We start from the raw sequence: 71,518 nt of genomic DNA, 5'->3' as shown, positions 1-71,518 counted from the left end.
ATAACGGAACCCATCACCTTGCCTTCCACCAAGAAACTTCTTGGGATAGGTTTTCAACCCACTACAAAAGATGAAGAGTGGGCAAAGAAGAGGAAAAATGAGGGTTGGAAACTGCCTCGGCCATTGTCAGATTTGTACGAGACTTTCGTCGGACCGAAATACATCGAAGAAGAAGACGATGAGGTTTTCACGACCGAAGAAATCGAGGAGATATGTGGGGCAATGAGAGGAATGCTCTACGAAGCTCACATGGTTTAACCAGGAGAAGGCACAAGCACCGCTGATATGTTATATGTGGGGCCAAATGCCAAGCTTCAAAACTGGGAGGCCACGCCATTCCCAACTAGACAGGAGTCCGGGTAGACCTGTCCTACCACCTTTCCTGCATCACGAGTTATCCCCAGGATGTAACTCGGATGTTTTTCCTTCAGTTTCTTGTTTTGAATTCTTGAAATATAAACCTTGTTATCTTCCAAATTCCAAGGAATAAAAATCAGTATTTTCTCATTTTTTTCCTTTATTCTGATTTCTGTTATTTTTCCTTTATCTTTTCTTTCAGTTATAATAATGCGGCTTTAAATAATATGACATGCTTGTGGACTTCACGCCCAGATCACAACAAGCTATTTAATTGTAAAATAATGAACCAAGAATCGGAATATGACGAAGAAGAGGCTTTTAGGGAAATAAATCGAGAATTGGAACACTTTGAGAATAAACCTAAGCGAATCTGAATGACACTGAACCGGTTAATTTGGGAACTCCTAAAGAAATTCGAGAGACCAAGATAAGCATTCACATGGAATAGAAAATAAGAGACGAGATAATTCATCTCCTTTTTGAATTTAAAGATGTGTTTGCTTGGTCATACGATGTCATGCCATGATTAGGTGTTGATCTAGTGGTGCATAAATTGTCAATTCACCCTGATTGTCCTCCAGTTCAACAAAAGCAGAGAAAGTTCAAAACTGATGTCAGTGACAAGATTAAAGAAGAAATCACCAAGCAGTTGAAAAAGGGAGTAATTTGGGTAGTCCAGTACACCACGTGGTTGGTGAATGTAGTTCCAGTGCCGAAAAAAGATGGGAAGACTCGGGTATGTGTGGATTATCGAGATTTGAACAGGGCGAGCCCCAAAGACAATTTCTCATTGCTCAACATCCACATTTTTGTTGATAATTGCGCCAAACATGAGATCGAGTCTTTCGTAGATTGTTACGCTGGGTATCATCAGGTGTTGATGGATGAAGAAGACGCCGAGAAGACTGCCTTCACTACACCTTGGGGCACTTACTGCTATCGAGTTATGCCATTCGGTCTGAAGAATGCTGGGGCAACTTACATGAGGGCCATGACTGCCATTTTTCATGACATGATGCATCAAGAGATAGAGGTGTATGTGGACGACGTGATAGTCAAGTCTAGGACTCGGGACAATCATATCCAAGACTTGAGGAAATTCTTCGAGAGACTAAGGAAATACGACTTGAAGCTGAACCCGGCCAAATGCGCTTTCGGAGTCCCATCAGGTAAGCTTTTGGGTTTCATAGTAAGCAGGAGAGGTATCGAATTAGATCCAACAAAGATAAAATCTATCAGAGATCTATCTCCCCCAAGAACGAAGAAAGACGTGATGAGTCTATTGGGCAGATTAAACTATATCAGCCGATTCATTTCCCATCTGACTAGCACATGTGAGCCCATATTCAAGCTATTGAGGAAGGATGCGGCGATCAAATGGACGGCTGAATGTCAAGAAGCTTTTGACAAGATCAAAGAATACCTTTCAAATCCCCCAGTTTTGGTCTCGCCAGAGCCAAAGAGACCCCTGTTCTTGTATCTGATAGTCTTGGAAAAAATTTTCGGTTGCGTCCTCGGGCAACACGACATAACCGGAAAGAAGGAGCAGGCAATCTACTACTTGAGCAAGAAATTCACCGGCTACGAGGCCAAGTATACTTTGTTGGAAAGAACGTGTTGTGCTTTGACATGGGTTGCTCAAAAATTGAGACATTATCTCCAAGCTCACACTACTTACCTCATAAGCAGGTTGGATCCTTTGAAATACATATTTCAGAAACCAATGCCTACTGGAAGACTGGACAAGTGGCAAATCTTGCTTACTGAATTTGACATAGTCTATGTCACCCGCACGGCAATGAAAGCCCAGGCATTAGCGTATCATTTGGCCGAAAACCTGGTTGATGAGGAGTACCAACCATTAAGTACTTATTTTCCGGATGAAGAAATAAACACCATAGAAGTAGTCTCGGAAAACGCTCATGTTTGGAAAATGTTCTTTGATGGGGCCGTAAACGCCAAAGGTGTAGGAATTGGGGCAATTTTGATCTCCCCCTCTGGTTAGCACTATCCTGCTACAGCTAGACTGCATTTCTTTTGCACAAACAATACAGCTGAATATGAAGCCTGCATCATGGGCATGCATATGGCGATCGATAAGGATGTTGAAGATTTATTGATTATGGGGGATTCTGACCTAATTATCCGGCAAGCCCAAGGTGAATGGGAAACTCGGGATGTCAAGCTTATTCCTTACCGACAACACGTGGAGGACCTCGGCAAGCGTTTCAAATCAATAGAGTTCAGGTATATCCCGCGGTGTCACAATGAACTAGCGGATGCACTTGCTACCTTAGCTTCGATGTTACCCTACCCAGGAAACGCCCACGTCGATCCCTTGGAAATCCAAATCAAGGAAAGACACGGTTACTGTAATGTAATCGAGGCAGGATCACGTACACAACCATGGTATCATGATATCAAGAGGTTCTTGAAGACACAAGAATACCCCGAACATGCTACTGGAGATCAAAAAAGAACTATCAGGCGGCATGCATGAGGTTTCTTTTTGAGCGGTGAGGTATTGTATAAAAGGACCCCGGACCTCAATTTGTTAAGATGTGTTGATGCCGAGGATGCGGGAAGAATCATGCATGAAGTACACGCAGGAGTGTGCGGGCCCCACATGAACGGGTATGTTTTGTCAAAGAAAATCCTTCGAGCAGGTTATTACTGGATGGCCATGGAAAAGGACTGTTTTAGCTTCGTTCGAAAGTGCCATCAGTGCCAGGTGCATGGTGATTTGATTCATGCACCTCCCACAGAATTGCATCCCATGTCTACACCGTGGCCATTTATTGCCTAGGGCATGGACGTCATTGGTCCGATCGAGCCGAAGGCCTCAAATGGACACAGATTCATATTAGTTGCTATCGACTACTTCACGAAATGGGTAGAAGCTGTCACTCTCAAATCAGTCACTAAGAAGGCTGTGGTGGATTTTGTACATTCGAATCTTATATGTCGTTTCGGTATTCCTGCAACTATCATCACAAATAACGCAGCAAACCTAAATAGTCACTTGATGGGAGATGTATGTGAACAGTTCAAAATAACGCATAGGAACTCCACTCCTTATCGGCCCAAGGCCAATGGCACTGTTGAAGCAACAAACAAGAACATCAAGAAGATTTTGAGGAAGACGATCCAGAGTTCCCGACAATGGCATGAACAGTTACCCTTTGCATTGTTGGAATATCGCACTACAATACGCACATCAATAGGGGCAACCCCTTACTTGTTGGTTTATCGGACCGAGGCTGTGATACCAGCAGAGGTGGAAATTCCTTCGCTCCGAACCATTGTCGAAGCAGAAATTGAATATAGCGAGTGGGTTAAGACTCAATTAGAACAGTTGACTTTGATTGACGAGAAACGAATGGCTGCAGTTTGTCACGGGCAGTTGTACCAACGAAGAATGGCTCGTGCTTACAACAAGAAAGTCCGACCCAGGAATTTTGAAGTGGGTCAACTGGTATTGAGGCGCATTCTGCCACATCACCAGAAAGCGAAAGGAAAATTTGCTCCTAATTGGAAAGGCCCGTACATCATCAGGAAGATATTGCCGAGAGGAGCATTGTATCTGGGCGATATTGAAGGAAATGATCCTGAAACAGCAGTGAATGCGGATGCATTCAAAAGGTACTATGTTTGAGTTTACTTCGGTGATATTTTGACACATTTGAGATGATGAAGGATTTATCCCCACTGCCTAAACACTATCAACTCTCTCCACAAGCCCTTTGAGCCGACTACATTTCTTTGGCTACTTTACAAAAAAAAAAATTATTGTCCTGAACTACGTCTGACTTGATTCCGAAAGGATACGTAGGCAGCCTCTCTCTGAGGTTCAGTCACGCCAAAAATAAAATCCAATTTACCCTGAAATTGAAACCGCGGCACACCAAACAGCTTAGAAGTTGTAGTTTCATCTACCATTCTTTTACCAAGCACAAGCCCTTCGGATCAATTGCCAAAGGCAGGGGAAGCCAAGAGATATCATGATTGGAGGCCGGTACATTCAGAATTGAGAGAAATAAAATGAGAGAGTCTTGTCGGTGAAAACCTTCGGGTACCGTGAGGCGACGGGAGTAGAGAAATCAAAAATGAGAGAGCTTGTTTAGTAAAAACTCGCAAAGAGTGCTATAAAGCGACAACCAGAAGAGAAACGAGAGAGGTCGACTAGCGAAAACCCGCAAAGGGCACTGTCGGCCGAAAGGATGATTCCACCTCAGGAAGTCTTGGCAAAGTTCCACCGGTTTGGAAACATAGATCCATTTTGGTTCATGAGGAAATGCAAGTTCGTTGAAGATCGAGCGTCCAGTCCAAAAAGCATGTCATGTCAATTTAAAGTCAGCATGTTTTCCTCAGATAAGTCTTTCTTGTCCCGAAAGAGACACTTCTCTTCTAAAATTTGCTTTCTCCGTTCTTTGTTTTACTTTTTTTTTCTCTCCCTTTCATTTTTAACCCCAAGTTCCAAATATACTGGAAAGAATAGGTGGAAGGACCGGTTTCATGGAGCTCCGTTTCGTAAGAAGTAAATACCCCGCTTCAGTGGTACGTTTGTCCAATCCCGATTGATCATGATGTTGGTTGCATTTGAAGTAAAGCCACACACACCCACACAATCAAAAAAAAATCCCTTGGTAAAAATCCCCACGAAGTCTCCCTTTGTAAAAATCCCCCAAAGAGTCTGCCCCAGCGAATCCCCACAGGGTCTCCCTTGTACAAATTCCCACAGAGTCTCCCCAATAAAAATCCCCACTGAGTCTACCTCGGTAAAAATCCCCAAGCAGAATGGGATGGAAGAACCAAAGCCTTACACGGGCAAATCATCACAAATCCGAGAATGCGAGTCTGAGCAGTTTAAAAGGGTGTCGCCTGTGAATCCAATCAATGGCAAAGTTTCTCAACAGGAATAAGGACGAGACAAAGCAATTGGAACAATCAAGGTCACCGAACCAACCACCATTTTTTCAAACTGACAATTGTTTCTTTGTTTGGAAAATTGGAATAGGTGCGATCCAAAGCAACCGTGCAAGAAGCAGGTGTCGCCCAAAAGAGAAGAAATACGTGAATGCAAGAAACAACTTTGCAATAAGGAATCTATCCAAATGGGAAGTTTCCCCTAAATTCTCCCTTACATTTTACTAAACAAAAATAATAAAAAAGAAGTAAGAAGAAAACCCAAAAAAGGGGGGGTTAGTTAGAATCCCCAATTTTCTGTTAGCCAACATTAGGGCTCCAATCCCTGAACTGAGCACTTTTCCATTTAGCCAACATTAGGGCTCCAATCCCTGAACTGAGCGTTTTCCTGTTAGCCGACATTAGGGCTCCAATCCTTGAGTTGAGCATTTTGTTTTAGCCAGCATTAGGGCTCCAATCCCTGAACTGAGCACTTTTCCATTTAGCCAGCATAGGGCTCCAATCCCTGAACTGAGCATTTTGTTTTAGCCAGCATTAGGGCTCCAATCCCTGAACTGAGCACTTTTTTTGTTTTAGCCAGCATTAGGGCTCCAATCCCTGAACTGAGCACTTTTCCATTTAGCCAGCATTTGGGCTCCAATCCCTGAACTGAGCGTTTTGTTTTAGCCAGCATTAGGGCTCCAATCCCTGAACTGAGCACTTTTTTGTTTTAGCCAGCATTAGGGCTCCAATCCCTGAACTGAGCGTTTTCCTGTTAGCCGATATTAGGGCTCCAATCCCTGAGTTGAGCATTTTGTTTTAGCCAGCATTAGGGCTCCAATCCCTGAACTGAGCACTTTTCCATTTAGCCAGCATTAGGGCTCTAATCCCTGAACTGAGCGTTTTCCTGTTAGCCGACATTAGGGCTCCAATCCCTGAGTTGAGCATTTTGTTTTAGCCAGCATTAGGGCTCTAATCCCTGAACTGAGCACTTTTCCATTTAGCCAGCATTAGGGCTCCAATCCCTGGACTGAACGTTTTGTTTTAGCCAGCATTAGGGCTCCAATCCCTGAATTGAGCACTTTTTTTGTTTTAGCCAGCATTAGGGCTCCAATCCCTGAACTGAGCACTTTTCCATTTAGCCAGCATTAGGGCTCCAATCCCTGAGTTGAGCATTTTGTTTTAGCCAGCATTAGGGCTTCAATCGCTGAACTGAGCACTTTTCCATTTAGCCAGCATTAGGGCTCCAATCCCTGAACTGAGCGTTTTCCTGTTAGACGACATTGGGGCTCCAATCCCTGAGTTGAGCATTTTGTTTTAGCCAGCATTAGGGCTTCAATCCCTGAACTGAGCACTTTTCCATTTAGCCAGCATTAGGGCTCCAATCCCTGAACTGAGCGTTTTCCTGTTAGACGACATTGGGGCTCCAATCCCTGAGTTGAGCATTTTGTTTTAGCCAGCATTAGGGCTCCAATCCCTAAGTTGAGCATTTTTTCTGTTTAGCCAGCATTAGGGCTCCAATCCCTGAACTGAGCGTTTTTTTGTCAAGCCGACATTAGGGCTCCAATCCCTGAGTTGTGCATTTTTACCTTTGGCGACATTAGGGCTCCAATCCCTGAGTTGCGCTTTGTAGACTAGAGTTTTTTCCAATCCCCACATCAGCGCTGTAAATTTTCATGACAATTAACTCACGAAATTTGCCTAGTTGAAACTGGGGCAGAAAATTTCGTTCGTTTGTTTTGTTGTCTCAGCAGGTCTGACCTCGAGCCGCATGGATCGAGATGACCTACGGGATGAGTCTCAATCCAGAATAAAGAAAGGAAAAAAAAAAGAGAACAAAAAAGAAGATGTTCCCAAATATCGGAACAGACAAAGGGCAGGTCGCTTGAAATTTGATCAAATCCCCGAGCTCCGCCAAACTCGTCTCACTCAATACCGCAGAAATAAACAGGCGCCTACGACTTGCAAGCATCAAGATTCGGATCGAAGTCTACAAGCAGAATCAGCTAAGACCCAAGATCAAGTTGCAAAATAATTATAGATAGGAATCTTGTAACTAGCGTTTGACAGGCATAAGTAGTTAGTTCAGTTTCAATTTCCCTTTGGTTGTAATAAGGCGGTCACTAAAGCAGCAGTGGTAACAGCAACAGCAGTAACAGCGAGCATTGCAATCCCAAAGTTTCCCGAACTACATTGACCTGATTCCTGTTTAGCCCAGGATATGTAGGAAATCTTTGAAGCAAAGATTCGGTCAAAACTTTCAAAAAATGTGCTTCACACGGAGTATTCCAATGGGCAAAATCGCTCATATCCGCTCAGTTTATCTTTGCACGAAAACTCTTCGTGTTTTCGGACAAAGAGGGGCAGCTGTGAGCACGCGATTTTTGTTTACACGACAATTACTCCAAAAAAAAATCAAAATAATGACAAATGGTCTTGCTGTATAATTTTTGGAATTTACGTGGCATTTTTGGTAGTTATTTGTGGTTTTGTCTGTGATTATTTAGTCTTATCAAACAAAAATACAAAAAATATATGTCGTGTGTAAGTTTAGGATATCGTTCTACTATTAGGAATTAATCAAACCATAATTCGGTTATTAAAAGGAAAATCACAAAATATGCATATTTTATTCTATTTGTTGTCATTGAGTGATTTTATTTTAATTAAATGTTAATGTGTGTGATAATTGTTGTTTAATATTTGTATAGTTTTTATTTTTAGTGGGGATTTTTAGAAATTAAAAAGAAGGAAAAGAAAGGGGTTTAAATTAGAGAAATTCGGACTTGGGCTTAAAATTGAGACCAAGAAATCAGGCCCAATGCATTTTCATAACCCAGTCCAGTTGACCTCACCAAACGACGTCGTTCAAGGCCTATCAGATCTGGACCGTTGATCAAATGTATCTAACGGTCCAATTCAACTCCCGTTTCAAACTAAACGACGTCGTATAAAGATGTTTCATCGGAGCCATCCGTTTTGTTCAATCCTACGGTCTCCAACGCACCTCATAGCCCAACCTATTCCCATTTTAGACCGACCCAGTCCCACATTTTAAGCCAAACGACACCGTTTCCCATCAACGAAAGGATCCTGGCCATTTATCCCACTTGATTCAATGGCCAGGATCAAACAACCCACCCCGTATATAATCCCTCATCCCTCACCCTCACCCCCCAAGCCAGACCCCTCCCTCATCTTCGTCTCTCTCACTAAACCAAACACCCCACAAAACCCTAGCGCCGCCCCCCTTTCCCCTCACCGTAAACCCGGCGGCAACGCCGGTGACCCCCAGACTAACACTCCTAGGGCACCTCGACCCCCTGAACACAGATCCACCAGCCGTGGGTCTCGAATCTTCCCCCACCGTCTCGAATCTTCATTTGAAGATTCGAGCCGGACCCCAACCTATGCCAAACCCCCCCAAATACCCCAGGTTCATACCAGACACTCCCCTGACCTCCCTCGTGACCAAACCAGGCTTAGTTTGGTCCGAATCTAACCAGAAAACCTGAATCCCAAATCTGCCCTAAGACCCATAGAAATCCAAAATCCGAGTTTTTTGTCCGTTTAAACAAGAAAGTTGAGGTCTAATAGACTTTAATCAAAGTATTCTCAGTTGAGAACACTTCGGTTAAAGTCCGATCACCCCCAAAAGAGGTTCGATTCTAAATCCGGGACATGGCAGTCTGATTTTTAACCCTTTAAGGTATCTCTCCTTCTTTTCTTTGTTGTTTCCATGTTTGTTTGGTTTTGTTATTTGTTCGTATGTTGAGTGTAAGTTTGATCTGTTATTGTGTCAACTAGTCCGTCCATCTCACCCAGATCTTTATTTGGTCGAATTGGTTTCTGTGTTTATTATGCATAATTACAGTTTGTGTAATCGAGTCGAATAAGTTCCGTCAATCAGTTATGTTTTCCATAAATCCCTGTGCCTGTCAACATGAAATCATAATCTGTGTTTGTTCAAGTTTGTTTAGCTGCTATTGATTTGTGCGTATTGTAATTCACACAGTCGATTCGATATGTGCCGTCAATCAGTTTCAGTTTGGAATGGTATTTATCTGACTCATATGTTTGATTTGCTTACTGAGGCTTTTGAGAATTGATTGCACTATGTTTAGCATGTGTATTTGAATCAGAAATCGTTTAAGGATTGTTTATAGCTGCAGTTTAACATAGATTTCAAAGTTCAAATTGACATAGAATTTTGTCCCTGCGTGGACAGCATGTGCATTGTCAGTTGTTAATAAGTTAGGGTTAATTGGACAGCATATGCTGTCAGGGCATATTCATGCTGCCCATGCTTTGCTAATTGAATAAAAGATAGGCCACTTTAACAACAAAAAGGAGGCTGTCAGGGGAATCTCATGGGAAGGGCCTTTTATTTTAATCTGTTGAGTGGAAAAAACAGGAGGAGAACATGGGAGGGGTTCAGTTATTTAACAGGCTGTTGAATGGGCTGATGCTAGGATATAAAAACAGAAGGTTTCCCTTAGTTTCGGGGGAACAGGAGGAGTTCAGAAAAAAAGGAGAGAGCAAGGATAGTTCTGAAATCAGAAAGGTGGAAGTGAAAAAAAAAACTGGAAAGGAAAAGGGGTTTGGGACCAAAAGAGATTTGAGAATTCTACTTTTATTCATTTTTTTATGTTTGAAATCAACATCAACTGCTTTGTTCTATTCAAAACTTGGGTTTCTTTCCTTTGAGTGTCTGAAAATCAGAAACTATGTTCCATTATTGTGTCGGATTCACCTATTACCTGTTGATTAACATTGGAGTTTCCTGGGTCTCAACTGAGCCTTCTTGAGTCTTTTACTTGGACATTGGGTACTGTTTCATTGAGTTACTGCTGGTTTATTCTGCCTGGGGGTGCTACTGCTACTGTATTTGTTGTTGTTGCTGCTATTCTCTGTTACTGTTGCTGACTTCTCTACCTTCTTCTTCTTCTTTGCATTTCAACATCCAGGTACACACTAGAATTTCACATTGTTGTAACAGTGAAAGCATGAAATGAAAGATGTGAAGAAGTTTAATCATTTGCTGCAGTAATTACAGCTTTTGTAGATGTTGTTAGATTTGTGTAACTTGCTAGGTTGTAACTCAATAGCATAATACAATAGGTAGTTTTGTACTTAACTGAAGCTTAGCCTGTTTAAGTATTGTGATTTACAGTTGTTTGGTTGTACGAATGATATAATCATGCAATTTGTGGAATGCACGAGTAGTTGGCATAGTGATAACTAGATTTCCTTTCAGCTATATGTTGTATGTATAGGGTAGAATGCTTTAACCTTGCTAAATACAATGTAGTTTTAATCTTTTGAGTTTTAACTTTATCGGATCCCGTTAGGCAGTTTATAGGACCACGTTCGAATCTCATTAGTAGCAGCTTCTAGTAGTTTAATTCTATTAATCTAGTTAAATAAGTTAGCTTAAATTCAAACTCGAAGGATGTTTAGCGTGAGCTTAGCATGTTATTTACCTTGCATGCAATTTCTTTCATCAAATTAAAAGCATGTTCAATAACGTACAAAAATTCCCCACCTCGCAGATAATTAATCCGATAATTAATAAGAACCCGGAGTTGGCCAAACATGTAATTTAATTAGCATGTATTTTCTTTCTTCTATTTTTAGAGACAAACATAATAGAAAAATGTAGTCGCTGTAGTATTATCCTTTTAAAATAATGAGACGAGCCTCGCCAAATAAAATGTACAAACTGCGGGGCCCTCATAAAATGTATATATGGAAAATATTTAGAATTTGGGATGGACTGTTTAGTGAATTTCACTGCCTTCCCCAAAGATAAAAACGCGTTAGACTCTTTAGGCGCGACTTAATTAAATTACATTCTTAAATTCGGGTGTGCATTTATGTGACCCAAATTCAAATCTCAACGGAGTCGAAATGTGTTAACAACTACGGGTGCATTGATTGTGACGTGGTTCAAGATGCATTTTCACGACGTTGCAATTCTATAAAAATAAATGATAATAATAAAAGCGGTTTAAACTTAATAAAAGCACATAAGTCACGACATGTATTTAAATCAGATATTTAGCCATTATAATAATTTAAGTGACCGTGCTAGAACCACGGGATTCGAGGGTGCCTAACACCTTCCCTCGGGTCAACATAATTCCTTACTTAGAATTTCTGGTTCGCAGACTTCATTTGGAAAGTCGAAAATTTCCTCGATTTGGGATTCAAGATAAACCGGTGACTTGGGACACCAAAAGTCAAACCTTTCCCAAGTGGCGACTCTGAATTAAATAAATAATCCCATTTCGAATATTGTCACCTAAATTGGAAAAACTCCCTCGCATCTTACCCTTCGGGGCGGGGCGCGCAAAAGGAGGTGTGACAACGAGTATGTATAACTTCAAAAAATAGGAGAGACAAAAAATGATGTAAGGAGTTGTTTGGTTGGAAACAAGTTATCTCATGATTAATTGTTTTGGGATTAGTTATTCTAGGATTGGTTATCTCACCCTCCCATAGGGATACAAAAACACTACAATCCCGAAATAACTAATCACGAGATTAGTTATACCACGATTTTATCTCAACCAAACATAGGATAAACTCATCTAAAATTTAATCCCAGGATCAATTATCTCTTGTCCCTCATACCAAACGATCCCTAATAGGTCAAATTATTCCAAATGTATATCATTTTTTAACCATGATAGTGACTATAATTAAATTCACAACTAATAGCCTGTTTGGCTTCTTTAAGGTCAAAAGCACTTTTTTCAGAAAAAAATTTCTTCAAAATTGAAGTGTTTGGCAAGCTTTTAGAAGAAAAAAGTGCTTTTGAGTAGAAATAAAAATAATTTTAAAGAAGCAGAAAAAGTAACTTCTCTACAGAATAAGGGTGGAGATCGGTCGGTTCGGTTCGATTCGGTTATGAATATTATCGGTTTAGCATCTCGGTTATCGGCTTACAAATTTGATAAAGCGATAACCGAACCAATAAAATATCGGTTATCGGGTATCGATCATTATCGGTTCGGTTATCGGTTTACCCGATAAGACAACTCAATCTAGAGTTAAGCCAAAAAGAGAAGATAATTCACTAGAGTTAAGCAAGAAAGAGAAGAATTCACATACACTATACTACCCATTTCTGCGTTCCATCAAGTGGCCACAACTGGAATAGTACTAATTCTTCAATAACAGTTGTCCAAATACATTAATAATAATACAACGTAGTAGCAATTTTACCTTAAAATTAACAAGTCCAACATATAATACTAACAGTTCAAATTCAAGTTAACAAGACAACAACTACTCATTCCTTATAGGCTTCACCAAAAAATCAGTAGATATATACTTATTAAACTGCATCAATTCCCACAAAATGTTCCCAGACATTAGTTGCCTCCTCGAATATGATAACTTGATTTAGAATTTTTATTTCACAGAATACCTGCACTTCTGCAAGCGTTGAAGCCCTCAAATAGTCCAATATAATATGGATATTGTTTGTCAAATGCCTAACCTGAGAAAAGAAACCATAGAACAATCCTTATATGAAGATGAATTTTGTTATAGAAATTAAAAACCTAATGTATAAGACTAAAGACTTATGCTAGGAGTAACTTGTAAGGTTTATGAAGAATGAAGATGAAGCAACTGAAGAGTACGACTGAGAAAGAATAGGAGAGAATGAAATGAAGCCCTATCATATGTATATACTTAAGGGTAAAGTCATAATTTTATTAATTCTTATTGGGTTATCGGTTAACCCATTAACAAATTGGCAAACCGAAGCCCGAACCGATAACCCAATAGTGAAAAAATTCTAAACCGTTACCGAACCATTAACCCAATAAACAATTAACGGCTCGGGTTATCGATTTTACCCGATATATGTCCAGCCCTACTACAGAAGCACTTTTCTGCAAAAATCAGCTTATTTTGAGAAGTACTTTTTCTAAAGTGGTTTTCTCAAAAGTACTTTTGGTGAGAATCAGTTTGTGTTTGGCTTATTAATTTGAAAAGTACTTTTGAATTGCAATTAGTGTTTGGCCAAACTTTTAAAAACTGCTTTTAAGTGTATGTTTTTTCAAAAAAGTGTTTTTGAAGAGAAGTTTGGCAAACAGGCTATAGAAGCAACATTAAATAGCTTGGTCAAATATTAATTGTTGCTTAGAAGTATTTTTTAAATTAATTAGCCAAACATAAACTATTTCTCATCATACTTTTAAGAAAAACATTTCTCAAAATAAGCGGATTTTACAAGCTTAATCAAATATGCTACTCCCTCTGTTTCAATTTATGTGAACCTATTTCTTTTTTGGTCCGTGCCAAAAAGAATGACCTCTTTCCTTATTTGGAAACAATATACCTTTATGCAATGATTTATAGCCTTACAAAATATATGTGTCTCATTTTACACCACAAATTCAAAAGTCTTTTTTTTTTTTAAACTCCGTGCCTAGTCAAATGGATTCATATAAATTGAAACGGAGGGAGTATATAAACTAGATTAGAATTGGTCTCCAAGAGCCCTACTATACTGAACCTTCGACCAAGCATTCTACCTTTGTCAAATCGGAACCAACACCACTGCATTGCGCTCGAACAGTTGAGCGGCCGCCCGCCAGCAACTCCCGTACGCATATATAAATTCATTCTTCTTACCTGGTCCAGCCTCACAACCCAAAGCGGGTAAAAAGCAAAAGAGGGAAGTCAAAAGGTAAATGTCACTATGTCAGAAAATGAACCAAAAAGAAAAGACCAATCAACTTCTTCTTTTCTCTTTATTATTATATCAGTCTCCTTAAAAGCACTGTGGTCACTTTCTTAGTCCAAACTTTCCTCATTTCCCAGTTTTCTAAACTTTTCAAAAAATTATTTTGGCGGTCCTAATTAGTGCTCAGTGCATTTTTTGAGAGAAATTAAAGGTAACAAAAGAGTACTTTCAACCAATACGACGACCACTCTGCAAAACCCTAACAAATTTTCGTACTCTCAGTAGTAAACCCCTGAGCGGTCCCAATTTGATGTTTAGTTGTTAGTAAAAGTTATTCATATTTATCGACCAGGGTTGTGATGGCATGATAAGTACTCATTCATCCTTAATTAGAGATTTCGTGTTTGAGTCATGGAGTCGCCTTTATTAAGGAGTGTTTTACCCCCTAATATGGGACTTCCCGGCGCAAATTCGAATTTAGTCGGGCTCCAATTTGGATACTGAATACTGAGTGGGAAACAAACAAAAAAAGTTATTCATATTTAGAATTGCGATAAATTAATAAATTACATGATATGCATTTTTAAAGTTAGTTTTTATCACATATTTATATTTAATTTAATAAGTACTTTAACTTAAATTATAACTTAGTACCTTTTCGTCCCAATTAACAGTCAACTTTAGCTCAAAAAAAATTATCGCTTTAAAAATTCAAGACTAAATTTGTTAATTACTTTCAATAAATGACCTTAATATTAAAGCAATAATAGTTCTTTTTAATACTATTCAACTCTCAATTTTTTTTAATAAGAGTAATTCAATAAACTAAATCGTGTATTTATTATTTAATGGGTGTGAGCATAACTACAATGAAATAGAGGAAGTATCTTGCAAACTTTGGTGGAGTTAACTAGCGTTTGGACATAAATTTGGTTGAAATTTGAAAAAAAAAATGAGTTTTTTAAGAGGAGATAAAAAATAGTTTTTGAAACTTAAAAATGTGTTTGGCCGTACATTTTACTCGAAAAGAATTTGAAGTTTTCTGGGAGTAGAACTTTTAAAACTATAAGTAAACTTCTCTAGAGCTGTTTTTGAGATTTGAAGATTTTTTTCAAAATCTGCTAAAAATTGGTTAAAATCTATAAAGAAATAAATATTTTAAAAAAAAACTTCCAAATTTTATGACCATACGAGAGCTTATTGTTTTGCCAACTCCAGGGTAGGGAGCGCTACCCCCCGAATGGAGCCTTACTCGGAGCGAATCCGGATATAACCGGGCTCCAATGTGGGTACCGAACACCGAGTAGAAAACCAAAAAAAACTCCGGTGGAGGCTTTTTCCTTTTTTTTTTTTTTTTCTTCTGAAGTTTAGCAATCTAAAAATAGTATAAAGAAATTAAAATAAAAGCAAACATTTGGTGGCAAAATGAGAGTGATAATTAGCTGTAAAAAGTATACCTGTAGGCTGTGTAGAAACAAGAGATGGTACTATAATAAATACTGTCGCTATCTTCATTAATTCATTCTGCCTCGAAAAGTAACACCAGCATTCATCATATGTACAGTACTAGATTCTCATTTCTTTCTTTTTACATCTTACGAAAGAATAGCTTCGCAGATAAGAGGAGGGAGAAGACAGAAATTTTGAAGTTCAACTTTGGTATCACTTGAGCATAAAGTGAAATTATTCACCAAATGAAGTGAATATAAATTTTAAAGACTAGAATTTAAAATTTCAGTAGTGATAAAATACATTAAGTAATTTAATTTCAATTAAGGAGCAGGGAGAAACCTTTTTGACAACACAAAAATTTTACTGTAGTAGTTTTTTCTGTGTTTGCAAATAAAGGTTTTTAGGCAAATATCCTAAGAACTGCTTTTGAAAGATAAATATTAGTCTGTAATAGTAAACACCCATTAAGAAAACTTTAATTCGGAGGGATTTTTGACTAATTTACTCTTATTTGAACATGGGCCGTCAAGAGAATGAAGGTACTTGAACACTTTTATAAACCAGCTCCTCTGTCCAAATTTTGTAATTTTAGGGGGTCACATAAAATATTTGAGGGATTTGTACTGTATATATAAATATATATATATATATATATATATAGTCTATTTGCCGAAGCTAACGGGTTCTGGTAGTCCCAATCCCTCAACGTAGGTCCGCTTCTGTTTATTTATGTCTTAAGATATGATTTTTCTTCATTTAATATTTACTTTATTTATGTGTCATCTCCGTCTACTATTAAGGGTAAAATAAGAAAATAAATTGATTATATCTAAAATGACAGATAATTTGAGATACTTATTTTTAAAAATTACAATTAATAATGTGAAAGGGAGGCAATATAATTTTGATTTTGTACTTTGACTTGTCAAAGGTAGTAGTATAGATTAGAAAAGACATAATTCACGGGAAGAATATGGGGAGATTTTTCATGGTTTACAGTGAAGACATGTTTTATAGGTCAAAAATAGAGTAGAGCTTTTACGTTATCACATGATGATTTAAATCTGTTTTCCCACTTAAAGGAAGTGTAAACTTGACGCCAAAAATAGATACTATTATGGTGTTATTTGCACCGGCTATTGTTTGACCTTGTGATTCTTGATTTCTGGACCCCATTTAAATATTAGTAACACTGTACTACTCCACACTGGTTATCTTTTTCCATTCTCGTTTTAAACTATTTGGTTCCATGATTATACTGTTATTGTTATTTTTTATTTGCAACAAATTAACGGAACTTTTCACTTGATTCAAAATGAAGCATGCCATTTTCGATCTTATGCACGTAAACTAGATGAGTATAACTATGGTTGCAGCTATTTTTTTTGCTTAATTAAGGAAAGTTAGAGTTAAGTATATTTAATTTGGGCCTGAATTCATATGCAAGTGTGAAACAAAATAGTTTACTCTTCAACAAAATTAGAAAAATTAGATAGGGCAGCAGCTTCAGAATAAATGCCTATGCCTTCGAGTAAAGACTTGAATATGATTTAGGTTCGATTCCCTTTGACAATTTGTTAAGTGTTCCTTTCGCATTAAGCGCACTAATAAAATGGCAAAAACAATTGTTTTTTTTTTCTTTTGATTTTCTGCTTTTGGTTGGCACTAATTGTTTTGGAATCCCTTCCATTTCACTTTGTCAATAAAAAAAGTAAAGCAAAAGGTAAATTAGAGAGCTCCAAAGTTGACACTCGAAACATTTTCATTGCAACTCAGCTGATTAGTCAGTCACGCAGCTAACAAAGAAGACAAAATTAATGCATCCTCACCAAACCAAAAATGATTCTAATCATTTGCACCAAACGTAACCAATACTAACACATACACAAAATAAAATAAATAATCCCTTCAGTCGACTTTAAGTGATTTTTTGTCTTTTTTTTTTTGGTCCATAATATTTGATTTTTTCAGATATCAAGAAGGAATTAACCTTTTTTTTTAAAGTTGTCCTTGGAGTAAAGAGCATAGGAGTAGTTTGTTATATTTCTAATGAACAAATTAAGGTTAATATGATCAATTTTATTGTTAATTAATACTAAAGGGTAATTTCTTTAATATGTATGAAAAAAACCAAAAAATCACTTAAATGAACCGGAGTGAGTAAGTAGGAGTATCAGTTAATTGCAATAAATGATAAAAAAAAAATGCACGTCTTGCACATTATTTGTGGTTGTCACACCTCCTTTTTGCGCGCCCGCCCCGAAGGGTTAAATGCACGATGGAGTTTTTCCAATTTAAGTGACAATATTCGAAATGGGATTATTTATTTAATTCAGAGTCGCCACTTGGGAAAGGTTTGGCTTTTGGTGTCCCAAGTCACCGGTTTATCTTGAATCCCAAATCGAGGAAATTTTCGACTTTTCCAAATGAAGTCTGCGAACCAGAAATTCTAAGTAAGGAATTCTGTTGACCCGAGGGAAGGTGTTAGGCACCCTCGAATCCCGTGGTTCTAGCACGGTCGCTTAAATTGTTATAATGGCTAAATATCTGATTTAAATACATGTTATGACTTATGTGCTTTTATTAAGTTTAAACCGCTTTTATTATTATCATTCATTTTTATAGAATTGCAACGTCGTGAAAATGCATCTCCAACCACGTCACAATCAATGCACCCGTAGTTGTTAACACATTTCGACTCCGTTGAGATTTGAATTTGGGTCACATAAATGCACACCCGAATTTAAGAATGTAATTTAATTAAGTCGTGCCTAGAAAGTCTAACGCGTTATTATCTTCGGGGAAGACAATGGAATTCGCTAAACAGTCCGCCCGAACTCTGAGTATTTATTATGGTTAATTATTGAGGGCCCCGCAATTTGCATTTTTATTTGGCGAGGCTCGTCTCATTATTTTAAAAGGGTATCCTACAGTGACTACATTTCTATTATTTTGTTTCCAGAGATAGAAGAAAGAAAAATGTATGCTAATTGAAGTATATGCTTTGGCCTAAACCAGACTCCTATCAATTTCTGCTTAATTACTTATAAAGTGAAAAGACGCCATGCCTTACGAAAATGCTTTGGTCGAACAAAGAGATTACATATGAGGTTGATGAAATGCAATACTTAAATCCGAACAACATCCTTGAGTCGAATTCAAACCAAATCGCTTAAATAGGATTAAGGGAGTTTCTTATTAAAAGATGTAGCTAATGATGTTCAAAACTAGTCCTATAAACTGCCTAAAGGAATCGAAACTGGATAATTCAAAACTGTATTATATTTGGCTAGGTTTAATAGCCATTTGCCCTTACTTATTCAATACATGCTGAAAGAGTGAATTTAATTTTAACAATCACATTACATAATTTCACATTCCAAGAGTTCTATTTACATTCTGTATGCTACTAAACGAATCAAACACCACAGTTCAAATCAACATAGTACAAGCTTAATAATGTATTCTCTATCAGCTATAAACTAAAATTTACGTAAACTTAACAACATTTATGAAAAGGCAGTCAGTAAATAACGGGTGATTATAACTCCTTCAAATCTTTCTATTCATGCTTTTTCAATGTTACATTCAGCTACACCAATGTGAGACTTGAGATGTGTACCTGGAAATACTGAAAATGCCAAAGAGAAGAGGAAGAAGATAGGGAAATCAGCAACAGCAGGAAACAGAATAGCAGCAGCAGCAACGAGCAAAATAATTGGAATAGAGCTAAGATCCCAGCTAGACCAAATCCCAGAGTAAAACAAACACAACCAGCAGACTCAGTTGGATTTAAAAGAAATCAGTGTTTGACAAACAAGTCAAGACCATTGGAATCAAGACAGCCAGAAGAATGCAATTTCTAGTTTTGTCTGTCTCTGTTATCAAACAAAGTTCTTTCCAGTTTTCTGCTTTTCAGACCTTCGACTCTCAACCTCCAAACTAAGTTTCTATGTGTATTCTCTTTTTCTCTGTCTGTGTGTGTGTAATCTATCTGATCTTAAAGTCTGTATGCCTGTCTATGTGTGTATGTGTGTGTATTTTGCAGCCCCTTCCCAGAAATTCCTCACAGTGTGTCTTTTTCTTCTCAAATCTTCTAGGTTCTCTCACCTCTAATCCTCTCCTCTTAGTTAGATGTCTGCCCCCTTTTATAAGCCTTAACACTACTCCTTTTAACAGCCTATTTAGAATATCACAGTACCCCTCCCATGTGCCTTCACATTTTCAGATTCCAATTAGTTATTTAAGTATTAACCCCCATCAACATTCCCTGGCAGACTTAACTTTTAAAAGGTTTAATACTTTTAAACTAAAGCAAGGTATGGGCAGTAGAATATATCTGACAGCATATGCTGTCAAACCATTTTTAACTCAAAAACCCTTTTATGCAGGAAACAGGCTGTGCACAATGCACATGCTGTGCACAAGCGCACATGCCATCAACTCAGATTTCAATTACAGATCAAGCCTTAGGTTTCTGAAATCATATTAACAACTACAAGTAATTGAACTTGGTTCTTAATTGATTCAGGCAAATGTTCAACAGAAGCCAATCGATTTATTTTGTTCAGGCAGTTGAAACTAATTGACGACACATGTCGACTCGACTATATTAGCATTAACATACACAATCGTAGCCAAAAATCAGACATTTAAACAGTATCGATGCATGATTCGAATTATACTGACTAAACAGAATTGCACTTGAGGAGTCAACTAGTCAGTCCAAATTGAAAATCAGCTAATTGCACAACACTTTCATACACATTGTCAGAACAAATGGAAGGGCTTAATCAAACAACAGAAGTTCAGGCAAAGTGGTCAAGGGGCAGTTGATGAAAGTCAAGGACCACAGATTTCAATAATCATGAACAGCTTTTAAACACAAATCACACGGACTAAAACAAGTAAAGAAAAGAAAGCAGACTAACCTTAAAACTCGAAAAATCAAAAGTCTTGACTTGGATTTGAACAGACCTTTCTTAAAGCTGAACGGACTTTAATCGAAGTGTTTCTCAGATGAGAAACACTTTGATTAAAGTCCATTAGACCTTAATCTCTTCGGTTGAACCAGTGACGAAGAACTACAAAATTTCCAAAACTCAGATCTGGGATTCATGCTTCCCTGGTCAGATTCGGACCAAACCAAGTATGGTTTGGTCACGAGGGGGATCTGGGGAGTGTCTGGTGTGAAACTGGGGTTAAACTGTGTAGATCGAGTTTTGACTCGAATCTTCAAATGAAGATTCGAGAAGGTGGGGAGGGATTCGAACTACATGGTTAACAGATCCATGTTCAGGATGGCAAGGGGATCCTAGGGTGTTAAGGGGAAGGTCACCGGCGTCCATGCCGCCGACTTTCATGGCGAAGAGTACAGGGGCGGCTCTAGGGTTTGGGGGTTCTGGTGAAGACGACGAGGCTGGGGTTCGGATAGGGGGGCAGGGTAAGATTATGAGCTTATATAGTTAGTGGGTGAGTGGATCCTGGCCGTTGGATGAGATGAGATGAAGGGCCAGGATCCTTCGGCTAACAGGGAACGACGTCGTTTCAAGGGTAAAGGGTTGGGGTCGGTCCGGGTGAGACGGGTCGGGTTTGTTGGTGGGTTATGGGGAATTGATCTTGGCCGTTGATCAATTTGAGATCAACGGCCCAGATCAGGCTTTATTAAAACGGCGTCGTTTGGACACCTTGGGTATCAGGTTGGACTGGACCGGGCAGGCCTGGTTTGGGCATTGCTTGTTTGGGCCAATTTTAATAAATTGGCCCAATCCGGAAGAAGGAGGGGTCTTTTCTCTTTTTTTTTTTTATTTCTTTTTCTTATTTATTTTAAAAACAAACTAAGCAAAAAATCAAATTAAAATTAAATACACACTCAATTCAATTATTTGCACACACACTAAAGTATTTCAAAACAGGTAAAGTCAAACAAAATAAAATCACGGACGAAGATGCCTATTTATGATTTTTTATTTAACGACCGGATTACGGTTCGAATTATGCATGACACACACATTTTTTGTATTTTGTTTTAATAAAGTAAAAATGGGCAAAAATCGCAAATAACCAACAAAGTGCCATGTAAAAATCCAAAATTTGTACAGCGGGGCCAATTATTATTATTTTTTATTTCTTTTGGAGCGATTGTCGTGCGAAACAAAAATCACGTGCTCACAGCTGCCCCTCTTTGTTCGGAAACACGAAGAGTTTCCGTGCAAAGATAAAGGACTAAAAAGGTGCATAATACGAACAGTAAATGCTCCGAGGGGTCGTTTGGCTGGGTGTATAAGAATAATTAGTAATGTTGGGATTAATTATGCTATGATTAGTTATGTTGAGATAATTTCTTATCAACTACATATTTGGTTTGGTGTATTAAAAATAAGGCGTAATACATACGGAGACACTTAAAGTTGACACGATCTTTCATTTAGACACCTGAACTTAAGAGAGTTCCTATTGAGCACGTACGTTACATGAACTTTGTTCCAATTAAACACTTCTTGCTGAGTTGGCACATAAAGTGAGTTTCACCCAATATGGGCGCGTGAAAATCCCAAAAAACAGATTTTTTTTGTTTTTTTTTTATTTTCTTCTTCTTCTTTATGTCCACCACCATTTCCACCATTGCCTCCTCCACTTTCCGTCATATTCTCCGACTCAAATCGCTATTCTTCTTTCGAATCCCATACCAGATTCAAATTCAGCCGAAAACGAAAAGGTGAGTATTTGTGATTGGAAGAAAACAAAAAGGATACCACATACACTCATAAATCATTTCCGCTTAGCTGACATCATCCTCACTATTTTCATCTTCATCAGTGTCAGAGGGAGGTGAAGGGTCAAGCCTAGCAGCATCAATGGCCCGCTTAATCACCTTCTCAACTTCATCGTCAGCCTCTTCATTCTCCTCCGCAGCCTGTTGGTTAGCCGAAGAAGAATAAGCGGGAAGAGAGCTTTTGAGAGCTGCAAATTTGGGAAACAAGTTAACATCGGAAGCTGTAGAGGTTGAACATGGTTGTTGGGGAATAGGGTTTTTGATTTTGGGGGTTTGCTTGGATTTGAGGGCACAGAAACGTTGATCGAGATCTGGATCGATGAATTGGGTGGAAGAACCACGAGCCATATGGGAATTGAGGCTGAGCTTGAGGAATACATCATCCTCTGCCGCCCGCAGCAGCTCTTCAACCTCGTCGTCTTCCGCCTTCTTCTTCCTCCTATTGTTGTTGTCGATACCTCTGCTCATTCTCTTCCCGTTGATGACACGGTACCACACTTGGTCAATTCAAACTTCATTATCTGTATTTTAGTGGAAATAACACTATATAGCTGAGGTGGACAAATAAAATGATGTGGCACGATTTATAATGGTTATTTTTGCCACGTAGACGGAGATTGCAGAACACGCGCTTGGTTAATTAATAAGCCAGCAAAAAACGTGTCTAATTGGTATGAGAATTGCCTAAGAAACGTGTCTAATTGGAAAGAGGTCTAGTTTAAGTGTCTAAGTGAAAGATTGTGCCAACTTTAGGTGTCTCCGTATGTATTACGCCTAAAAATAATATGTATTGTATAATTATTTTAAAGAGTTATTTTATAGAGCAGTGGTTAGGCCTGCTATGTTGTATGAGACCGAGTGTTGGCCGGTTAAAAATTCACACATCCAGAAGATGAAAGTAGTAGAGATGAGGATGCTGAGGTGGATGTGCGGGCATACAAGGATGAACAAGATTAGGAATGAAGATATTCGAGAGAAGGTGGGCGTGGCCCCCATGGAGGACAAGATGCGGGAAGCAAGACTCAGATGGTTTGAGCACATTCAGAGGAGGAGCACTGATGCACCAGTGAGGAGGTGTGAGCGACTGGTTGTGGTGGGCACGAAGAGAGGTAGATGGAGACCTAAGAAGTATTGGGGGGAGGTGATCAGGCAGGACATAACACGACTTAGGATTTCTGAGGACATCGCCCTTGACAGGGAATTGTGGAGGTCGAACATTAAGGTTGTAGGTTAGGGGAAGTTTGTGAATATTACTACAATCGCACTAGAGTGAGACTAGCCATTTAGGAGTTAGTCTTAGGATGCTACTGATCAGCTACTGATGCAGGGCTGTATCTGTTGGATATTAGTATACCTTACATCCTTTTCTCCATCCTTTTCGTATTTCCTATATTTCTTATATTGTTGTTATTTTGTTATTTTATGTTATTTATTATGAGTCTATTGATAGTACTAATATATTGTCTCTTGTTGCTCTCTTGAGCCGAGGGTCTCCTGAAAACAGCCTCTCTGCCCCTCGGGGTAGGGGTAAGGTCCGCGTACATATTACCCTTCCCAGGCTCCACTTGTGGGATTATACTGGGATGTTGTTGTTGTTGTAGTTATTTGTTACAAAAATACCATTCGACTGTTTGGAAAAGTTTTTGAAAGGGCAGTTCTGTCTTTGTATATTCTTATTCATGTATTAAGAATTATATGGTATTGCTAATGCCATGATTTACTATGTATAAAAATAGTACTGAATAAGGTGTATAACTAATACATGTATAAATTACTAGTTATACATAAAATGAAAAATACTACTACCAAACAAGAATTAATAATATTAAAATTAATACATACATTATTTTCCCGAATACATAATAATCAAACAACCCTAACTGCTAAAAATTCCTCCACCTCATCTTTTCATATTCCTTCCCCCAAACCCCACTTTATTTTGGCATATAGGAAATACTTGATAAAATAAAAATTTAAAAGTTACTTGTAAAATTTTATATTTAAAGTAAAGATTAGCAGTGCCTCAGATAAGATAGAAATTTAACAAAGAAAAATGGATTAAGTTATCTACTTCCATACTAATATGATTATGAAATATAAAAAAGGTTTATTTCTCATAAAATGATATTTTAATTTAAAAAGTACTCCTACCACTAAGGAGGAAATATATTATCTTTCCTCTTCCTCTTCACTTCATTATTCTTGTGTTTCTCTCCTTCTTCCTCTGAATTCTGAAATGCTGCTTCTCTGACATCCTCATTCTTTCCCTCTGAATTTCATCCTTTCTCCTTTAGCTTCCACCTAAAATATTGTCACTACTCTCTCTATAACCAAAATCAATTCTTTCCAAAAATAACCAAAATTCTTGAATTCCATAGTTATTTTCCTCTACAGTTCACAACCATGCCTGTAGTATTTTCAGAAAGCTCAAATATTTCAGACCAAATTAGATACAGAAAATCCAGAACCCAAAACCAACAACAAGATTTAGATCCAATTCCAATATTATCTTCTTCTACTCGCTCAAAGCCTACAATTTCCTCTCTACTTTTAGCACCATTTTCTCCTACAAGTCCAACCCATGAAAACCCAACAACAACCAGTACCACCTCTACAGTTATTTCCACTAAAAAGAAAAACTTTACGACATTTAGAGGACTTGGTTGTACGGCTTCATCACAAGTGTCGGTTCCTGCTGTAATTAGAACTTCTGCTGACTGGGATTCCAAGAGAGTCAAGAAGAAAAAACAGAACAGCAACAAGAACAAATCCGTTAATTCTGCTGTTAATGTTAACGGAGGAGGGATTGGGTGCAATAATATTAATGTTATACTGAATAACACGTCATCATCATCGAGCTGTGTGGGTGTTCCTGATGTTTGGTGTGGTCCTGGAATTGGACTAACTACTGATGCTGCTTCTGTTGATTGTGTTGTTTCAAGAAGACCCGTCTCTGGTAGGGGAAGAATTGAAAATGACAAGGTTACCCCTAGAGAGGTACTGTTATGTTTTGTTTTCTTGATTGTAGATTGCTTCAACATGAGAATTAATAGGCCTAGTTTGTTTACTGTTGGATTTTACTTATTGTTCTTGGTTTCATATGATCTTTAAGTCTTAAGCTTTGGATTTTCTCTTGGACTTTTGGTGAAGCATCTTTCACTAGGTTAAGGATGCGTATAGTAGACCCTTGTGGTTCGTCCCTTTACTTTAGTGCACCGGACCACCCTTTATATCTTTCACCAGGTTGAATTTCAGGGTCAAGGCAATTTCTCTCTCATTGTTATATCTGTTATTCTGAAATTAGCTTTCAGTGGTAACATTATCTTTTAATTTAATTCATTAGCTGGTTTATGTTTAGAGTTAGCTGATGATGAAAGTGGGAAGGTGCTCCTCAGTGGATTAGGATGTCATCTCTTTACCTCCCTGCTCTCTATGCTGTAGCATACGTCCTTTAGACTTGTCAATTGCTGATATTTCTAATACTGCATTTTACCATCTTTCCCTCAAAGAATTGAAGTTTTTGATTCTCAAAGTTATTTGGTAAGTCATGCTTACTGATCCTACATAATAAAAAAGAAAAAAAGGGTCATGCTTGGTTATCCTTCTGCTCGATCTCTCATTGTCAGTTCTGCTTGTTTTTCTCGCTTTTGTACTTCTTTGCCTCGCTGTGAAGTGACAGTAATTCATTTTCTCACCAGTTTCACTTTTGAATTTATGTTGTAACTTCAGCTTAATGGAGTCAGTAGATGAATGTTGAGTATATAGTTTACGTTTTATTTTTTTATAAAGTTGGTTATAAGGTTTACACAAGTTAATTCTTGCAAATCTAACAATTGTTTCCTTTTGTTTCTGTACAGCGAACTACATATCCTGTACGAAGAATGGTGAGCCCAGAAGACAACCCTTTTCTGGATATGGAAAGTAGCCTTGGTGTGCCGCGATCCCAAGTAGAATTATTTGCATCTAGGCATCATCGGCATTCTCGCCATGGTTACCCGGAAGGGCTTGCTGAGGTGAGTTAATACATACTTTACTGCCACACAGATTTAGTTATATCTTGCTGCTTCACTGCCTTTTGTCATGTAAATTGCGAAGTTGTCATTCGTGCGCGAATGTCCAAGTAAAAGTTAGTTTTCCGGTGCTCAGGAGCATCTAGCTATGATCCCACAGTACCTTGCTGAACAATGATCTCGACTCTTTAGAATATCTATTAATTCTACAATTATCATTTTCTTTAGAAGGAAACGATATAAGGGAAATAGGTTTTTGCACAACTTTTTGTCCAAATTATTGCTGGAACACAGCAATCTGAGCAGCTTGGTATAGAGGCTTTGCATGCTGATGCATCCTGCTAACGATTTTTACCTTAGTGTTTTAAATATGTCTGGTTAGCTAGGAAGATACCCAGCATATCGTTTATTGACTTGTTTAAATTAGTTGTGAGTGCCAAATAAAATTAAATGAGAGGTCATGCTTAGCCCCACAAGGAAATGCTCGTGCTCGTTTTATCACAGGAATTGAGCATCATTGGCTCAATGCTGTCAAAGTTTGATGCTATAGTTTTTTTTTTTGATTTGCACCGGGTGTCCGAGTTTCTTCGAGCCCCGACTATTCCCGGGGGTGCACAGGCCCTCGGTAAGGAGTTTCTCGCAAGTGCACCACGGTTAATTCAGGTTTTACCCAGTCCGATGGCCCTCAGAAATTGTTTGCACCCAGTGGGTTTCGAACTTGAGACCTTGAAAGGGAGCAAACCCCAAGGCTCAAGTCAATTGCCACCAGACCAACCCCAGAGGTTAATTCAGTTTGATGCTATAGTTTAAGAGACATAGTAAACAAAAGTGTTTTCTCTTTTGGGAAACATCATAAACTTAATCTGATTTCTGTCCTTCCAATTGCCATGCCTTAAATTGCTTTATGATCTTAATAATGGTAAAGCCGTCTGTGGTCCTAATTTAATGGAGTATCCTTGTTTAAGAGTTGAGGAGAAATGCACAATGGGATAATGTGCATGGACTTTGGGGGATAATGTTTGCTTAAGGTTCTGAAATGTGATAGTCTACAATACTTTGTCACTGTAATCTCCTGTATTCTGCCTGACTGCCATGGATCAACTGGAACCAATCTTAGGAAGATAATATGCATGATCTTTGTGGGGTGTGATTGCAGATTGTGATGCTTCAAAATAGTCTTATGGGAGGAAGGACAGTTGGTCTTGATCGATATCGGGACTTGAGACTTGACGTGGATAACATGTCATATGAGGCAAGTCATTCCCTTGTCAATCTAGCCATCCTTTTAAATATATCTCATCTTCTCATAATCAATGATCACCGTTTAAATAAACAGGAATTGCTGGAACTTGGTGATAAAATTGGATATGTCAACACAGGATTGAGAGAAGACGAGATAGCTCGATGTGTTAGAAGGACCAGGCCCTTCTTTTTGAATAATTTCTCTCTTATCCGCACAGAATTGGAAAGGAAGTGCAGCATCTGTCAGGTTTATTTCTAAAAAAAAATCTCTAGACATTATTTTCGTTACTTGCTTTTCTTGAAAACTTAGTTTGGTTGTTCTAACAGTTGACACTTTGTCCTTTCTGCTTCTCCCAATACAGGAGGAATATGAGGCTGAGGATGAGATGGGAAAGCTGGATTGTGGACACTTCTATCACATTCGTTGTATAAAGCAGTGGCTAATGCAAAAAAATAGTTGCCCCGTCTGTAAATCTGCAGCTATGTCTAATGACTAAACATCAAAAACATTTCCACCCCTCATGAACCTGTTGTTCTTTCTGTATAGCTTCTGTTGTCATTACAAGCTAGAAAATTCTTTACAGGGCGTTTCTATCCTATTTTATTACTGAGACTGATGGTTCTGTTGTTTGAGTGGCAATCCAATATGGGTTGAAACGAGTGGTATACAATGTATTAGCCTTCTTGTTTGAGTACAGGGTTGAATGGTACAAAATCTACTACAATTAATTTTACATGTATTTCAGATGAGTTTCTGCTATTCTATGTCAAGATTGGTTTGGTGCTTCATAATACAATTCAAATTTCATGGCAGTTTAGTCCGTTTGTTTATATTTGCACCCCAGCACCAAACCGCAACTTTATTGCTAGAGGGGAAATTATTGGATGAAAATAGATGTGAGGCTCAAATTGACAAGTGCTGCATCTGGTATACGTATCTTTATTGAGGTGGGTATTTTGGTCTAGATAATGGAAAACTTGACACCATCATGTTACCATTTAAGGAGTGGGCCATCTCATATAGTCATATTTAAGTGAAGTGCATTGAGCTTTCTTAATAGTGGGTCAGTACCAGGCAATCACTTTCGCCAAAATAAATGGACCTTGATTCCTTCATTTTGTGATCAAGATTTGTGGACTGTGAGTGGGCACGACGTCAACCTCAATATCTCTATTGCTATAACAATGAAATTAGAGCAAAATCAAAATGGCCATAAATGCAACTGCACTATGAATGAATTGTATTTTTCATGCTTCATAACTGCATATCTCTTACCCACAGTGGTTCCTAGTTATCTTTCAAATGGAACTCAACGTACATATCACTAGAGTTGGATTGTTTGAGCTGCTGTCTTGACGCCCATCTCATGTCCCATGCATCCCATGTAGGATTAAAGGTTAAGCTTCTCCCACTGTTGCACAATATTTTCACTGTGGCAGAGATAATCCATCGATGAAAGAGTTAGTAATCTGCTACAACTTAACTCGGCACTGGTTGCAGAGGATGCTACACTCTATCATGTCGACTGAGGAATTCAATTATATATGGGTATACTTGATAGAAGGCCTGCATTTAGAACTTCTTCTGCTTAATAATAGGTCCATTTAGGTTAATAAAATTTGGAAAAAATTGAAAAACTAATTTTATATCACATACCATTCGTCCACCGACTAGATCATAATGGCCATAATTTGGACCCCGAGGTTCACCAAAAACTTTATACGTGACCAAGTCTTCAGGAATCAGCTTGGCAGTTTCTAGTAGGTTAACATGGCAGTAAAAAGTTAGCAGTCAGCTTAAAGAAATGACCGGAAGAAGGTAAATATATGAGTGAGCATGATAACAAATCACAAAATGATATTCTACCATACACAGCTTCAGGAGGACAAATAAGGTCTCTGTCCCCTGCAAGAGCTAAAACAGGCACATTGCTTTTGTGAAGATGGTCTTTGTAAAAGAAAGTCCCACTTCTATTCCTTAGACCACCCTTTTGGAAGACTGTTGATAGCTGTGACAGAAGTTTAGCAGGAATAGTGCCTGCACAAATGTAACCATGTGATACTCCATAAATAATGCCGAAAAAGTACTCAAAGAGTTTCTTTTATCTTTTTTCTTTCTTATATTCTTATTCAGTAAGGATGCAACATTTTAATCTATTGAAGGCTTTATGATAGATGTTAGCAACATGTTAGCAATGGTCTAATGGTCTCAAAGACGGTTGATGCAACACAACAGTTGACAAACTCAGTCAATTTATACATCAAAATACTTGGACGGGGATCTGCTTGACAGAGAGTTGGTATGGTTAAATTTAGAGTAATTTCAGAAATAAATTCTTGTTATGCTTTTTTGTCTACAATAAATGCGAGTGTTTTTTAAACTAAAGTTTTTTAAAAGTTTTAATGGAGTACAGCACAGAGTAACAGAAACATAACATTATAAACTATCCAAGTTCAAATGTGCTGATGTCCTCAGGTAGAATATATGTGATGACACCCAAATGATTGGAGTAAAACGTTAGATTCATTTGTGCAATGACATAGCAGTCCATGATAATCGACAGCCGTGGAAAACTAAGAAAGTGAAACAAGATTTCTTGTATAATAACACCTATCACAGGCAAATGCTTCTACGAACAGTGTGAAAAAAACTTGATTGCCTGTTGGATATTGCTGTTCTTGTGTAATGCCGTACAAGGATACCAATCTTGTTTAGGATGGAGTGCACTTGTCATCCCAAGTCAACAGTTCACCTAAGATGGAACCAATTATATCATTTCCCTTTAAGGCTTTCACTAGCAGGAAGCGACTAACCATAAAAGTAGAGAATCAATAAATGGAGCTGACAAAGAAAACCCCACAAGTCAATCATGTTTTGCATCTCTTCTCAGTGATGGTTATGATCTTCAACGAAGAAAGAAAACCAGCCATACTTACAAAAGTTTTTCAAGACAAGTCTCTCAAACATTTCCGGATGCATCATATTTTCCGCAGATATCTGAGGATTTAACCATGATAAGAGATATGGAGGATGAGATGCAAGAGGATAGATGGCTGCGAGTAATGCTCCGAGTGGAACAACTGGAAGATTCACAGCCTTTGCAGGATCTACCTGTGCATCCACCAACAATTAAAATCCTCCTTTCATCACATTAGAGATAAGCAAAAGTTGCAGTATATTTGAAACCCTAAAGTGCACCACATGATGTCTTCCATTTTACTTACTAAGGGTAAAAGTGTTTTCAGGGATGACCGTGAAGTAGTGTAGTCCAGTGATGAACCCAAAGTGATGACTGATGCCAACTCGGTGCACTTTCCTCTGGAACCTGGTAAATTGATACACATTAATTTATATGCATGTATATATATACTGCATGAAGTGACACATATCGTCCCTCTTTACCAAAATGTTTGGCGGCACTTTTCTCTTTCCAAGATACAGACTAAATAAACTTAGACCTAATTTCACCATTTTGATACTAGGAGAATTGCAACTTATAGTACTCATTGGTTAGTTTAAAATATCTAAATTTTGAGATAAATTAGTCTATCCTGCTTTTAGCTATGAGATTTAGTCAAATTGACTCTCGAGGAGTAATTGTTTAATAATAAACACACTGCTAGTAATCGTTCCTTTTGCTGAATAAAAAACCAAAGCACAAACCAAAGGATTATTTGATTAACTTGGGCTACCATTTTTCCCCAAACCTAAGACTAGAAAATACAAGAGTAGTGATGGATCAGAAGGTGTTATACCATTTTGTGAGAGCATTGCATACAGCAAGATACCTCCCATAGAATGGCCAATAGCGAGCAACTTTCCGTCCTTCGGTCTGCATTGGTTCCTTATGTAGTCCATCTACATAAACAAAAACAGAAGCACTAACTAGTAACTAATGCAAGTCAAGTGCATAAATATAATAATCTTAGAAAAGCTCCTGTATTATATTACACAAGGAGATAAAGACCAATCTATTCAAAATCCATGCCACGAGATGTCACCTCACCGCTGTAGGCACATCTTCTTCCAAGTAATGATCGAAGTCCCAGTTATACTTCCCAATCAGATGAAGCTGTTTCAAGAAATCTTCTACTGTAATAGAAAAGCGGTTTTGCAGACCAGTAAACTGAGAGATTGGTTGTTGACTTTCCTCAACAATATTTCCAAGTCCGTGACCAAATTCCCTGAGTTGGCTTGTAATAGTAGACACTTGTGTTGCATCTTGTAATCCTGAATTTTTTACCCAAATATGAATGTGATGGCAATGAAACCGCCTTTTTAACAGGGTTTTACATTTTTTTCCAATTGCTTCCTGATTGATTTTGTATGCTAAGGGATAAATAATCCATTAACACTGACCTTCATCTTGACTAACTTTTGCGCTCAAGCCAGCTCCTCGAACTTCAAGAATCCAAGTATCAAATCCTTGGTGAGACATATATCGTGCAAAAGATGACTGCAGAGTAATCAAAAAATTTCATTTGAAAGTTAACCATCAAACTGACATCTAGCTAAAATCAAAGACAAACCAAAAACTGCGAAATCAGAATAAAGTTTAACAATCCACATCAGCTCACACAGATATCTTTTGCTTTTATCTTGCACTACATATTGACGAAAGCCGTATGAACAATCTAAGAGAGCAGAAAAAGCACCATACCCTCAGGTATAATGAGATGACTGAACTTTGTAATTGGACAGGTACATGGTGTACAATATATTGTACATTTACGATAATAAAGTGTGAAAAAACTATCTCCAGAAGCATAGATGGTATGGTAATTTTCACAGGCTGTTATAAAATTTGGACAACAACAACAATAAACCCAGTGAAATCCCACAAGTGGAGTCTGGGCAGAGTAGTGTGTATGCATACCTTACCCCTACCTTGGACATTTAAACAAATAAATGTTAATCATGAAACAACCATCCCATTATTGGAGGTGAAAGATTGGAGGAAATGTACTGATGTTAGCGTATCAGTTATTAAGAGAATAGGATACAGCCAAATCGTCTTATGAGCCATGGACTTAACATACAAGTTACTCTGCTAATGCATTACGTACGACAGGACAAAAAGTGTGCAAAGGAAAATCTTGAAGGTATAAGCAAATACTCTATCATCAACAAGATGCCCGTAAAACTTGGAAAAAGGAGTAGCCCAGTGGGGCTTGTTGAGGAGGAATAAAAAAGCAGAGACTTACACCAGGAGCAAGATCATAGCCAATGGCATTAGTGCCTACTCCGGACAATAATAACAGAGGATGATTCCTGCGGCTCCGCTGCACACGCATTTTCACATTATATCTATAATATTCGGAAGGTAAAGGGGAACGAGGCTTTTCAAGCTTAATATATATGTATATTAATGTGTAATGTAATAATATTTTTTTAGATTTTCTATAAACATATTATAGAGTTCAATTTCAATGTAGAGCACCTGTGGTGAAGGCAAGTAGCGCCATAGGGCGAGTTTCCATTCATTGTTGGGAAGGGGAACGTAATGAAGCTCATCGGCCGTACAAACAGAGGGCTTAGGGCTGGTTTTACCACCTGCGCGTGGCCTCAGCATCTGCGGTGGACTACCAACGGCAGCGACGGGTTCTCCGGCGGAGAAAGACGGAAGGCCAGCCGGCGCGTGAATCGCCCAACGGAGATCCGATGGAGCAAAAGCAACCATTTTATTACACTAGTATTAATTTTTCTAGTATAGCATGAAAGGCATTAATATTTGATGCGTAAGGTGCGAATTTCCAAATTCTCGTTTTATTCATATTTGTTGCTTTCAGTTTTCATCAATCAATGTGATAGTATCTTAAATGCATGCAACATGTGCACGTGTCCGGTCCACAGGATAACAGTAATTCCTCAATCCCAATTTTATTAAATATATAAATATCAATGTAAGGTACATTATAATGTGATATAAATAGTAATTAAGAAATGGTTAAAAAGGTTACGTAAGGGAAAAAATATCACATAAATTTGAAAATTATAAAAATTGTAGTAATATTATCGGGAATAAAATGGCTTGTGGAGGAAAGACAGTGATAGAAGGCAATTATCCAGGAAAAGAGTAGAAGAGGACAGAGGAAGTAACGTGAAAGAGAGAAGTGCCCCTTTTGGCCACAGCCTGGCCGGTTCCAGATTACATATTGAGATATTTGATTTCTTATCCAATTGGTATATTAGTGAAAGACGCAATTGAGTAACATCAACAACACAAAGATCTTCTCAGTATTGTAAAATCTCATTGCATGGAAAAAGAAAGTCAATGACAACAAGTACACAAACATTAGCTCTTTCCAATTAAAATATCATTGCTTGGATATTTAAGTGGAGGATACAGATGAGCCTTCAATATTGTTGCCACAAAAGTCTCATTGCAAAATTATAACTGCTGTCTGAAAGCATCTTCTGGAAAATTATGCCCATTCAGTTTAGTAAATATCTACAAAATAATTGAGATTTTTCTTTGAGTAGTGTAGTAGTAGTTGACAAGCAAACAAGGGGAGCAATACCCCAAATGAAGTTTCAACTAAGGTTTTTATTCTTTATTAATGAATAAATGCAAGCATGATTCAGAATGTCATCCTTGAGGTGACGAAAAGTTTACAAGAGAAAGAATGTGTTTAGCAATTTCAACAGATGCATCTGGCTTCGCAGCCTTGAGCGCTCTCTCAGACATCTCTGTCATCAATCCCTCATTATCTGCACAAAACAGCATGGTGCATCAGGAGGACCGATGCAATAAGAATTAGCGGAAAGATTTTGATCAGGACAATAACATGTTTCAGAAAACACTTTAAAAAATGCATCTAGAGCAACCAAAAGGATCCAAACCAGAGGATGCTAAAGTGCAAAGCTGATCAAAGACAAAGGCAAGTATTGTTCATAAACCCGAAAACCTCCACTGCCTACTCAAATTAAATAAGTAGAAAATCACAGCTGAACAGAAACAAGATAAAATAGGTAGAACAAGAATAGAGGCCATTACTCAAATGGTCACTCAACTATCCTAAATTATCTCCTAAAGTCACTTTTCTTTTGTTTGTAACAACAAAGTCACTGAACTATGCATATTGCACTCAGAAGGTTACTCAACTAGATTTTCCAAATTTTGGATTGCCAAATACCTATTTTACCCTCTAAATTATAAGCATTTATCTTCTGAGTACAATTTAGAGGGTAAAATAGGTATTTGGCAATCCAAAATTTGGAAAATCCAGTTGAGTGACCTTCTGAGTACAATAGACATAGTTCAATGACTTTGTTATTGCAAATGAAAGAAAAGTGACTTTAGGAGATAATTTGGGATAGTTGAGTGACACATTAATCTAGGCCATGACAAGACTATGGTAAAATACTTTCTGTCTGAAGAGAAATACACTAGAGGTACTGAAGTAGTAGAACAAATCTAAAGTATGATTCCTTGTTCATTTTCTAAATTTTAGATTTTAGTATGTGCATAACACCTTATATGCACCATTCGACACAAGACTGCTGCTATTTATGAATTTCGGTATTTTTTGGAAGTCATCTAAAACACAAGCTGGCCCTTTCCAGATATCCTCTGTACTACTGACATTATTATTCCGATGAACACATTACATCTTGTGAGAAAAGCACATACTCCTAATCTTCAGCAACTTGAAGCAACTAAGCAACATGTTTAATCTCTTATTTGTTTTTACTACACTCAATAAACTAAGGCACCGTAGCTCTGTTGTTTATTCACTTTCCTGTGGATTCTTGTTTTATATGTGGATACTAAGACAGGCACAAATACAGTTAAAATCTACACATACATCAACCAATCTAAAGTGTCACAGATAACCATCTTGAATGTTTACACCACCCCACCACCCTCTGGTATGTCTCAAGTGTGTCAAAGATTCTGTGATTACTGATTTGTGAGGACATCAGGAAAGCGTCATACTTGTTGCAGCCCGGTAAATGTACCTGCATCCTCTTTCAGCATATTTCTAAAATGTGAGGATAGCTTTTAAGATATTTCAGATCATAAAGACTAAAAGTGATATTTCTAGTTTAAGCTAGACAAACATGACCTTGGCTGCGGTCGGATCAATTACTAAAACCAGGTACATTTATAGACTTGATACCACGCTAACTCAAGCCCCTCCAGTTTTACAAATTATTAGTCACGCCAACATCCACTGTGAATTTATAGATTTCATATGCAGAAACAAAACCATAGATAGTCAGGTGAAGAGAAAAAGTAAAGTTTATTAAACAAAACCATGACAGCAAGATGACGTATGGATTGTTTTTTGAGTAATTGCAATAGTCAGAATAATACACATACGAGACAGAACACCATACCTAAAATTTCTTCAATCGCACTTTTAAGAGTCAGAGAGTCAAGTTCATCTTCAGTTATAACCCTCGAACCAGCTACATCGGCCATTAGACAAGCATTGTGAAATTGATGTCCTTCAGCCACATTTGGTGAAGGTATCTGCAAAAATTTCACGAGAAAGCTATAAAGAAGTGTTTTGCCAAGATTAACGAACTAATCTCTCAAGGAATGTGAAACACCAGAGTTGTAAAACCATGGAGGCAATATATGTTCATAAACATATAGGTAAGAACGGATTTCTTTTCATTTATAATGAGAAGAAACGAGAAGCCATACTTCAGCTATGAATTGTAAGTTAACGTAAATTTTGGACAAATGCTATGGTCCTCTACTTAATCTCTCTCGAATATTCTCCAACTATCTAATCGCGATCATTCAGAGGGGCTGCTATTTTGATGCATATTGCGTGTCCAATAAACACTACACATGAATAGAGTTGTCCTCCCATCAAATTTCCTCCCAAAAATGGTAAAATCAAATCGTGAGCCACAAGGCCTTTTGCATCATGGATCTGTAAAATGTCAGACAGAATATTTGTTTATTACCAGAATACAAGGTTTCCCAGCAGCCAAGATCTCAGAGCAGATCATTGCTCCAGCTCTAGATACAATAAGGTCTGCAGCTGAGTATGCTAAATCCATAGAATGCAAGAACCTTCACCAAGATAGGATAAAATCAGATTAAAACGGATAAAAGGACACCTCTTATCTTAAAGAAATTTGCCTGAAATGCAAAATTTGCCATATAGTAATCCACAATTCTCCAGTTTATATCAGGAAATAAAACATCTATAGCAGTAATGATGAAATATGGTTTTTCGTTTAAATGAAACAACACTCACGGGGTAATGTATAATCGGGGATGGAATTTTACGAGGCTCTCCATCTCATCAAATGCTAGAACGCCTGTCTGCCATATTAAAAACAAGTCTTTCCGTTCGTCTAACATTTCAGAATACAAATGCAAGATAGCAACATTAAGTGCATTGGCACCCAAAGAGCCACCAAGAATCAACACCACTTTACCGTCCCCCTTCCCTACAACCGCCTTTGAAAAGAAATGACGCCTTGCCACAGCCTTGGACGCATATTGCCTCAACGACAATCTCACAGGATTTCCGCACACCACGCATTTGTTCTTTTGCCAAAAACAATCAACACTAGAATTAAATGCAGCAAACACTTTGTCAGCAAATAATGAAAGCACCCGATTTGCTACACCGGGTACTGAATTTTGTTCTTGGATTGCTAGTTTAATGCCTTTAAGTCCAGCAGCTAGGCAAATCGGAAAAGAAACAAACCCACCAGTTCCAATTACTATATGGGGTTTGAACTCTTGAAGTATTAGGAAACTTTTGATTAGGGATTTAATGAGAATATAAGGGAGGACGAATACGTTGTACAGAGAGATGAAGGGCCGGCCCAATGGTGCGGCTTGAATCGGTGTAAACGAATATCCTGCTGTTGGCACTGCAGTGCTCTCCATTCCAGTTGGGAGCCCAACAAACAGTATTTGGGCATTTGGGTCAAGGGTTTTGAGATCATCAGCAATGGCAATAGCTGGGTATATATGGCCACCTGTGCCCCCTGCGGCCAATATGATTCGAAGAGTGTCAGTTCCAGTTCCAGCAGCTGCTGTTGATGCATTGGTGGTTTGATCTTTGGGTTTGTTTAGAGAGAGACAGCTACTGATCTTGAGATTCCTGAAGTCAAAGCAAAAAATTGAGATATTTTACGCACAATAGATACAAACAAAAGCATATACGTAACGACTATATTTATGGAGAGAAGAGAAACAGAGCCTGCCTAGATTGAAGTTGAACGGAGATTTGGGTTAAAAATAACCGGCGGTTCAGTGAAAGTTGGGAGTGTAAATTGATGGCAGTAAACATGATCGAGAAGGAATATGAAGAAGACAGAATCAAGATTCAGGGTACACATCTGTCTGCTCAAACATTAGATCTTTACTAGATTCTGCCTTAGGTAGGTAGATAAATAGAAATTTGAACTCATGCTTTTTGTTCAATAGTAGTAAATGTTTTCACAACTCCCAACCTCGTCCATTCTATTTAATTATTGTGCTACAGCTCTAAGGTTCTTTCAATTATAAATTTGAATGGATCTTATGGTTACAACTTTTTGCAGGTTCTTGTGTTCTTTCTATTTCCTCTAACTTCTGATTTAAGACGTCTTGTCCTTTCCTGGGGTTATTTTCCTTCTACTGTTGTTATTAACTGGTCAACAAGGATTCAGGCCAAAAACCTTCAATTTCAACAGGTGAGTGTAAATCTCAATTTTGACTTTGTTATATCGTACACTTTACCAATCCGAATCCGATTAAAGCTTGAAGTTTTTGGATCGATTGGAAATTGTACTCGACGAGAATTGCATAAGCTCATGATTGCTGTGTCTCCTCTCCTTGTCGGTTAATTTTTCGGTTTTTTCATTTTAAAAGTGATGCTGTAATTTACATTACTGTTTTATACTGAATTCACACAGCATATATATATATTGTTGCGGAAGCCAAATGTATATAGTGTAAATAAGTAACAACTACTATACCAAAAATTATGACAACCACCAAATAATAAATAAGACAATAAAGCAACAATAAAGGGAACACCAGAATTTACGAGGTTCGGCTAATTTTGCCTACTCCTCGGACGCAACCAATATTTTATTCCACTCCAAAAATACAAGTGAAATAATACTAAAGAGAGAAGATACAAATGCCTTAAACAGATGAGAAGGCAAATGAGAGGTGTGTTTAAATCCTAAACATTAGGCCTTCTTTTATAGGGGAAAAAATCCCCCCCAAACTCAAGAGCCCACCGATGTGGGACAAAAAATTTGCCAAACTTCAACAAATCTCCACCTTGGCAAAATTCCACATCTTCAATTTTCTCTCAATAACAAATTTCAAAATTTTGATTGTGTCTAAATCTTCAATCTTCAGTGTTCAACAATGTTGATCAAATCCAAACAATGCTGAAACTTGATCGCAGTCACCACCTTTGTCAGCATATCAGCAGGATTCTCCGTAGTATGAATTTTCTTCACCGTGAATCCTCCTTCTTCTATGATATCTCGTACGAAATGATACCGAACATCAATATGCTTCGTCCTTGCATGATAAACTTGGTTCTTCGCTAATTGAATAACACTTTGACTATCACAAAAATTGTGATACCTTTTTGTTCAACACCAAGCTCCTTTAGCAATCCTTGAAGCCAAATTGCCTCCTTCACATCCTCTGTAATAGCCATGTACTCTGCCTCTGTTGTAGACAAAGCAACTGTTGACTGCAAAGTAGACTTCCAATTAACTGGTGCCTTTGCAAAACTAAACACATAACCAGTAGTTGATCTTCGTTTGTCCAGATCACCCGCAAAATCTGAGTCACAATATCCAACTACAGACTGATTGTCTTCCTGCTCAAAAACTAACCCGACATCTACAGTATTATGAATATACCGTAGAATCCACTTCACAGCTTGCCAATGCTCCTTCCCTGGATTGTGCATATATCTGCTAATAACTCCAACAGCTTGTGAAATGTCAGGCCTTGTGCAAACCATTGCATACATCAAGCTACCAACAACATTTGCGTATGGTACCTTTGACATATACTCTCGTTCAGCTTCATCCATTGGCGACATAGTAGTACTTAGCTTAAAATGGGAAGCAAGTGGAGTACTAACTGGCTTAGTCGTGTCATCTATGCCAAAACGTTGAAGTACTCTCTTCAAATATTCTTTTTGAGATAAACAGAGTTTCTTTGAACGTCTATCTCTAATTATCTCCATGCTAAGAATTTTCTTTGCCTCACCCAAATCCTTCATCTCGAACTCCTTCTTCAGTTGAATCTTCAACTTATCAATTTCTTCCGAATTCTTGGAAGCTATCAACATATCATCAACATATATGAGAAGATATACAAAGGAACCATCTTTAAGCTTGTGCAAATACACACAATGATCGTATTTGCTTCTCTTGTACCCTTGCCGCAACATAAACTCGTCAAATCGCTTGTACCATTGTCTAGAAGATTGTTTCAATCCGTACAACGATTTTTCAAGTTTGCACACCATATTTTCTTTTCCAGCAACTTTAAATCCTTCTGGCTGAGTCATGTAGATTTCCTCCTCCAAGTTTCCATATAAAAACACAGTTTTTACATCCATCTGAACTAGTTCCAAATCCAATTGTGCTACCAAAGCCAACATAATTCTAATGGAGGAATATTTTATAACTGGAGAAAACACTTCATTGTAATCAATTTCCTCCTTTTGAGCATATCCTTTGGCCACCAATCTTGTTTTGTAGCGAACATCTATTTGGTTAGGAAATCCTTCTTTCTTTGCAAATACCCATTTGCACCCAATTGCTTTCTTTCCCTTCGGGAGATTGACCAATCTCCATGTATGATTCTGATGAAGGGACTGTATTTCATCATTCATGGCAATCCTCCACTTATCTTCTTCTGAACTTTGGACAGCGTCTTTATAAGTGGTAGGAACATCATCAGCTACAATTGAGGTTGCACAAGCAACCGTCTCTATGAGACGAACGTGTTTCGTTATTGTTCTTTTTGGCCTGCTGGTTGCTATTGATTCAAGTTGTTGTTGAGGTTCCTGAGTTGGAATCTCCTCTACTGACTCTCCTTCCAGAGGGTAATCTTCATTTGTTTCCTCCTCTGCTTCTTGTGTAGGAAAAATAAATTTTCCCTCAAACTCCACCTGCTTAGAAGCACCTTCATTTTGTTTGGTATCTTCTGTTACCTTATTTACCATAGCAGATTCATCAAAGGTAACATCCATGTTGAATATTACTTTCTTTGTCATAGGACACCATAAGCGATATCCTTTGACTCCAGAAGTAATTCCCATAAAAATAGCCTTCTTTGCCTTTGGATCCAATTTTGACTCTGTCACATGATAATATGCAGTTGAGCCAAACACGTGCAAAGAGTCATAATCTACAACAGGCTTTCCATACCATTTTTCAAATGGTGTCTTGCCATCAATAGCAGCAGATGGTAGACGATTAATGAGGTGACATGCATATGTAATTGCCTCATCCCAAAATTCTTTGCCCAAGCCAGCATTGGACAACATACACCGTACTTTCTCCAGCAAGGTCCGGTTCATACGTTCTGCCACTCCATTCTGTTGTGGTGTATGTCTAACAGTGAAGTGTCGGACGATGCCATCATTTTCACAGACCTTATTGAAATGATCATTTTTGTATTCACCTCCATTATCTGTGCGAATACACTTGATCCTCTTGCCGGTTTGATTCTCCACCATCGTCTTCCATTTGAGAAAAATTCCCAGCACTTCATCTTTGCTTTTCATTGTATACATCCACACTCTTCGGGAAAAATCATCAACAAAGGTTACAAAATAGTGCTTCCACCCAATGAAGGTGTTTTGGAAGGACCCCAAACATCAGAGTGTACATAATCCAAAATGCCTTTAGTATTATGGATCGCTGTACTAAATTTAACCCTTGTCTGTTTCCCTTTGACACAATGCTCACAAAACGCCAAGTTGCAAGCCTTTACTCCTTTTAACAATCCTTGATCTGATAGAGTTTTCAAGGATTTTCCTCCAGTATGTCCCAAGCGCATGTGCCATAGCTTGGTTGCTTCTGCCTCTTTGTCGTCACTGGATGTCATTGTAGCTGTCCCAATAACTGTACTGCCACGATAGCGGTACATATTATTATTCTTCCGATTAGCCTTCATTACCACTAGTACACCGGAGCATACTCTCATCACTCCATTTTCTGCAATGATTTTGAACCCTTTTGATTCTAGGGCTCCTACAGAGATGAGATTCTTCTTCAAATCCGGTACAAATCGAACATCTGTTAATGTTCTGATCATTCTATCATGATTCCTTAATCGTATTGAACCAATGCCATATGAGGTAAGAGGACTGTTATCCGCTGTGTGGATGACTCCATATTCTCCTTCTTGAAATTCCATAAACCAGTCCCTGTTGGGACACATATGATAGCTACAAGCCGAGTCCATCAACCATATGTCTGATGATGTTGATGACTCTGTTGTAACTAATGAGAAGTCTGAATCATCACAATCAGCTACATTTGAATCCATAATGGCCTTTCCATTGTTATGTTTGGCCTCATTCTTCAACTTCGGACAGTCTTTCTTCCAGTGCCCTTTTTCTCGACAAAAGGCACATTTATCTTTGCTGGGTCTGGATCTTGACTTGGATCTTCCCTTCTTTGTCCTCGTTTGATTTTGAGGACGACCCCCCATAAACAGTGCTTCTCCTTCTCCGCCCTTCTGTTTTTCTCGCTTTCTTTGTTCATAGCTGTACAAAGCCGAACAAACTTCTCTGAGAGAAACTTCGTCATTTCCATGGAGTAGAGTAGTTTCAAGGTGTTCGTACTCATCAGGAAGTGACGCGAACAACATAAAGGCCAAGTCACCATCATCATAAGTTGTATCCATATTTTGCAAATCTGTGACCAACTTATTGAAACTGGTGATATGTTCATTCATCGTGGTACCAGGAACATAGGTGAAGTGAAACAGTCTCTTCTTCATGTACAATTTATTTTGACTATTTTTCTTCAAAAATTTATCCTCCAGTGCTTTCCATAATTTACTTGCAGAAGTTTCCTTTGTGTATGGATATTTCTGCTCTCTAGCAAGGAAGGATCGAATGGTACCGCAAGCAACACGATTGAGAATCTTCCAATCTTCTTCTCCAATAACATCTGGTCTCTTTTCTTCAATGGCAAGATCTAGCCCTTGTTGAAAAAGGACATCTAGAACCTCGCCTTGCCACATCCCAAAATGCCCGGACCCGTCAAAAATTTCTACCACAAATTTCGCATTTGACACAATTCTTGTCATAAGCGAAGATGCCAATGATGACGTATTGTTGACACTTGATGTAGATTCTTCTTGTTTATTGTCTCCCATATTTGACACAAATATTATTTAATAGCTGACGACACAAATCAAGATTATTTCCTTTCTGATGTAGAAGATCAGACTAAGCTGCAACCACAGAGCATACTCAGACAGAACCTTGACTCAGTTACCAAGATAAATCTTTTCTAATGTGGAAGATCAGACTATGCTGCAACCACAGAGCATACTTAGACAGTATCTTGGCTCTGATACCAATTGTTGCGGAATCCAAATGTATATAGTGTGAATAAGTCATAACTACTATACCAAAAATTATGACAACCACCAAATAATAAATAAGACAATAAAGCAACAATAAAGGGAACACCAGAATTTACGAGGTTCGGCTAATTTTGCCTACTCCTTGGACACAACCAATATTTTATTCCACTCCAAAAATACAAGTGAAATAATACTAAAGAAGAAGATACAAATGCCTTAAACAGATGAGAAGGCAAATGAGAGGTGTATTTAAATCCTAAACATTAGGCCTTCTTTTATAGGAGGAAAATCCCCCCAAACTCAAGAGCCCACCGATGTGGGACAAAAAATTTGCCAAACTTCAACATATATATTTGTGCCCCATTATAGCAAGAGTATTAGATAAGTCTGGTATAGTCATACCTCATTCTAATTTCTTCTTAAAATTCTTCTTTGTTTTAGCCTTTAAGATAATGCTAATAATTATTAATTTAATATAATTATGTTCATATTTGTTACTGAGTAATATGCTGAATGAGTAAAAAATTAGATTAAGTAACGTAATATAAGCCAAATGTACTATTGGAAACAAATCGCCAATTTAAGACCAAACATGTGTTACAGATAATACATCATATATCACAATTTTACTACTATTAATGGAACATCTAACAACTATTAATGAAATATCTAACGACATATAATGCAATTTTTCTGTATTATTTAACTATGAGAAAACTACCTCTTATTGCATCACCAATATTGCAAAATAGCCTTCTATTTCCCGCTACGAGCTTTTATGTTATTTTCATTAATAGTACCGTGGAATAGATAAAATGTCTCTAGCATTAGTCAAAAGTTTTGGGTTGGGATGTCAAAACTTTTGATGGGCATCGTATTGAGAAAAATCAAGTTAACATTTGGAATTAATTATGTGCTGACACGACAAGACACGTGGATCAATAAAAGAATGACAGCTGGCAAAGAATCTTCAAAGAGACACAAGCCTTAATAGATACGGACAAAGATTCAAGAAAACAGGAAGGAATGGTTACTCGGACCTCTTGGTAATTTGAAGAGATATCAGAGGAATGAACCTAGATAGCAAAAAACACAGATACGTATTATCCGTAATTAATGAGCATCAATGATGGAAAACATTATAGAATCCTCACGAAACAGTTACGATTGCCAATTATAACGTTACATTAATGCCATTAATTTCTCATAATGATTCTGTTATGAGAGGAAAGAAACGTATAACTTAGAAATAGCTATAAAAGGAGAGAAATAAACATTTGTAAAGACACAGAATATTATTGTAATACACTACTTTGCTTTCTTTTACTTACTCAGGTATCGTTTAAGTCAATTCTTCTTATTTGTTCCATATTTGATTATCAGTAACTCGAGTTCTTTTAAAATTAGGCTTTGACCGAAATTCCTATTTTTTGGTTAAACAAATTGGTTCCGTTGCCGGGAATCTGATAATCTTTTGCTTTCCAAATCGATTCTTTTCTCAAAACAATCATGTCGAATGTCAACGACAACAATCAACAAAGTTTACCACACCAAGAAGATCCACAACATCAGCTGAACCAACAAGGTGACAGAACTCCAGTTCCCTCACTATAACATTCTCCTCGACAATCATGAGAGGGGACTCCTGATAGGTCTGCATCGCATGAAAATGACAGACTTGCAAATGATCAAGCTATCGATGAAGCTTTGAAAAAATTAATCGCTCAATAGGTCAGCAATGATTTTCAGGTTTTTACCAACCAGTTGCCGGTTGTACCGCCAACACCAACTCCAAACAACAATACCCTAGAAAATCCTCGCTCAGGACTCGTTAACTCAGGCAGTGGCGGAACCCCCATCGAATCTCGTGATGGAGGGCCAGGTAACCCAGTTAATTCGATTTACAAAATTTAGTACTTAACTTTGCAGAAACAGCCCAAGGAGCAGAGCGACCGTATAGAGCAAATACCTGGAGTGCCGCTTGTAATCAAGAGAATAGATATGGACAAATACTCACAACAACCTTGGAAGCCAAGTGCTGCTTCTCTACCAATTCCGAAATATGATGGAATAACTGATCCACGGGATCACGTAACTGCATTCACAACCAGTGTAAAGGGCAACGGTTTGACCAAGCAAGAAATTGAATCAGCATTGGTCAAAAAATTCGGAGAAACACTCACTAAGGGAGCATTAATATGGTACTCTCTCTTTACTTGAAAATTCTATAGATTCTTTTGCTTAGTTTGTAGATTCATTTATCAAAGTACACTCGGGAGCTCAAAAAGTTGAAAAAAGAATGGAGGACATTTTCAAAATAAAACAAGGAGATACAGAGCTGCTTAGGAAATTCGTAGACAGATTCCAACGTGAGAGGATGATGTTGCCACGTTACCTGATAACTGGGCTGTTACGACATTTTCCAGTAATCTAAATGAAAAAAGTTCAGAAGCCACGAGGAGACTCAAGGAAAGTTTACGAGAATTTCCAACAACAACTTGGAATGATGTTTATAACAGATACAACACGAAATTATGGATAGAAGAAGATACCATCATTCAGTCTTGAAAAGATGAAAGGATAAGTTCAAGACTAGCTGAAACTGAAAAAAAATCCAGTAAAAAAAGATACGAGCCTTACATGGGACCAATAGGAAGAGACTCGCGTTCAAAACAGGAAAACCCAAGGTACGATCATAGATCAAGAGATAGAGAGTCAGGTTCATCATCAAGGTTCGGAAAAGAACGAAACACGCGAGAGACGCGAGATGATGACAGCTCGAAGGCAAAGATCGGCGGTTATAGTTTTAATATTAGCACATCTGAGTTGGTGGCTGTTTTAAGGAGCATGGGAGACAAGGTACGGTGGCCAAAGGAAATGAGATCAAACCCGAACAGGCGAAATCCTAATTTTTGGTGCGAGTTTCACAACGATCACGGTCACAAAACGACGGATTGTAGATTGCTGCAAGGTGAAGTTGAACATTTATTAAAATAAGGATATTTAACTGAATTGTTTAGTGAAAAAGGAAAGCAAGCATATATGAAGAATACGCAGGAGCCTCCAAAACCTCCTTCACCAAAAAGGACGGTTAATGTCATAAGTTGAGGAGAAGAAATCAATGGCGTAACATATACGACAGCAAAGAAAGTGTCAAAAATTACAATTACACATAGGAAGCGAGTTCGACAGGTTTTGGAAGAAGATTGTATTACATTTGATGATGCAGATGCAGATGGCGTGCTAACCCCGCATAATGATGCACTAGTAATATCTTTACTTGTACATGACACTAATGTAAAACGAGTTTTGATTGATCCAGGTAGTTCCGTGAATATCATTTTGTTAAGAGTGGTAAACGAGATGCAAGCCGATGATAAGCTGATACCCAAGGCACACACCTTGTCTAGTTTTGACAACTTGAGCGTCGTAACAAAATGGGAGATAATACTTACGACATTCGCAAAAGGAGTAGTCAAAGATACGAAATTTCATGTGGTAGAAATGGATATGACTTACAATATGATTCTCGGTAGACCATGTATTCACGAAATGGACGTTGTTCCATCTACCTTACATCAAGTTATCAAGTTTCCATCATAATGGGGGATACGAAAAATCCGTGGTAACTAACAAGCTTCACGGAACATTAATTCCGTGGCAGATTCAAACGCTAAAAGTGACGAAAAATAGCAATCACAGAATGCAGTTGAGGACGCAGCAACATGAACCTCAACTGAAGATGGGAAAACAGATGTAGATTCGAGGCCCGATACTATTCAGGAACCAGAAGAAAATGAAAATATCAAAACAACGATCGAGGAATTGGAAGCTGTGGTGCTATTTGTACATTGGCCAAACAAAAAACTCTACATTGGAACCAACCTCAGCCCAGAAATGAAACGTAAGTTGATTAAATTTTTAAAGGCTAACGTAGATTGTTTTGCTTGGTCCCATTCAGATATGACAGGTATACCACCGGAGGTAATGACCCACAAATTAAATGAAGATCCATCATACCTACCTGTCAAACAAAAGAAAAGGAAGCAAGACTCCTTCAAGAACTAGGTGATTCAAGATGAGGTGCAAAAACTTTTAAAAATTGTGTCCATCCGCGAGGTAAAGTATCCAGATTGGTTGATTAATACTGTTGTAGTACCTAAAAATAATGGTAAGTGGCGAGTTTGTGTAGATTATACTGATCTGAATAAAGATTGCCCTAAAGATTCTTTTCCATACCGCACATAGATCAAATAATTGATGCTACTGCAGGGCATGAATTGTTAAGTTTTTTAGATGCATATTCAGGATATAATCAGATTAAAATGGATCCTCTAGATGAAGAAAAAACTTCCTTCATCACAGACAGGGGGACTTACTGTTACAAAGTCATGCCATTCGGTTTAAAGAATGCTGGGGCCACATACCAAAGGCTAGTGACCAAAATATTTTAAGAACACTTAGGCAAAACCATGGAAGTGTATATAGATGATATGTTGGTCAAATCACAACAAATAGGGGACCATATTCAACACTTGACTAATACATTTCAGATTCTTCGCAAATTTAACATGAAGTTAAATCCTGAGAAATGTGCATTTGGCATCTCATGAGGTAAGTTCTTGGGATTTCTTGTTTATAACCGTGACATCGAAGTAAATCCTACGTAGATTAAAGCTATTGAAGAAATTCCGGATATACTCACGAGCAAAAAAGAAGTACAAAGGCTGACAGGAAGAATAACAGCCTTGGGCAGGTTTATTTCCAAGTCATCAGAAAAATGCTTCAAATTCTTTTCAGCTTTAAAAAAGCAAAACCAATTTGAATGGTCTGAAGAATGTCAACAAGCGCTTAAAAATTTAAAGGCGTACCTGTCAAATCCACCATTGCGAGCCAAACCGAAAAGTGGGGAGAAATTACCTGTCTACCTTACAGTTTTAGAAGTGGCGGTAAGTGTCGTATTAGTTCGAGAAGACCAAGGTAAACAATCACCGATTTATTATGTTAGTAAATCTTTGCTAGATGCTGAAACTCGATATCCTCATTTAGAGAAACTTGCATTAGCTTTGATTATGACATCTAGGAAATTAAGACCTTATTTCCAATGTCATCCTATTTCTGTGGTAACCGCCTACCCCTTACGTAATATATTGTATAAACAAGAGTTATCGAGTGGATTAGCCAAGTGGGCTATTGAACTAAGTGAATATGACATTACATATCAACCTAGAACTGCAATAAAGTCACAAGTTTTAGCAGATTTCGTGGAAGATTTTAGCCAAGGGATACTGTTGGAAGCAGAAAAAGAACTACAGTTATTTAATAGATCTAATCCAGGTACATGGACCTTATTTACTGACGGTTAATCAAATGTAAAAGGAGCAGGTCTGGGCATTGTCCTGGTACCACCTGCGGGTGAAACCATACGGCAAGCAATAAAGTGTCATCCAATCACTAATAATGAGGCAGAATATGAAGATGTGATTATAGGGTTGGAATTGGCGCGACAGCTCGGAATAGAGCAGGTCATGATCAAAAGTGATTCACAGCTTGTAGTTAACCAAATGCAGGGGACTTACACAGCTAGAGAAGCGAGGATGCAACAGTACCTGGAAAAGGCACGGGATTTAGTTAGACAATTCCAAACTTGGAAAATCACGTAGATACCAAGGGAAGAAAATGCAGAGATAGATGCTCTAGCCAATCTTGTATCTGCTGCAGAAGTAACAAATAAAGAAAATTCTTTCGTGATTCATTTGTTTCATTCAGTGCTTGATCAAGACAAAAACGAGGTAAATTATAATAATCTAACTTGGGACTGGAAAAATGAGATTGTCAATTTTTTGGAGTATGGAATACTACCTGAAGATAAGAAAAAGACTCAAGCACTTTGCCAAAAAGCTGCTCGTTACTGTTTAAATCAAGGCAATCTATATCGAAAAATGTTCGGTGGACCTCTAGCAAAATGTCTCGGCCCTTCTCAAATGGAGTACGTAATGAGAGAAATACATGAGGGACATTATGGAAATCATGCTGGAGGAAGAGCTTTGGTAAAAACCATAATTAGAGTTGGCTATTATTGGCCAAAAATGGAAGAAGACGGGGAAAATTTTATGGCAAAATGTGACAAGTGCCAAAGATATGGTAACAATATGCACCAACCAGCTGAATTATTACATCCGGTCGTTGTATCATGGCTTTTATGAAGTGGGGGATGGATATTGTAGGTCCACTACTACAAGCCAAAGGCAAGGTAAGATTTTTGTTAGTATTCACTGACTATATTACTAAGTGGGTAGAAGCAGGAGCTTTCAATCAGGTGCGAGAAAAAGAGGTCAGAGACTTCATCTGGAGAAACATCACATGCCAATTCGGGATGGCAAAGAAAATCGTATGTGATAACGGACCACAATTTATAGGTGCACAAATCACAAATTTTTTCCAAAGTTGGCGAATTAAAAGGATTACCTCAACACCGTACCATCCGGTGGGTAATGCACAAGTTGAATCAACAAATAAAGTCATTATCAACAACTTGAAGAAAAGACTGGAAGAATCTAAAGGCAGTTAGCCAGAGGTACTACCTGAAGTCTTGTGGGCTTACCGAACAACAACAAAAACAAGTACGGGAGAAACACCGGTTTCACTTGTATATGGGGATGAAGCCTTAATTCCAGTCGAGATAGGGGAACCAAGTACGAGATATACTTAAGATACTAAAGAATCGAACGAAGAATAGATGTGGATAAACCTAGATTTACTTGAAGAAAGGAGGGAAACTGCATTAATAAAGATGGCAGCGCAAAAACAAGTTATTGAGCGGTATTACAATCGGAAAGCTCGTCTTAGATACTTCAAGATTGGGGACTATGTACTCAAGAAAATTTTCCAATTCACGAGGGCAGCCAACGCATGAAAGTTAAGTCCAAATTGGGAAGGGCCTTATAAGATTCATGGTATCGCAGGAAAAGGAGAATACGAGCTTGAAACATTGGATGGCAAGATTCTACCTTCAAATTGGAATGCTGTTCATCTGAAGAGATACTACTTCTAAGGAAAGAAAATACCAACGGGCAGGTATCCCCACTCACGATTTTTATTTTGAATTATTAATATTTTACTAACGATTTTAGATGATAGACAGAAAGCTAGCATGCACTAAATCATGAATTACGACCTGAAAAACACGTGGAAAGAACATAATTCCCGGTCTAGGGTTACAACTATTCTGATAGAAATTTAAATGGGTTAAGCAGTCTTAATCTAAAATCGTACCTCCGAGTCCCGTATGTTTTTCCTTTTCAGGAAAAGGATCGCATGGAAGGAATAATCAAGTGCTCGAGATTTCATACTTCAAAGCTCAAACACTTGGGGGACTATATAATATACATATGATATATATATATATAAGGAAGGCAAAGAAGGTTGAAACAATTAAATTTCAAGTCAAGCCTAAAGTCTACTCAATAAATATCAAGTTCAGAGCAAAGTCATGAGCCTAAAACGCAAGCCTGATCCAAAAACCTGTGAAGAATACACTCGTGGATACAAATTTCAAAATCTTATGAATGTTTAGGTTAAAGGCAGTATTTAGCCATGGGTCATAAAGAAACCCATGTATTTTATTTTTTTGCAAATGTGTTGTAAAGAAAACAGTTACGGAAGAGTAATAGAAGATATTTAAATACATGTAAGATGTTATTTAAACTTGACAAATTTCTAATGAAAACTTTATCAAATTATTTCAAGAAACATGTGTGTTCCTATTTCTCCTTTCGTATGTTTATACCGTTATGAAGTTGAGATGTCTTCTTCATTAAGTATCGTATATAAAAGGGACCTCTTTTATAATTCATGTTTAATTCAAAGATCCATGAAGTTAATTAAGCATTTCTAAAAATGCAAACAGTCAAAAGGGTAAGACAAAAATCCACGAATTAAAAAGCAAGACCTTGAACTTATAAAAAAAACAAGGCAAATTATTATAAGAGTATAACAGAAACTCAAAAGAATTAAGTTAAAACGAAAACTTTATAATATTAAGTTAAAACTAAGTATGAACTTAGTCATAAACTGATTGTCATTTTAAAGCCCCGAAAAGACATGGGGACATGCTATTTCCAAAAACATAACCCCCAAAATGAGACCAGGGGTAATACCACCACACATTTCACCAAAAAGAAAAAAAAGGAGTCAAACTTCACAAATAAACTCACTATGGAGCAGGTTTAGAAGAAGAGTTCAGGACGACATCATCAACAACAGAAGGCTCGATTTGGTCTGAAGGAGCTGGGACATCCAGCGCACCAGGATCAGCTTCAACATTCTCGAGAGTATCAGCCATGGGAGAAGAGAAACTTTGGCCTTGCTGAGTTTTTTCAATGGTCTCTTTAATCTTTGCTAACTCAGCATTCAAGTTAAAACCTTCTTGGCTAACCTCCATAAGGGTATCATGGCGCGTGTTCAATATGTCCCAACTTACTTTGACAACAGCTTTGTCCTCAAGAGCCTCGTAGTATCTTTCCCAATGATCAATTTCACTCTTGAGTTCCTCCCTCTCAGTCAAAGCAACATCGTAAGAAGATTGTAAAGGGGCAAGGGAACTCTCCAAAAACTTGACCTTATCAAAAGACACACGGGGATCTTCTTGGGTCTGGGTGAGTGCTTGAACAAGCTCACCTGCATAAACCTCTTTCTCATTCAACAAGGCCTTCAAACCTCTGATCTCCTCGGTGGCTTTGGAGAGTTGTTCAACAAAAGATGACTCGAGGAGATTTTTATCCTTGCCTGCCTGATTGGAAGAAGCTTTTTCAACTGCTAACTCCGATGCCATGACCCTCAGTTGCTGCTCTAAGGTACATTTGTTTTCTTCTAAAACTTCCATCTCAAGCTGAAGACTGTCATACTGCTCTTTCCAATTATATACCTCAATCTGGTAATCATGCATCAATCACTCTGTATAGGAAACCCTTTTCATCATCTCCGTACCAATGAGATTGATCTATATATAAAAAAGGGTAAGAATTTCAGTAGAAAGAAAATGGAATAGAACATGAAAAAGGCATCAATACCTTCAGTGATGATTGCACTATGTCATTCATCCAAGTCAAAGAACTATGACTTTCTAGCTTGAACTTTTCAACGGGACCAATCAGGGGTTTCAACCATACATCAGCTTGGCCAGACTTCTTCAGAAGATTACCATCGGCAAGAACCTCAATGGTAATTTGCTTTATCACTCTACTTCCACTTGAAGAACCAACTTCAGTTCGAGAAATATTAGTAGTGGGAACCGTAGAAGAAGTCATAATAGCTTGAGGTGGGGTAGAAACAGCAGCAGTAAAAAAAAGCAAAGAGCATTCCATTGGGACAGACACGGGGAAAGAGGCAAGAGGTACTTTATCAGACACCAAATCAAAACCTTCACTATCAAACCCACGTGAAAAAACATGTTCATCAGAGTCACGAGCTGCCATAGGAGTATCTTTGTTAGAACTCACTAAGGTGGCTTCAACAGACTCGATCACGGGAATAGAACGGGGAGGAGTAGCTTTGTCATCCAAAATGACTCTTCTTCTAGCCCGCAGCCTTCTAACCAAAGAACTTCCATCCCGTTCGTCTTCCTCCTTAAAATCCTGGGGTTTGTCAGCTTTCCTTCAATGAAGAACCCAAGATTATCTCATGGTCTCTTGCCAAAGAAAGTCTAGAAGCTGCAATCGATTTAGCACTTACACCGCGAATAGGAAACCTTGATAAAACGAAGGGTTAAAAACATTCTAATAAAAGAACAGATGAAAATAGAAGGAAAATTCTTACCATGGGTCTTAACCTTCCAACCAAACCTATTTGAAAGGTATTTCCAAGATCTAACTTCCATTAGAGCAATGGTCAACAATTTCTCTACCCAACCACGAAAATTAGGAATCTCTTCAACTGTTCCCATGGTTGCTTGAAAAAGAAAAGTGAAACAGTCACGGGAAGAACAAACCCTTTCTAAAAAAAGGGAAAAAGAGAAGAAAGAAAGTTATAAAGAAAACTCACGTGAAAAATTTCACTTTTCAGGGAATGATATATTTTCTTTACCTACTAACTCTGCCGTAGGAGCAACGACAAATCTGGCGTACCAGCCACGGTCCTTGTCATCCTCAGGGCTGACTAAAACTCTCTTACTCCTCACCACCAAAGTAAAGATCCCATGTCAGAACAACTTAGGGGACTAGATGTGGATCAGATGAAAAAAGGTGAAAGGCAATTGAGCCAAATTAGCCAAGGACCTAAGACATGCAACAACCTCCACACAATAGGGCCAATTTGTCCTAAACACATGATAGCAGGCGATATAGTTGATATTTACACCTTAATATGACCACACTTTGTTGTTGTTTTATAGATAAATTGCCAACAAAATGCTCTAAATAGTGTTCTTTTATTTAGCAGGGAATATTATATGAGAGGAAGCAACATGGAGTGGTTTGGAGGCAATAATGTGAAGAAAAACACCCACTCGAGAAGTACCCGAACACAAAGAAGCATAAATGGCCTGGGAAATAAGGCCACCGCGACCGCGGTGAACCGCGAAAGGTTACTGAAGTGAGGCAGAAAGGTCAGCTTTCACCGCGGTCGACCGCGACCGCGGTGCACTATTCACACAGCTGGAAGTTTGAGGACCAAAGCGTAATTTCGGGGAAACTTTTGTAAAACCCTTATAAGCTTTAGAAACTCGCCCAATTGAAGGGGGAAGCTAATTTTAGACTACTTTTGGGGGAAGAACAAGTGTGAAAAGATCAACAAAACATTAGAGTTTTTCTATCTCCTTTTAATTCTTGCAATTTTACATTATGAACAATTTAGTAGTTTTCTCTTGTTTTACTATGAGTAGCTAAATACTTATCTAGAGTTGATGGAACCAATTGTTGGTTGAAGTTTTGACTCAAGTTGTTATAATCGAGCCAGATTTATGATATGATTGTTTAACTACGTTTTGTATGGTGATTAATTGAATGAGCCCTTGATTAATTGTGTCTAATTACCTTATATTGCTTGAGAAAGAGTATTAGGTTAGACATCGGTTGAACAACACCACTTTTGGGTAATTGAAGAGATTCATTACTTGAACTTAAAAGTGAGTTTAGAGATAACAAAACTTTGGTGGGATACTTTAGAGTTGCATAACTATTGTCAGCTAGAGTAGTTCGAGAGAATGCTCTAGTAAATTATTATAATTGATCGAGAGATAATTACGATAACCCATAGCTCTTAATCCTCATAGAGTATTATGGCGAGATTATAGCGGAAGAGTCAGGACCTAAACTAGCAATTGGGGAAATCACTGCCCTAGACCTTTTTACCATTGAATTATCTTTGTTTTAGCTTACCATTGTTTTTAATAGTAGTCGAAGTAGTTAAACAAAAACCCAATCGTTATTGATCAAAAATCTTGCATCTAGAGATTGATTGAGTTGATAATAACATTGCCGAAGAGGGTAATAGATAGGTTAGTTCTCCGAGGATTCGATTCCGGACTTAAAAACCGGATTATATTTGCAGCGACCGCTTTGTCCTTTAAAAGGCATAGTTGGGCGTTATCAAATTTTGACGTCGTTGCCGGGGAACTAACGGTGTTATTTATTACAACTTAAAAGTAGTGTTAAAATTATTAGTTCAAATCAAATTTCAAAAGTGTTAAACAATTTTCATTGAAATTCTAATGTTTGATCTCTTGTGGAATTCAGGTGTATGCCTATAAATTCTTTGAGGACTGGAGAACTGCTTGAAGGACTTTCAGACCCCGAGAAAACATTCAGGGCATTGAATCGGGCCAATAGGAGGATCCAACAAACACAACAACCACACCATCTTGAATTTGACATGGGTGACGTAGAGAACGTCAACAAAAACATCAGGGATGAGCCAGCTGACCCAAACGTCAGAGTGGTGGCACCTCTTGTGCCATAAGCTGCACTGTATGATTGGGCTCAACCCACAGCTGACAACCTGGCAACTGCCATAGCTGTGCCCGCAATTCAAGCAGAGACATTCTAGATCACCAACAACATGCTGCATCTGCTGCAGAATAAGGGATTGTTTTCCGGGTCACACATTGAAGACCCTCAACAACATTTGAAAATTTTCTGTCAATTTGTGTGACTCAAAGGCAGCCAAATGTGACCCCAGAAGCTCTCAAGCTATTACTGTTCCCGTTCTCTGTGACTGGGGAAGCTCAGACTTGGCTGAATTCGCTCCCAATCAATTCCATTGTTACCTGAGAGGAATTAGTAAAGCAGTTCCTGAATAAGTTCTACCCGCCCAACAAGACTGCAAGGCAGATTGATGAAATATTGTAGTACAAGCAACAGCCGACTAAGACCTTTCAAGAAACTTGGGAAAGATTTAAAAGGATGCTAGTGAAGTGTCCTCACCAGGGCATTCCAGACCAGATGCTTGGCCAGAGATTCTACATGGGGTTAGCTGACAATCTAAAGGCCAATGTGGATGCTTCAGCTGAAGGTGCATTTTTGAGTAAGACATTCACCGAGTGCAAAGTCCTTCTTGACAAGATGTCCCAGAATTCGGGGTGGATGACTAGAGGTACAACACTGGCACCCATAGTGCATTCAGTTCCTCTTGACCCAAATAATTCGCATGCAGAGAACATGGCCATACTCATGACGCAGATGAGTATTTTGACAAAGAAGATAGATGAGATGGGTACCAAACAGGTGCACATTGTTGACACGACAAATGGAGGACTGTGTACACCCTGTGTTAATCAGTCTTATGTGTGTTCATGGAGCGGGGAAGGTGAAAATCAAGGGGCAAGGGAAGATATGAATTATGTTAACAACTTTGGGGGTCAGAGACAAGGAGGACAACAGTGGAGACCGACACCAAATCAGTGATACAGACCTAACATGCCTCATCCTGGGGGCATGCAAATTCAAGGCCAAATGGTGCCATACCACCAGAGATAACAGGGCTACCCACAGCAGAACCAACAACAGTTGAGATATTAGCCACCTCCTCAGCATCAAGATAACAACATGGTAGAGATCAGGGGGATGCTCCAGCAACTCATTGGTACAAATGGTAAGATGCAAGAAAAATTGGCAGTACATGATTCAGCTATAAAGAACATTGAAACTCAGTTGGGGCAGTTGTCTATGGCTTTAAACAACCGCCCCCAAGGAACATTGCCAGCGGACACAAATATTAACCCCAAGGAGCCAAACCCGAATCAGCTGATGGCAGTAAGTCTCCGGAATGGGAGAGATTTAGACAAAGAGCAGGAGGTTGCACAAGCCAGCAAAGAGACTACGACAGCCACTCCAATTCCACTAGAGGTAGATGAACCATCAAATCTGACTGAAGTGGTGGTTGAACAGGGTCAAAATGAAAAGGGTAAGGCTAAGGTAAATGAACAAGCTGCAGAGCAGGTGGTGCCTCTTGTGCCACAAAACCCCAACAGAGAGAAGCCAACAAACAGTGCACAAAGGGTGATACCGGCACCATTCCCTCAGAGACTAGTAAAACATAAGAAGTAAGATCAATAAAAGAAATTCATGGAGATGCTACGACAAATTCAGTTGAATATTCCTTTGATGGATGCCTTGAGGGAGATGCCAGTTATGCGAAGATGATGAAAGACCTAATGTCACAGAAGTTTGATTTTCAGGACCTATCCACAGTGACTTTGACGTAGACCTGTAGCGCAGTAGTGACCAAACCGATGGCTCAAAAGATGTCAGACCCAGGTAGCTTCACTATTCCATGCACGATTGGGAGTTATGCCTTTATGATAATAAGTTAAATCTAGGTAATTTGGCGATTGTTTATGCCCCCACTTGATTATATTCCAATATCATAATATGGTTAATTGATGAAAAATAGGCTCTAATTGTGAATTGTATACCTTGCAGGATGAGGAGCCTATGTGATGCCTTAAAAAGTTGTGATTGGAACCATTTTGGAGCAAGAAAGACCCCTCAGAGCTGAGTACGCTTGAAGACGAGGAAAAGCAGTGATAAAACACAGAACTGGACATGCACGCCCAGGTGCACGACCGCGCTCCTTTTAGCGCGTCCATGATAGAATCTCAGCCAACTAGCGCGGCCAAATGCGCGTCCAAGTGCGCGGTCGCGCTAGTCCAAAATCCGGGAAGAGTTATTTAGGGACAGAATTGGAAATCTGGAGGAAAACTCACTTAACCTATATAAAGTCAAGCTTGACCAAGGAAGAAAAAGGAAGGTTTTCATAGTCGAGTGCAAGAAAGAGATAGGCAAGAGGCAAGGAGGAGATTTGACCATCAAGTTCTTCTTTTCTTCTTTTGGTTTTTGCTATTTGTGATGAAATTGAACCTATTTGTGATGAACACTAGTATGAGTGGCTAAAACCCATTGTTCTAGGGTCATGGGTGAAACATGAATGTTGTTGTTTGAAGTTTAATTTGACAAAGTTGGTTTATCATATTAGGTTGTTTATTTCATTCTACTTTTAATTATTTTGTTGAGTAGCTAACAGTGAAATACTATCTACGAATCTTTAGTTGAACTCAAAAGTGGGAACCTTAGATTGCATATAGAATCAAATAGAGCAAGTTCTTGAACCCGGGCCTCGGGGAACGAATTAGCAATTGGGATAGACATATACCCAATTGCCTTTCTTGGTTGAAATACAGGAATTGTAAATGCATTCTTGTTAATCTTAATTCCATAGACATATAGGCACTGAGTTAACTTGAATAGGCGAGTAAGAACTCGACAGATTCTTATGAGTAACATTAACCCTGTCAATCAACAATCCAGATAAATCGATTAGTAATTTTAAGCCAAGAACATAACACGATTGTTAACTAGACTGTGACCCTGGAATATCCTCTCATACTGTTTGTTACTCGAAATTGTTATTTGTTTGGTTAATTCCTCTAGTTAGATTATTGCTTGGTAGTTTAGGTAGTAAAACAATTATATCTCTATTTTGTAAAAAACCTCTTGGATAGACAAATTAATTGAGTTTGAATTAGTCAACAGTTAATCATAAGTCTTCGTGGGAACGATACTCTACTCACTACTATATTACTTGACGATCACGTGCACTTACGTGAGTGTTTTTGGTCGCAACAATTTTTGGCGCCGTTGCCAGGGACTTAGCAATTAGCTACTTGACTGAGTTGAGCTTTTATTATTTATTTATTTATTCAAGTTTTAATTTTCACTTCACTTTGTTTGTGCTAATACAGTTTTTTTTCTTGAATGCGAAGAAGTAGAAGCACAAACAATATCCTTCCTCTTGATCCCGAAATTGAACGAACACTTCACAGATTGAAGAGGGAGGTGGACACTAGAACTAGAATTGAAAGAGAGTTGGACATCGTAGTTCAACCACAACCAATTGAGATGGCAGGTAATGAGGAACGCGCGGTGATCGAAGCCGCAAGGCCCAGTCTGGCTAATATGACTCAGGCTATTGTGAAACCTGATATCACTGGGCACTTTGAGCTAAAATAATACATGGTGCAGCTGATCCAATCCACAGGGCTATTTGTGGGCTTACCTCATGAAGACCCGCAGAGGCACATTCAGAATTTCTTGGAAATTACGGACACTTACAATTATCCGAATGTTTCCAAGGACTATGTCAGGCTGACACTTTTCCCTTTTTCACTGATTGGGGAAGCTAAGGAGTGGTTGAATAAGGAACCAGCAAATTCAATCCGCACTTGGGATGATCTGGCAAGGAGATTCTTAATCAAGTTTTTCCCCACTAAGAAAACAAAGATATTGAGGAGTCAAATTCTTGGGTTCGAACAACGAGCTGGCGAGACACTTCGTCAAGCATGGGAAATGTACAAGAAGATGCTCAGAGACTGTCCTCATCATTGCCAAACGGACGAGGTATTGGGTCACACTTTTGTAGATGGGTTAGATGATGCTTCAAAGATGAATCTTGATTCATCTTGTGGGGGTAGTTGCATGGCCAGACCGTACAGTGAAATCCAAATCTTGCTGAATAACTTCACTGCTAATGATAATAACTGGCAAGGTGAGGGTGATTCACGAAAGGCACTTAAGCAAGAATCAACTAGGTTACTTCAGCTCGACGAAGTGTCAGCCATGAGAGCCGATATTGCAAAGTTGGGCAATCAGATGACTAGGATGACAATGCAGCAGCCACAGACAATGCAACATATACAATAGATGACTATTTGCTGCGAAATCTATGGTGACAGTCATATGAGTGATATGTGCCCCACGAATCCAGAATCCATCTATTATGTGGGGCAACAGAACAGAGGTCCACCGAATCAGCATGCACAATACGGGAATTCTTACAATCCAAATTGGAGGAATCATCCCAACTTCTCATGGGGTGGAAATCAGCAGAATCAGAATCAGCATAGACCCCAATGGAGTTTCAATCAGCCTCAGAGACCACCCCAACAAATGGAAGAAAGTACCAATGATTTGCTAAAGAAGTTGTTGATTGACAATCAGCAACTCAGGACCGACTTCAGAAATCTTGAAAGGCAAATGGGGCAGTTAGCAACAAATCAAAACACTAGACCTGTAGGCGCTCTCCCTAGTGATACAGAAAAGAACCCTAAAGTTAATGCAGTTACATTTAGAAACAGGAGGGAGCTAGAGGAAGTGCCAAAGAAAAAGAAAGACAAGCCCATACGTGAGGGAGAGTTGATCCCTAAAGTGATTCACAAGCCAAAGAATGCTGCTGAAATTCCAGAGCCAGTGGAGGCCCCAAGGCCACCACCACCTTTCCCCTAGAGATTGTAGAAAAAGAATGATGATCGCATGTTCAGAAAATTTCTCTCTATGTTGAGCCAGGTTCATTTGAATATCCCACTTGTTGATGTGCTTCATGAAATTCCAAAGTATGCTAAGTATATAAAAGATATAGTGGCTCACAAGAGAAGATTAACTGAATTTGAGACAGTGGCACTTATGAGGAGTGTACTTCAAGAGTCCAAAATAAGCTCCCTCAAAAGCTTAAGGATCCTGTCAGCTTCACGATTCCTGTGCGCATTGGTTATATTGATGTGGGTCATGCTCTTTGCGATTTGGGGGCGAGCATAAATCTGATGCCCCTATCTTTGTTCAAGCAATTGGTCCTGGGAGCTCTAAGGCCCACTACTGTGATGTTGCAGCTGGCTGATAGATCGATAGCACAACTTGAAGGGGTGATTGAAGATGTGTTGATGCAGATTGGGAAATTCATCTTCCCTGCTGATTTCATTATCCTCGATTATGAGGTTGATGAACTGGTTCCAATCATATTAGGGTGACCTCTCTTAGCTACTGGTGATGCAATTATCAAAGTGAGAGAGGGAAAGATGATTTTGAGGGTAGATGACGAGGAAGCAGTTTTTAATGTCTACAAAGCAATCCAACTTCCCCGCCACTATGAGGAGCTCTCAATGATATCTGTTGTTGAGGCTGATGAGCAGATTCATGATCCGAGTGTATATCTAGATGATTCTCTAGAGAAAGCACTTATGTTGCTTGATAGCTTGGGGACTGATGAGGAGGTTGAGGAGATGATGCACATCCTTGATACATCTTGTGCGTACATGCAAAGGATACACCCCTTTGAGCCTTTGAATAGGCCAGAAGGACCTCCTCAAAAGCCGTTAATTGAGAAAGCCCCAAAATTAGAGCTTAAACCTCTTCCACCTCACCTGCAATATGCTTATTTGGGTGACTCTGACACTTTACCCATCATTGTTTCTTTTGACTTGTCTAAATTGCAGGAAGAAAAGCTGTTGAGAGTGCTACGTGAGCACAAACGAGCACTTGGGTGGACGATGTCTGACATTAAGGGCATTAGTCCAGCCTTTTGCATGCACAAAATCCTCATGGAGGACGGACACAAGCCCAATATAGAGAAACAACGCCGACTCAATCCAATCATGAAAGAGGTGGTAAGAAAAGAAGTGATTAAGTGGTTTGATGCAGGTATTGTATTTCCTATCTCAGACAACAAATGGGTAAGCCCCATTCAATGTGTACCCAAGAAAGGGGGGATGACTGTAGTAGTTAATGAGAATAATGATTTAATCCCTACAAGAACTGTCACCAGGTGGAGAATTTGCATTGATTATAGAAAATTGAACAATGCCACCCTGAAGGACCACTTTACCCTCCCCTTTATTGACCAAATGCTCGATAGATTAGCTGGCAAGGAGTACTACTACTTCTTAGATGGTTACTCGGGGTATAATCAGATTGCTATAGCCCTAGAGGACCAAGAGAAGACCACATTTACGTGTCCTTATGGCATGTATGTGTTCAAGAGAATGCCCTTCGGTCTTTGTAATGTACCTGCGACTTTTCAAACGTGTATGATAGCCATTTTTACTGACATGGTTGAGAGGTTTGTGGAAGTGTTCATGGATGATTTTTTTGTGTTTGGATGTTCTTTTGATTACTGCTTGGTGAACCTTGATTTCATACTTGCTAGGTGTGAAGAAACTAAGTTAGTTTTGGGGCACAAGGTATCCAAAGATGGTTTGCAGGTGGACAAGGCAAAAGGTGGAAGCGATTGAAAAATTTCCCCCACCGATATCTGTCAAAGGCATTCGCAGTTTCTTGGGCCATGCAGGTTTTATCGTCGTTTCATTAAAGATTTCTCGAAAATTTCCTCTCCCTTGTGCAGGTTGCTTGAGAAGGATGTCGCCTTCAAATTTGATGCTGCCTATCTAAAGGCATTTGAGGAGCTGAAGGGAAGGTTGGTGACTGCACCAATCATAATTGCTCCGGATTGGGTGCATCCATTTGAGTTGATGTGCGATGCGAGTGACTTGGCTATTGGAGCTATTTTGGGGCAAAGGAGAAATAAAATCTTCCACTCCATCTACTATGCGAGCAAAACTCTGAATCCAGCTCAGATGAACTATACAGACACTGAAAAAGAGTTGCTTGCCGTGGTGTGGGCGTTTGACAAGTTCAGGCCATATCTAGTAGGGACCAAAGTCATCGTCTACACAGATCATTCAGCTATCAGATACCTGTCTGAGAAGAAAGACGCCAAGCCGAGATTGATTCGGTGGGTCCTCCTCTTGCAAGAGTTTGACTTAGAGATCCAAGATCACAAAGGAACAGAGAATTAAGTGGCTGATCACTTGTCCAGATTAGAAAATCGGAACCATGTAGCTGAAGGGGGTGCAATCAAAGAAACATTCACTGATGAGTATATTGGCAATCACCTCAAGCACAACCCCGTGGTATGTAGATTATGTGAACTTTATTGTAAGCGGGGTGACACCACCAGAATTGACACCCGATAATAGAAGAAGGTTCCTGGATGATGTGAGGCTTTATATGTGGGATGAGCCATTCTTATACAGTCTTTGTGCAAATCAGTTGGTGCGGAGATGTGTTCCTGAGGAGGAGATGAATGCCATACTTCATAGCTGTCACGCCTCGCCATACAGAGGTCATCATGGTGGAGACATGACCGCCCAAAAAGTGCTACAATCAGGTTTCTATTGGCCAAAATTGTTTAGGGATGCACACACCTTTGTTAAAATGTGTGACAGGTTCCAAAGAACAGGAACGATCACAAAGAAGCACGAGATGCCGCTGCAAAACATTCTGGTAGTGGAGCTTTTTGATGTTTGGGGAATTGACTTCGTGGGATCGTTTCCGTACTCCAATGGTCATAGGTACATCTTGGTGGCAGTCGATTATGTGTCTAAGTGGGTGGAGGCCATTGCTCTTCCTACTAATGATGCAAAGGTGGTGGTAAGCTTTGTTAAGAAGCACATCTTCACACGCTTTGGAACTCCCAGAGTGTTGATCAGTGATGGAGGAACGCATTTCTGCAACAAACTGCTGAATAATGTTCTTGCAAAGTACGGAGACAAGCACAAAGTTTCCACTGCCTATCACCCCCAGATGAGTGGTCAAGTGGAAGTGTCAAACAAAGAGGTAAAACGGATTCTTGAGAAAACAGTGAGTGCAAATAGAAAAGACTGGGCAGGGAAGTTAGACGACGCATTGTGGGCATATCGAACTGCATACAAAACTCCCATAGGTGCTTCTCCGTATAAGTTAGTTTATGGGAAGGCATGTCACTTGCCTGTCGAACTTGAACACAAGGCCTATTGGGCAATTAAAAAGCTGAATATGGGTAGGGACATGGCTGGCGAGATGAGGTTGCTGCAACTCAACGAGCTTGATGAGTTTCGTTTGCACGCATATGAAAATGCCAAATTGTATAAAGAGAAGACTAAAAGGTGGCATGACAAGCACATCCAACATCGAGAGTTTGAGCCAGGGCAAGAAGTTCTTTTGTTCAATTTGAGGTTGAAGCTTTTTCCAGGAAAGCTTAAATCTCGTTGGTCAGGCCCTTTTGTTGTGGTAAGTGTGAATCCTCATGGAGCTGTGGAGTTGCGGGATATGAGTTCAATTGATACTTTCTTGGTGAATGGTCAAAGGATAAAACATTACTGGGGTGGTGACTTTGCACGTCACAAGACCTCGGTGGACTTGACGGATACTTGAGAACATGTTGAGTCGTGCCGCAACGTTAAATCAGGCGCTAGATGGGAGGCTACCCATTGAATTGTTGTAACCGTCGTGCCACGACGTTAAATAAGGCGCTGGTTGGGAGGCAACCCAACGATAGTAGTAGTGTTAATTTTGTATTTTAGGAAGAGCTAACCAATGCAGGTGACAAAGGGCAGGTGCTAAGGCCATCCAACGGGGTAAGAACAGGTGAAAAGTTGAAGAAACAAATCGCCCAAGTACGCGCCCGCGCTACTGGATGCGCTAAACTGCAAAGTTTCTGCCTTGGCCGCGCACCTGGTCGCGCTGTTGAACGCGCTACTAAACGCGCATCTGGACGCGCTAGTAGCTCTTGGGTTCTGTATTGGACGCGCTAAATCTAGCGCGCTCGCGCTAGTTCCGTAAAAAAATCCGGCATTTTTCAAGTGTATTTTAAGTTTTTCATTTTTTTTATTTTGTTTATTCTTTAGACTAAAATTACCCCTTGCCCCCATCTAATAACTGCCCACCCCCCGTACCTGAACCCCCATTCAACAAAAGAAAACCCCTACCCTTCGTCTCCCCCATTCCAACTCAAACAAAAACAAAACCTTCCCCCAAACACTCCCAAATCCCACACCATCCCGTCCCCCGTCTCACGACCCCCCCGAGTTCACTAGCATCTTCCCCATTCCCCTTCACCACAGGTATGAGCCCTAGTTTGTTTCTTCTCTTTTTTTATTCTCTCTCTATTTTTCAGATTTTTTTTGGTTATATTCTTATGCCTATGTTGTAGTAGTTGTACTTAAATTTTGTAGAGAAATTGGTGCAAGATGTTGTAGTGTTGGTGGATGATAAGTGTGGGGTGGAATCCCACTTGATATGTGATGTTGGTGAGTGTAAGTGAGTGATTCTTGTTCTAAAAAGTGTAAAAAGGGATTGTGAAGGCCTAATGCCCACAAGGTGTTTGTGGAAAGGTCCCAATGATCGTTATTATATAGTTTGTGACCTCTTATGCGTGTGAAGTCTGAGTAACCGCATTGAGTCACAAAATTTCTGTTGGGCTATGCTAATGTGTCTCCGTTTTGCAGGCATCATGACTCCATCTAGCAAACGACGCACCAAAGGGGCCTCATTGAGCATCCAGGCTGGTTCATCTAGGTCACGAGGGGCTGCACCTGCACACTCCTTTGATAGTTCCAAATTTGTTTCGGCCAATGCTCAGGCCTGCTTTGCGAAAAAGGCTCGTAAAACACCAATTCCGGAGAGAGGTATTAACATCAGACAGCTCCAGAGACACTGCCCTCACATGTACGAGGAGTTGGTAAGGCGGGGGTTGCACACATTCATCAATGAGCCCGGTGAGGGCAATGCAATGGTTGTGCGGGAGTTTTATGCGAATGTGCCGGAGCATGATAATGGAGTAGTCACGGTGCACCGAAGGGAAGTGAATGCTTCTGTTGAGGCGATACAGACGACCTACCAGCTGCCTCCACCTCCAGTTGGTTATGATGACTTCTATGAATACGGCCGCAACCCAACGCACGAAAAATGGGCGCGATTCTTTGAGACAATTTGTGCGCCCGGGAAAGAAGTGGTCTGGATGGACTATGGGGAGAAGTTTCACTCCTCAACACTCACCTTTGAAGGGAAGTGCTGGTTGTACCTCATAAACAACCGCTTGATTCCATCTCACAGTACTACAGAGGTCAATGGGCCCCGTGCTCCGTTGATTTGGTGCTTTGTAAATGGTCAAGACTTCGACGTGGCCAAAGTGATGCATGGAGAGATATTAGTCCGCAGCCAAGTCAAAAGGTATGGGTTCTTTTTCCCTTATTTAGTTACTCAACTATGCAGGGATGCTCAGGTGCCCGAAAATCTAGCTGTGGATGGGTTGGTGAAAAAGGAAGGCCAATTCCGTGCTGATAAGGTGACCACGGGCAAAGAGCCGGAAGTAGTAGAGGAGGAGGCGAGAGGTGGCCGGTTTGCAAGTAGTAGCTCTGATGATTCTCATGACGGAGAGGATGCTGAGGAGAACATGGGGACAACACCGCAGGCTCAGGAGCAAAATGTGGCAGCAGCAGGACCATCTGGGACGGCAACATCGTCAGGAGTTGCCCGAGTGACCCATTTTACTGCGATGGAGGCAGAGATGGCTGGTTTGCGAACCTCCATGACTGATTTGGGCACTCGAGTAGACGTGGTAGCTGACCGACAAGTGAAATCGGAAAAGAAATTCATGGGCTGGATGCGAGCTCTGGGTCGTGCGTTCCACATCAATCCAGACACCGTCTCCGACCAGGAGTGAGCCTTCGGGGAAGTTCCTTTACCTCACTGCTCTTTCAATTTTTAAGCCATGGGGACATGTCTTCATTTTTAAGTGTGGGGTGGGGATTCCTTCATTGTATGTATGTGATTGTATCAATTGACTGTTGGTTTTGTTTTGTTTCATTTTGCTTTGATAATTTTGATATTGTTAAGTAGGAATCGTTAGTATAAAATAGATATATGGCTCATCGACGATGGATCCCTGTCGACGGGGTTCTTGAGGGACTGAGCCGAGAAAAAAAAGGAAAATACGTAGACTCTTCCTGATGACGGATCCTTTAGACAATTTTCTTGAGGAAAGTTAGTCTAGAGAAAATACCAAAAAGATTTTTTTCTTAGATAGTGTAGCAACTCCCCCTTGGTTTTTCTTTATGCCACGGTTCTTTTCCAAGGGTTTAACTTGAACCGGGTATAGGTAGTTTTCTTTTTATTTTGTTTTCTTGTCGATTTGTAGATTAGGTTAATGGGCTACGAGCTAGAGAATCAAAAGATAACCCATAGAGTTGACACACCTGAACACAATAGACCCTAGAGTCTAACGCTTAGTCTTATTTATTGAATCTCACTAAAGTGCCTTAATCTGTATGTTTGTTGCTGAATTGAATGCTCATAACGAAGTGTCTTGATGAGCTAATATGGAATGAGTCCTATGCCATATGTGGTGAGGTTTTTGTGTAGTTCATGTATTGTACTTGTTCTAGAACTTGCCCGGTATGTGAGCTGAAGCGAAATTTTAGGTGATGCTCGGTTTGAAAAATGATTTTAGGCTTTCTTTAATATTTTTTAGCTTAATTGCTTGTCACAAATAAAATTTGTCCCTAGTTAACCCTTTTGAGCCTATGGACTTTTGTTTGGCACCCGCATTACGAGCCTATACCCTTTTTGTTCTTAATTTACATTGTTTTGATCCTTTTACCTCTTAAAGCACTTTAATTGTGAGATGAGCGCTAAAAGGAGTAAGAAGGAACTAAGTGTGGGGTGGCTTTTGAGTGGAACCAATAAAAGGAAGAAAGGTGCACTTGTTTTGTAAACTAATACACCACTAGCGAAAATTGAGTGAAAAGAAGAATAAACTGGAAAAAAAGAGAGGAATACATTGTGTCTTGTTCCATCTAGTGGGTATGAATTAATATAGTGCTTAAAGAAGAAGGAAGTATTTGTAGGGTGATATTGTTTGTGGAAGTGAAGTGGGTTGAAGAATTTGCGCTAAAGTTGATCATGTGATGTGTTAAAGTGCTTAGGAGGGTTAGTCAATATTCCTAAGTATATCCTACCCGTCCCTTAGCCCACATTGCAACCATGAAAAAATCCTAATTGATTTTGGGTCGAGCAAGCCTACATTAGTAGAGATTTACATTAAGGGCAAGCTTATGGTACCAATTGCATGCATGTGACTTCTTTTGTGAGGGTAAGTGATTTCTTTTATATATGTGAGCATATGATGCGAATGTGTGGATTGAATTCAATTTTCGTTGATGTGATTGTGAGGGCATATGATTCGTGACGGAAAAGCAAGTCTTGACTTCTGTGTAGAGTACGTTGAGGAAGTATGAATATTGCATGGCACTTGAAGAGTCGACTTTTGAGGTTAGGATTGTTCACTGCTAGGCGTAATGTATGTAAATTGTTCTGGGTGTAGGGCATTAGGGGAAATGGTTGAGTGAAGGAACCTTTAGAATGTATAGTTTGATTGCTCGAGGACTAGTAATGAAGTAAGTGTGAGGTATTGATAATAGGTTAAATCTAGGTAATTTGGCGATTGTTTATGCCCCCACTTGATTATATTCCAATATCATAATATGGTTAATTGATGAAAAATAGGCTCTAATTGTGAATTGTATACCTTGCAGGATAAGGAGCCTATGTGATGCCTTAAAAAGTTGTGATTGGAACCATTTTGGAGCAAGAAAGACCCCTCAGACCTGAGTACGCTTGAAGACGAGGAAAATAAGTGATGAAACACAGAACTGGACATGTGCGCCCAGGTGCGCGACCGCGCTCCTTTTAGTGCGTCCATGACAGAATCTCAGCCAACTAGCGTGGCCAGATGCGCGTCCAGGTGCACGGTCGGGCTAGTCCAAAATCCGGGAAGAGTTATTTAGGGGCAGAATTGGAAATCTGGAGGAAAACTCACTTAACCTATATAAAGTCAAGCTCACCCAAGGAAGAAAAAGGAAGGTTTTCATAGTCGAGTGCAAGAAAGAGATAGGCAAGAGGCAAGGAGGAGATTTGACCATCAAGTTCTTCTTTTCTTCTCTTGATTTTTGCTATTTGTGATGAAATTGAACCTATTTGTGATGAACACTAGTATGAGTGGCTAAAACCCATTGTTCTAGGGTCATGAGTGTAACATGAATATTGTTGTTTGAAGTTTAATTTGACAAAGTTGGTTTATCATATTGGGTTGTTTATTTAATTCTGCTTTTAATTATTTTGCTGAGTAGCTAACAGTGAAATACTATCTACGAATCTTTAGTTGAACTCGAAAGTGGGAACCTTAGATTGCATATAGAATTAAATAGAGCAAGTTCTTGAACCCGGGCCTCGGGGAATGGATTAGCAATTGGGATAGACATATACCCAATTGCCTTGCTTGGTTGAAATATAGGAATTATAAATGTATTCTTGTTAATCTTAATTCCATATACATATAGGCATTGAGTTAACTTGAATAGGCAAGTAAGAACTCGAGAGATTCTTATGAGTAACATTAACCCTGTCAATCAACAATCCAGATAAATCGATTAGTAATTTTAAGCCAAGAACATAACACGATTGTTAACTAGCCTGTGACCCTGGAATATCCTCTCCTACTGTTTGTTACTCGAAATTGTTATTTGTTTGGTTAATTGCTCTAGTTAGATTATTGCTTGGTAGTTTAGGTAGTAAAACAATTACATCTCTATTTTGTAAAAAACCTCTTGGATAGACAAATTAATTGAGTTTGAATTAGTCAATAGTTAATCATAAGTCTTCGTGGGAACGATACTCTACTCACTACTCTATTACTTGACGATCACGTGCACTTGCGTGAGTGTTTTTGGTCGCAACACTTTGCAAAGACATTATGTGATTTGGGAGCTAGTATAAATTTGATGCCTCTGGCTGTATACACCAAACTGGGCATTGGCAGAGCCAGACCGACTTCGATGCTGCTGCAGCTGGCTGACCGCACGGTAAAAAGGCCTACTGGGATTCTTGATGATGTGTTGGTGCAAGTGGGGAAGTTCGTGTTCCCTGCAAACTTTGCTATTTTGGATTGTCAGGTAGATGAGGAGATACCTATCATTTTAAGTAGGCCATTTTTGGCTACTAGGAGAGCATTGATCGATTGTGAGACTGGGGAATTAAAAATGAGATTGAACGATGAAGAAGTCATATTCAATGTTCAAAAATCTATGAGGAGACCCAGTGAATATGCTAATTGCTCTCTAGTGGAGGCAGTGGATATGATTCTGTAAGAAGATGATGTGACCCTGACTGCTAAAGATCCATTGGAGGCATGTCTGACAAATTTAGAAGAGATGGATGGTGAAGGGTTAGCTGAGTGGGTCATGGCACTTGAAGGCCAAGGATTCTGGAAAAGGGACCCTCAGTTCGAGTCCTTTGAGTTAGAAAAAAAGGCTATACCTCCAGCAAAGCCATCAGTAGAGGAACCACCCAAGCTGGAGCTGAAGCTGCTCCCAGCTCACCTCAGGTATGTTTTCTTAGGCCCTGATTCTACTTTGCCTGTTATTATATCATCCGGTTTGCTAGATGTGCAGATAGAACAACTCTTACACGTACTGCAGGAAAGTAAGACTGCTATTAGCTGGACCATGGCAGACATAAAAAGGGTATCAGCCCAGCCTTCTGTATACACAAGATTCTCTTAGAAGAAGGGCACAAACCTTCCAAAGAACATCAACGAAGGTTGAACCCGGACATGAAAGATGTAGTAAAGAAGGAAGTGATCAAATGGTTAGATGCGGGAATCATCTTCCCCATCTCTGATAGCAATTGGGTCAGCCCTGTCCAATGTGTGCCGAAAAAGGGGGGAATGACTGTTGTGCAAAATAAGAACAATGAGTTGATCTCAACTCGCACAGTCACGGGATGGCGGATTTGCATGGATTACCGAAAATTGAATACAACCACCCGGAAGGACCATTTCCCCTTGCCTTTCAGTGACCAAATGTTGGATAGGCTAGCTGGGCGATCGCACTTCTGTTTCTTAGATGGATATTCGGGGTACAATCAGATATCAATAGCCCCCGAAGATAGAGAGAAAACATCCTTCACTTGTCCTTATGGAATCTTCGCCTTTCGGAGAATGCTTTTTGGGCTTTGCAATGCACCAGCAACATTTCAACGGTGCATGTTAGCCATTTTCACAGACATGGTGGATGATATTATGGAGGTCTTTATGGATGATTTCTCTGTGGTGGGAGATTCATTCGAGGACTGTCTTCACAACTTAAGAAGAGTGCTCAAAAGATATGTGGAGACAAATTTAATGTTGAACTGGGAGAAGTGCCATTTTATGGTACAAGAAGGGATAGTCCTGGGACATCGAGTGTCTAGTAAAGGAATTGAGGTCGACCATGCTAAGGTTAACGTGATTGAAAAACTATCACCGCCTACTTCAGTCAAGGCGGTGAGAAGTTTCCTTGGGCACGCCGGGTTCTACAGGCGATTCATAAAAGATTTCTCCAAAATTGCTAACCTATTATGCAAACTCCTTGAAAAAGATCACCCCTTTATGTTTTTTAATGATTGCAGGTTAGCATTTGAGGAGCTGAAGAAGATATTGGTGACTGCACCCATCATTGTTGCACCCAACTGGGAGCAACCATTTGAGCTCATGTGTAACGCAAGTAACTATGCCATAGGAGCAGTCTTGGGGCAGCGAAAGGGTAAACTGATGCACCCGATTTATTATGCAAGCAGAACGTTAAGCGGTGCACAACTCAATTACACTGTGACAGAAAAAGAGATGTTGGCTGTTGTTTTTGCATTCGATAAATTCAGGTCATACTTGATTGGCTCGAAAGTTATTGTTTACACTGACCATGCAACAATTAGGTACCTAATAGAAAAGAAGGAGTCAAAGCCACGCTTGATTCGCTGGGTTCTTCTGTTATAAGAATTCGATCTGAAAATACGTGACCGAAAAGGGAAAGAGAACCAAGTAGCTGACCACCTCTCAAGGTTGGAAGGAGCTGAAAAGAAGGTAGAGGTTGAGGGTATAACAGAGACATTCTCGGATGAACAGTTACTGGCAATGACAATGGAGGAGGCACCATGGTATGCTGATATTGCTAATTATTTAGCAAGTGGTATTATACCTTATGAACTCTCCTCAATTCAAAAGAAAAAGTTCTTTCGTGATTGTCGGTATTATTATTGGGATGAACCTATATTGTTTAAAATATGTGTAGATAACATGATCCGGCGGTGTATCCCCGAGAAAGATCAACATTCTATTTTGCAGGCTTGCCATGCTTCACCATATGGTGGACACTTTGGAGGAATTCAGACAGCAGCTAAGGTGTTGGAGTCAGGCTTGTACTGGCCTACTCTGTTCAAGGATGCCCATGCTTGGGTTAAAAGCTGCGATGATTGCCAAAGGACTGGCAACATATATCGTATACACGAGATGCCATGACCACAATTCAAGAGGTGGAGATTTTTGACATGTGGGGGATTGACTT

General features: G+C 39.1%; 6 protein-coding genes across 7 annotated transcripts; 3 read left to right on the top strand and 3 right to left on the bottom strand.

Annotated features, from left to right (window-relative positions):
- Positions 1-22,202: 22,202 nt before the first annotated feature.
- Positions 22,203-22,664, bottom strand: LOC142182289 (uncharacterized). Its single transcript, XM_075256501.1, has one exon. The coding sequence runs from the start codon at positions 22,662-22,664 to the stop codon at positions 22,203-22,205; it is 462 nt and encodes a 153-aa protein (XP_075112602.1).
- Positions 22,665-24,360: 1,696 nt separating this feature from the next.
- On the top strand, positions 24,361-28,219 carry LOC107793076 (uncharacterized). The gene is made up of 5 exons (XM_016615360.2): positions 24,361-25,193; positions 26,054-26,209; positions 27,363-27,458; positions 27,543-27,695; positions 27,811-28,219. The coding sequence occupies exons 1-5, from the start codon at positions 24,600-24,602 to the stop codon at positions 27,943-27,945; spliced, it is 1,134 nt and encodes a 377-aa protein (XP_016470846.1). The 5' UTR covers positions 24,361-24,599; the 3' UTR covers positions 27,946-28,219.
- A 437-nt stretch (positions 28,220-28,656) lies between these two features.
- On the bottom strand, positions 28,657-33,245 carry LOC107793074 (uncharacterized). Its single transcript, XM_016615357.2, has 10 exons — positions 32,890-33,245; positions 32,654-32,731; positions 31,809-31,905; positions 31,456-31,679; positions 31,205-31,307; positions 30,674-30,774; positions 30,386-30,560; positions 29,316-29,486; positions 29,106-29,206; positions 28,657-29,015 (listed from the first exon to the last, which is right to left on the bottom strand). The coding sequence occupies exons 1-10, from the start codon at positions 33,127-33,129 to the stop codon at positions 28,956-28,958; spliced, it is 1,350 nt and encodes a 449-aa protein (XP_016470843.1). The 5' UTR covers positions 33,130-33,245; the 3' UTR covers positions 28,657-28,955.
- A 602-nt stretch (positions 33,246-33,847) lies between these two features.
- Positions 33,848-37,962, bottom strand: LOC107793075 (uncharacterized). 2 transcript variants are annotated; one of them, XM_016615359.2, is made up of 6 exons: positions 37,635-37,919; positions 37,225-37,531; positions 36,671-36,966; positions 36,375-36,483; positions 35,793-35,928; positions 33,848-34,160 (listed from the first exon to the last, which is right to left on the bottom strand). In XM_016615359.2, exons 1-6 carry the CDS (start codon positions 37,718-37,720, stop codon positions 34,039-34,041), a joined length of 1,056 nt encoding a protein of 351 aa, XP_016470845.1. In that variant the 5' UTR covers positions 37,721-37,919; the 3' UTR covers positions 33,848-34,038. The 2 variants fall into 2 exon arrangements, with proteins under 2 accessions (XP_016470845.1, XP_016470844.1); XM_016615358.2 differs by having other exon boundaries at positions 36,671-37,531; positions 37,635-37,962.
- Positions 37,963-44,872: 6,910 nt separating this feature from the next.
- On the top strand, positions 44,873-49,208 carry LOC107793073 (uncharacterized). The gene is made up of 5 exons (XM_075256500.1): positions 44,873-44,884; positions 44,932-45,159; positions 47,673-48,339; positions 48,388-48,620; positions 48,666-49,208. Exons 1-5 carry the CDS (start codon positions 44,873-44,875, stop codon positions 49,206-49,208), a joined length of 1,683 nt encoding a protein of 560 aa, XP_075112601.1.
- Positions 49,209-68,974: 19,766 nt separating this feature from the next.
- On the top strand, positions 68,975-69,286 carry LOC142182288 (uncharacterized). Its single transcript, XM_075256496.1, has one exon. It carries the CDS (start codon positions 68,975-68,977, stop codon positions 69,284-69,286), a length of 312 nt encoding a protein of 103 aa, XP_075112597.1.
- The last annotated feature ends 2,232 nt before the right edge of the window (positions 69,287-71,518 follow it).

This window comes from Nicotiana tabacum, chromosome 6 (genome assembly GCF_000715075.1).
Source record: "Nicotiana tabacum cultivar K326 chromosome 6, ASM71507v2, whole genome shotgun sequence".
Lineage (NCBI taxonomy): Eukaryota > Viridiplantae > Streptophyta > Magnoliopsida > Solanales > Solanaceae > Nicotiana > Nicotiana tabacum.
The sequence above is the reverse complement of the archived record's forward strand: the minus strand, read 5'-3'. Positions and strand labels throughout refer to the sequence as shown.

Coding starts and splice junctions, on each gene's coding strand:
- LOC107793076 (XM_016615360.2), top strand. CDS start 24,600: ATGCCTGTAGTATTTTCAGAAAGCTCAAATATTTCAGACCAAATTAGA. Junction 26,210..27,362: donor ACCCGGAAGGGCTTGCTGAG/GTGAGTTAATAC, acceptor GTGTGATTGCAG/ATTGTGATGCTTCAAAATAG. Junction 27,696..27,810: donor GGAAGTGCAGCATCTGTCAG/GTTTATTTCTAA, acceptor CTCCCAATACAG/GAGGAATATGAGGCTGAGGA.
- LOC107793073 (XM_075256500.1), top strand. Junction 48,340..48,387: donor ATTTAATAGATCTAATCCAG/GTACATGGACCT, acceptor TAAAAGGAGCAG/GTCTGGGCATTGTCCTGGTA. Junction 48,621..48,665: donor TGCAACAGTACCTGGAAAAG/GCACGGGATTTA, acceptor AAAATCACGTAG/ATACCAAGGGAAGAAAATGC.
- LOC107793074 (XM_016615357.2), bottom strand. CDS start 33,129: ATGGTTGCTTTTGCTCCATCGGATCTCCGTTGGGCGATTCACGCGCCG. Junction 31,906..32,653: donor GCTATGATCTTGCTCCTGGT/GTAAGTCTCTGC, acceptor ATTACTCTGCAG/TCATCTTTTGCACGATATAT. Junction 29,016..29,105: donor ATCTAGTCGGTGGACGAATG/GTATGTGATATA, acceptor TTCTAAATGCAG/GCCTTCTATCAAGTATACCC.
- LOC107793075 (XM_016615358.2), bottom strand. CDS start 37,720: ATGTTTACTGCCATCAATTTACACTCCCAACTTTCACTGAACCGCCGG. Junction 37,532..37,634: donor TCCGTTCAACTTCAATCTAG/GCAGGCTCTGTT, acceptor CTTTGACTTCAG/GAATCTCAAGATCAGTAGCT. Junction 35,929..36,374: donor CTGGGAAACCTTGTATTCTG/GTAATAAACAAA, acceptor AAATTTTTGCAG/ATACCTTCACCAAATGTGGC.
- LOC142182288 (XM_075256496.1), top strand. CDS start 68,975: ATGCTGCTGCAGCTGGCTGACCGCACGGTAAAAAGGCCTACTGGGATT.
- LOC142182289 (XM_075256501.1), bottom strand. CDS start 22,664: ATGAGCAGAGGTATCGACAACAACAATAGGAGGAAGAAGAAGGCGGAA.